Source organism: Salmo salar, chromosome 15, assembly GCF_965601325.2.
Source record: "Salmo salar chromosome 15, fSalSal1, whole genome shotgun sequence".
Taxonomy (NCBI): Eukaryota; Metazoa; Chordata; class Actinopteri; order Salmoniformes; family Salmonidae; genus Salmo; species Salmo salar.
Genome location: NC_138305.1, coordinates 30433943 through 30506031, shown reverse-complemented (window position 1 = coordinate 30506031; position 72089 = coordinate 30433943). Strand labels below are relative to the sequence as shown.

The window sequence follows — 72089 nt, the reverse complement described above, 5'->3', positions numbered from 1 at the left end:
ACACTCATCATTTGCTGCTGCTACTCTGTTCTTTATTTTCTCTTATTGTTATCTATCGTGATGCCTGGTCATTTTACCCTGCCTTTATGTACATACTTTTGTATATATAGTGTATGTGGATTTGGCTATTTCAGCCGCATCCGTTGCTGACAGGTGTAATAAATTGAGGACACATCCATGCAGTCTCCATAGACAAACATTGACAGTAGAATGGCCTTACTGAAGAGCTCAGTGACTTTCAACGTGGCACCGTCATAGGATGCCACTTTTCCAACATGTCAGTTGGTCAAATTTCTGCCCTGCTAGAGCTGCCCCCAGTCAACTGTAAGTGCTGTTATTGTGAAGTGGAAACGTCTAGGAGTAACAACGGCTCAGCCGCAAAGTGTTAGGCCACACAAGCTCACAGAACGGGACTGCCGAGTGCTGAAACACGTAGAAATATTCTGTCCTCGGTTGCAACACTCACTACTGAGTTCCAAACTGCCTCTGGAAGCAACGTCAGCACAAGAACTGTTCGTTGGGAGCTTCATGAAATGGGTTTCCATGGCCGAGCAGCCGCATAGAAGCCTAAAATCAACATGCGCAATATTACAGTGAGGGAAAAAAGTATTTGATCCCATGCTGATTTTGTACGTTTGCCCACTGACAAAGAAATGATCAGTCTATAATTTTAATGGTAGGTTTATTTGAACAGTGAGAGACAGAATAACAACAAAAAAAGCCAGAAAAACGCATGTCAAAAATGTTATAAATTGATTTGCATTTTAATGAGGGAAATAAGTATTTCACCCCCTCTCAATCAGAAAGATTTCTGGCTCCCAGGTGTCTTTTATACAGGTAACGAGCTGAGATTAGGAGCACACTCTTAAAGGGAGTGCTCCTAATCTCAGCTTGTTACCTGTATAAAAGACACCTGTCCACAGAAGCAATCAATCAATCAGGTTCCAAACTCTCCACCATGGCCAAGACCACAGAGCTCTCCAAGGATGTCAGGGACAAGATTGTAGACCTACACAAGGCTGGAATGGGCTACAAGACCATCGCCAAGCAGCTTGGTGAGAAGGTGACAAACGTTGGTGCGATTATTCGCAAATGGAAGAAACAAAAGAACTGTCAATCTCCCTTGGCCTGGGGCTCCATGCAAGATTTCACCTCGTGGAGTTGCAATGATCATGAGAACGGTGAGGAATCAGCCCAGAACTACACGGGAGGATCTTGTCAGTGATCTCAAGGCAGCTGGGACCATAGTCACCAAGAAAACAATTGGTAACACAGTACACCGTGAAGGACTGAAATCCTGCAGCGCCCGCAAGGTCCCTCTGCTCAAGAAAGCACATATACATGCCTGTTTGAAGTTTGCCAATGAACATCTGAATGATTCAGAGGACAACTGAGTGAAAGTGTTGTGGTCAGATGAGACCAAAATGGAGCTCTTTGGCATCAACTCAACTCACCGTGTTTGGAGGAGGAGGAATGCTGCCTATGACCCCAAGAACACCATCTCCACCGTCAAACATGTAGGTGGAAACATTATGCTTTGGGGGTGTTTTTCTGCTAAGGGGACAGGACAACTTCACCGCATCAAAGGGACGATGGACGGGGCCATGTACCATCAAATCTTGGGTGAGAACCTCCTTCCCTCAGCCAGGGATGGGTATTCCAGCATGACAATGACCCAAAACACACGGCCAAGGCAACAAAGGAGTAGCTTAAGAAGAAGCACATTAAGGTCCTGGAGTGGCCTAGCCAGTCTCCAGACCTTAATCCCATAGAAAATCTGTGGAGGGAGCTGAAGGTTCGAGTTGCCAAACGTCAGCCTCGAAACCTTAATGACTTGGAGACGATCTGCAAAGAGGAGTGGGACAAAATCCCTCCTGAGATGTGTGCAAACCTGGTGGCCAACTACAAGAAACATCTGACCTCTGATTGCCAACAAGGGTTTTGCCACCAAGTACTAAGTCATGTTTTGGAGAGGGGTCAAATACTTATTTCCCTCATTAAAATGCAAATCAATTTATAACATTTTTGACATGCGTTTTTCTGGATTTTTTTATTGTTATTCTGTCTCTCACTGTTCAAATTAACCTATCTTTAAAATTATAGACTGATCATTTCTTTGTCAGTGGGCAAACGTACAAAATCAGCAGGGGATCAAATACTTTTTTCCCTCACTGTAAGTGTCGGATGGAGTGGCGTCAAGCTCACCGTCATTGGACTCTGGAGCAGTGGAAACGCATTCTCTGGAGTGATGAGTGACGCTTCACCATCTGGCAGTCCGACGAAAGAATCTGGGTTTGGCGGATGCCAGGATAGTGCCAACTGTAGAGTTTGGTGGAGGAGGAATAATGGTGTGGGGCTGTTTTTCACGGTTCTGGCTAGGCCCCTTAGTGAAGGTAAATCTTAACACTACAGCATACAATGACATTCTAGACTATTCTGTGGTTACAACTTTGTGGCAACAGTTTCAGCATGACAATGCACCTGTGCACAAAGCGAGGTCCATACAGAAAGGATTTGTGGAGATAGGTGTCGAAGAACTTGACTGCTCTGCACACAGCCCTGACCTCAACCCCATCAGACACCTTTGGAATGAATTGGAACGCTGACTGCGAGCCAGGCCTTATCGCCCAACATCGGTGCCCGACCTCACTAATGCTCTTGTTGCTAAATGGAAGCAAGTCCCTGCAGCAATTTTCTAACATCTAGTGGAAAGCCTTCCCAGAAGAGTGGAGGCTGTTATTGCAGCAAAGTGGGGACCAACTCCATATTAATGCCCATGTTTTTGGAATGAGATGTTCGATAAGCAGCTGTCCACATACATTTGGTAATGTAGTGTATCTACCTCAAATACCTCATACCTCTACACATTGATCTGGTACTGTTACTCCCTGTATTATAGCAACATTCTTATGTATTTAATTTGATTCCTCTTGTGTTAGTAACTATTTTTTTAAACATTTTTTAACATTTTTTTTTAACTCTACATCACTGGAAAAGGTTTCTAAACAAGCACTTCACTGTAAAGTCTACACCAGTTGTATTCGGTGTGTGTGACAAATACAATTTGATTTGTGACAGAGAGAAAGACCACATTCCCACTCCAACCTCCCTCACAGAGGAGCCACATTCATTAGACGGTGATGGTAATGATGTAAGAGCTGTTTTCTGTCTCAGATTCCCCTTCTCATCCTCTCTCTTACCTGTAGGAAAGAGGTGAGACAGGGGTTTGGCGGGGGAAGGGAGGAGGCAGGATGAGGTAGAAGGGAGCGAGTTGGACAAAGAAAAAAAAAGCTACGCTCTACTGGCTCGGTGAAGAGGGGGAGGAGAGAGAGGAGTCATTACAGACCATGTGGCAAAACGGCAAGCGTTAGAATAGAGTAAACTAAGGAGGAACAGATAGGTCATCGTCATGCCACAGAGGAACCAGCTTTATCCACCGATCCGGTCCAATCCCTCTCCCCCTCTCCCCTCACCTTCCCCGCAAAGAAGCTAAACCCCTTCCCACCAGGTGAGTGAACAAATGGAACTGAAATTGCTGCTTCTACTCACCACCTCTCTCGTCTCTTTTAAAACCCGCTCTAGCAAGTACCTCTGTTCATTTGACAGAATTTGAGAGCAGAGCATTGAACCATGCAGTTTTCCAACAACAGTGCCAGGCCAGAATAGAGAGAGATCCAACGTGGTACTGCCTGAAGGGACTGTCTCTGAGCTGGTAGTGGGAATGACTTCTGGTCTTCTTCTTCTCTGAGTCTCTCTTTGGTGTGTGTTCAAAAGGGTTGCTTCTGATCCGCTACGATACAGACAAGGCATCAGGCTGCTACAATGAACACTGTTTGAAGGCATACAGTAGCTCATTATGTACTTCTGCCAGTCATTGTACAGAGATTGGAGTACTGCAACTCTATCTGGTGCTTGAGTTGACATTTGAATCAGGGTAAATTGCAGTCAATTCAGGAAGTAAAACATCCCAAGTTATGTTTAATCTGATTCATGTTCAAATCAAGGTTGGGGTCCATTCAAAAAAAGTAAATTTGGTTTACTTTTTGTATTGACCCCAACGCTGAATTGAACATAGATCAGATGGAACAAAACGTGGGATGTTTGGCTTCAGAAATGAAGATCAAACAAACAGAACCAACACTTCAATTGATATTGAATATAATTATTGTCTTAGAGGACAGTGCATGTCTTGGGTAGAGGACAGTGCATGTCTTGGGTAGAGGACAGTGTACAATGGGAATGGGATACATTTCAATAGAGGGTTTAGCCTCTATTTTCACTGCAGGATTCACAAAAGCAAGAAACAGGTGGTTACTGGGGCACTGATACGGTGCTTGGGTATTGTTACTTATCTGTTACCTACCTGGGGTGTATTCATTAGTCCAAACCATAGCAAAATGTTTTGCAACTGAAAACTTCTTATAACAAAAACAAGCATTTCATATGGGACAAGTTCATCTTAGTCCCTCGTTTCAACATTTTGCTTCTGTTCGGTTCCGTTCGGTTCCTAGTGAATATACCCCTGTTTAAATTGGCACTATTCTTTTGGCTTTTCACCAATGCTGTAATCAACACACCAGTTAACCCATTTGAGATGCATTGATATTTAGTCAGGTTGATATCTGTGTGGTACCACCACTACCACCATTGGACAGGATGTGACTTAATACAATATCTACAGCTGACTCCTGATCAGTGCCAAACTCCGAAAGCACATTGTAGTTCACCAGTCCCAATTTAACTACATTCTTTTTTAAATATCTGCATTCTTCGTGACAAGCCTAGGCTGCTACACATTTCAACAGTCAACTTGTTAGTTGAACACTGGGTGTTGGCAGTTGAGCTGTTGGCAGCTCAGTTGAGTTGGATATGTGTTGTTTTGAATAGTGAGGCATCTCAGAGATGTCTGGTCATGCAGCCTGTAAGGAGCATGGACTCCTCAGGTATTTAGTCCTAGTCCTACAGCATAGTATAAAGGAAAACCTCACAAATCTCACATAGTGGTGGTGTCAAAGGCATAGATCCTAAATCCTTCAAGTTAGCATCAAACATACGTTTTTCTATTGTTACAATACCACATCTTAGGGGGTTTGTCCGTACAATATGAATGATGGGTTTCAATGATAATAATATAATACATTTTTTTAAGCACTTTTCAAAACACCCAGGACACTGTACAGCAAAAAAAGAGAGAGGGGAAAAGATAAAAGATAGAACAATTTAAAATTAAAGTTTAAATTAAAAGCTACTTAGGTTTTCTGTATGGTTAACATGACTCTGTCAGTTGTGACAAGGACATGACAGAGGAACCGATCTCAAACTTGCCGTAAGGCTTGTGTTAACACCAAAACCATGAGAACGGTAGGCCGAGATTAAAATGCAAATCAATTTATAACATTTTTGACATGCGTTTTTCTGGATTTTGTTGTTGTTATTCTGTCTCTCACTGTTCAAATAAACCTACTATTAAAATTATAGACTGATCATTTCTTTGTCAGTGGGCAAACGTACAAAATCAGCAGGGGATCAAATACTTTTTTCCCTCACTGTATGTTAGATATTATTACTAGTTCATAGCTAATGACAATGGTGGGGGTGGGGGGGGGGGGGGGTCCTTTCCTCGTGTAGAAATAATACTACAAGGTATGCGAGTCACTATGAAGTCATTTCCTACATGAATAGTTAGAAGTAGACTAAAACTCAGTCTCAGACTCCATCTTAGTTTGCACCCCCTAGGTGCATGTTTTGGTTTTTGCCTTAGCATTACGCAGCTTATTCAAATAATCAACTCAGGACCGAGTTTGGGAAACCCTGACTTAGATTACTGACTGTGACACGAACACAAAGACCAAGAGATGTCCCAGATCCCCTTGAACCTGTTTGGTCTGTGGAACGCCTGGGTCATGTTCATTAAGCACCAAACAGAGGAAAACCCACTAAACAGGGAGGGACTACCTGAACTTGTCCAGTAAGAAACAGTCTTTTTTTTTCATTTTCTGTTGCAAGACGTTTATCTAAGGTGTGTGCCCTAATGAATACTACCCTGGTATCCTCCAACCAAAATAACTGGATTACCTTTCCTGGTGAAATGCCATCATCCCCCCCCACCAGTGAGTGGAGACATTATTCAAAACGTCTACAACCATTCCAGGAGCACCTTGCTCACTGTATGTTGTCATGTCACAGGACCTAGCTCTCATACCAATCCAGTGCTCCGCTGTAGAGACAGATTCTAAGCTGTGAAATTTTTAGCCTATTCATTATCTGAAACTGGAATTATTTGCTGTTTTACTCTTTTGAAGGAGTTGTCATGACAACAACAACTCTGAACCATGCATCATAACTGGAATCATGAAATAGCTGGCACATTCCCCTTACCACCTCCTCTCTCTCTCTCTCTCTCTCTCTCTCTCTCTCTCTTTCTCTCTTTCGCTCTCCCGTTCTCTCTTTCTCTCTCTCCTTCTCTTTCTCTCTCTCCTTCTCTTTCTCTCTCTCTCTCTCTCTCTCTCTCTCTCTCTCTCTCTTTCTCTTTCTCTCTTTCTCTCTCTTTCTCTCTCTCTTTCTCTCTTTCTCTCTCTCTCTAATTTCTCTCTCTCTCTCTCTCTCTCTCTCTCTCTCTCTCTCTTTTGCTCTCTCTCTTTCTCTCTCTTTCTTCTGCTTTCCTCTCTTTGGTGTGTGTGCACTGCATCCTGCAGGCTCCAGTCTGTCTCCAGGATCATCTACCCTGTAGGTTTATGGTCAATTCATTTATTTTAGTGTTTGGTTTCATCCGCTGAAGTGTACTTCCTGTACTATCTGTATTTGTCTACATGATGAGATATTGGCCCAATAAGTCTTATCTTCTACAGTGTGACAATGACTCACCATGAGCGCATACCAAATAGAATTGTATTCCCTATGTATTGCACTACTTTTGATTCGGGCCCATAGGGCTCTGATTAAAAGTAGTGCACTTTATAGGAAATATGGTGTAATTTGGGCAGTGGTGGAAAAAGTACTAAATTGTCATACTTGAGTATAGTCATAAGATGCGTTAATAGAAAAGTGAATAGTCACCCAGTAAAATATTACTTGAGTAAAAGTCTAAAACTTTTTGGTTTAAAATGTACTTAAGTATCAAAAGTAAATGTAATTGCAAAATATACTTACGTATCAAAAGTAAAAAGTATAAATCATTTAAAATTGCTTATATTAAGAAAACCAGGCGGCACAATTTTAATTTTAAATATACAGATAGCCAGGGGCACACTCCAAAACTCAGACATAATTTACAAACAAAGCATTTGTGTTTAGCGAGTCCGCCAGATCAGAAGCAGTAGGGATGACCTGGGATGTTCTCTTGATAAGTGTGTGAAGTGGACCATTTCCCTGTCCTGCTAAGCATTCAAAATTTAAGCACTTTTGGGTGCCAGGAAAAATGTATGGAGTAAAAAGTACATTATTTTCTTTAGGAATGTAGTGAAGTAAAAGTTGTCAAAAATATAAATAGGTAAAGTACAGGTAGCCCACAAAAAACTACTTAAGTAAAAATACTTTAAAGTACTACTTAAGTACTTTACACCACTGCATTTGGGACTCATACCATGGCCGCTTGGATAAACAGATGTGTTTTTGCTGTATGCACTTTGAAATACATGTCCTGAATACTCATAATTGCACATCTTTCTAATAACAATGAAATAGTCAACATATTGTTCATGCAACGTACAGTATGGCATATGTTGTAGGAGATGTATTTATCCTGTTGTCATGTGTTGTCTGCATGCCATGCCTGTTAATTATCAGAAATAATTGGCCCTTGGGGATAAATAAAGTGTAATAAATTGACTTGAACAGGGATCCCACGACACATTATTATCCATTAGCCTCCACAATCTACACTCTGGATCAAGCCAGTTAGAGGAGTGGAAGAGATCCTCCGTAGCGGCAGATGAGTGACACTATTCTAGATCTAATTTTTTGTCTCTCTGTATCCTCCACCACACCCACAGATCAAACAGTAGGAGGGAAATAAAGAGAGGGAGAGGGAAAGAAAATAACATTCATTTTATCTAACATTTCTTTCCCTTCCAGGTCGAGAATCACTAAGACCCCAGTGGTGGGTTAAGGGTAGACGGACAGACAGACGTTGGACATAAAGCCCTCGCTCGTCCGGGATTAAAAAGGGACTAAGAGAGGCAGAAGACACAAGACCACAGTAAAGACCACGGCAAAGACAGGTAAGGCTCAACACAGCTTCCTCTCTTCTCTAGCCTCCAGAGGACTCTTGTTTCTTGACAGTGTTTATACTTCAACTACAGCATGTCCCGAGATCTGTGGCTAATCTGTTTATTATGTGATGTTTGACACCAGATATGGAAACTGTACATTATAATCAATATATTTTATATGAGACATGGAGAATGAGTACATGATAAAATAAGTATTTGTGCTATGAAGTCCTTATGTAGGTAGCCTTCAAATAAAGTTAAGCCATTCATCTCAAATCAAGAATTGAACATTTCATCATTGGAGATAAATGAATGAACCTCCCCTTTAAATTAATATCCTGAATTTACTTGAAATGTTGCCAACCCTGATCAGTTTCATTCTCTGATGTCCCGCACAGAACTTTTATTCGGAACACTTTGCTCATGAGGGTAGCAGAAGCAGTTATGTATAGTGTCATAACATATTACCGTGACGACCCCTCTGATCTTGTGAATAGTGTGCTTTAATGAGGAGCAACTAAGCGAGGGCTGAGTGAAAGGACATTAGTGCAGTATGGCCAGTTTAGAGAAAGATTCATGTTGGTAGGAGTACTGACATACTATTAGAATAAACTCCTGGTTCAATGGCATGACTGAACCATGACAAAAAATCTAATAATAAATGTTTTCTTAACCATGTTTAGTTATTGTAACTGTAAGCTTGACCTACGTTCAAAATGTAAACTCGTCTGTACATTCAGTACAGTGCAGTAAGTGAGATTGACACAACCGTTTAGCTTAGAGTGAATGTGTCATTTCAATATCCCACTTCTCGGGACAGCTCCCTTAGTTTACTTTCCGACCTTAGATAAATATTGACTTATCTACTTTAGTGAGACTTTATGTTGCATCTGCCAACCCTACCTGGACTTGGAGACACACCAACCAGCACTTCTAAGTCATGGACTGTACCACTAAACAACAAAAGAGGGGTGGGGTGACCATTCTAGCCCTAGGCAGAGGGATGACAATGTGGGCCTTGAACAGTTGATCAAAGTATCACATTTTGGCATTTATAAATGCCTTCTTGTCTGCAATTATCAGGTGCAGGGAGCAAACTACATTCCTTCCTTTTGTCAAATCAAATCAAATTGTATTTATCACATGCGCCAAATACAAGTGTAGACCTTACCGTGAAGTGCTTACTTACAAGCCCTTAACCAACAATGCAGTTCAAGAAATAGAGCTAAGAAAATATTTACTAAATAAACTAAAGTAAAAAAAATATATATAAAATCGAAAAGTAACAAGAAAATTACATAACAATATACAGGGGGTACCGATACCGAGTCAATGTGCAGGGGTACAGGTTAGTTTTGGTAATTTTTAAAGTGACTATGCATAGATAATAAACAGCGGGTAGCAGCAGTGTAAAAACAAAAGTGGGGGTCAATTTAAAATAGTTTGGGTGGCCATTTGATTAATTGTTCAGCAGTCTTATGGCTTGGGAGTAGAAGCTGTTAAGGAGCCTTTTGGTCCTAGACTTGGAGCTCCCGTAATGCTTGCTGTGCGGTAGCAGAGAGAACAGTCTATGACTTGGGTGACTGGAGTCATTGACAATTTTTTGGGCCTTCCTCTGACACCACCTGGTATAGAGGTCCTGGATGTCAGGAAGCTTGGCCCCAGTGATGTACTGGGCCGTCGCTCTACCCTCTGTAGAGCCTTACGGTCAGATGTCGAGCAGTTGCCATACCAGGCAGTAATGCAGCTGGTCAGGATGCTCTCAATGGTGCAGCTGTAGAGGATCTGGCCTGTTTGAGTCATATAGGTATTATAGACTCGGTCAGGGACAGGTTGAAAATGTCAGTAAAGACACTTGCCAGTTGGTCCAAGCATGTAATCCATCTGGCACTGCGACCTTGTGAATGTTTATTATTTTTATATATTTTTTTAATATTATAAATATTTTCACATTTTCTACCCCTTTTTCTCCCCAATTTCATGGTATCCAATTGGTACAGTCTTGTCCCATCGCTGCAACTCCCAAACGAACTAGGGAGAGGCGAAGGTCAAGAGCCGTGCGTCCTCTGAAACACAACCCAACCAAGCCGCACTGCTTCTTGACACAATGCCCGCTTAACCCGGAAGCCAGCCGCACCAATGTGTCAGAGGAAACACCATACACCTGGCGACCGTGTCAGCATGCATTGCGCCCGGTCCACCACAGGAGCCGCTACTGCACGATGGGAGAAGATCATGCCTGCCGGTCAAACCCTCCCGAATGTTGACCTGTTTAAAGGTCTTGCTCACATCGGCTACAGAGAGCGTGTCGTACAGAACAGCACACAGTCGTACAGAACAGCTGGGGCTCTCGTGCATGCTTCAGTGTTGCACGCCTCAAAACGAGAATAAAAGGCATTTACCTCGTCTGTTTGGCTCGTGTCACTGGGCAGCTCGCGGCTGTGTTTCCCTTTTGCAGTCTGTAATAGTTTTCAAGCCCTGCCACATTTGATGAGCATCAAAGCCGGTGTAGTAGGATTCAATCTTAGTCCTATATAGACGCTTTGCCTGTTTGATGGTTCGTCGGAGGGCATAGCGGGATTTCTTATAAGCGTCTGGATTAGGGTCCCGCTCCTTGAAGCAGCAGCTCTAGCCTTTCGCTCTGTGCGAATGTTGCCTGTAATCCGTGTCTATGAACTTATTGATGAAGCCGGTGACTGAGGTGTTATACTCCTCAATGCCATTGGATGAATCCCGGGAACATATTCCATTCTTTGCTAGCAAAACAGTCCTGAAGCGTAGCATCCGCGTCATCTCACCACTTCCGTATTGAGCGAGTCACTGGTACTTCCTGCTTTAGTTTTTGCTTGTAAGCAGGAATCAGGAGGATAGAATTATGGTCAGATTTGCCAAATGGAAGGCGAGGGAGAGCTTTGTATGTGTCTCTGTGTGTGGAGTAAAGGTGGTCTAGAGTATTTTTCTCGTTGAGTGCGGTCTTAGTGCCAGCATCGGTTTGTTGTGGTAAATAGATGGCTATGAATAAATATATACTGCTCAAAAAAATAAAGGGAACACTTAAACAACACATCCTAGATCTGAATGAAAGAAATAATCTTATTAAATACTTTTTTCTTTACATAGTTGAATGTGCTGACAACAAAATCACACAAAAATAATCAATGGAAATCCAATTTATCAACCCATGGAGGTATGGATTTGGAGTCACACTCAAAATTAAAGTGGAAAACCACACTACAGGCTGATCCAACTTTGATGTAATGTCCTTAATAAAACAAGTCAAAATGAGGATCAGTAGTGTGTGTGGCCTCCACGTGCCTGTATGACCTCCCTACAACGCCTGGGCATGCTCCTGATGAGGTGGCAGATGGTCTTCTGAGGGATCTCCCAGACCTGGACTAAAGCATCCGCCAACTCCTGGACAGTCTGTGGTGCAATGTGGCGTTGGTGGATGGAGCGAGACATGATGTCCCAGATGTGCTCAATTGGATTCAGGTCTGGGGAATGGGCGGGCCAGTCCATAGCATCAATGCCTTCCTCTTGCAGGAACTGCTGACACACTCCAGCCACATGAGGTCTAGCATTGTCTTGCATTAGGAGGAACCCAGGGCCAACCGCACCAGCATATGGTCTCACAAGGGGACTGAGGATCTCATCTTGGTACCTAATGGCAGTCAGGCTACCTCTGGCGTGCACATGGAGGGCTGTGCGGCCCCCCAAAGAAATGCCACCCCACACCATGACTGACCCACCGCCAAACCGGTTATGCTGGAGGATGTTGCAGGCAGCAGAACGTTCTCCACGGCGTCTCCAGACTCTGTCACGTCTGTCACATGCTCAGTGTGAATCTGCTTTCATCTGTGAAGAGCACAGGGCGCCAGTGGCGAATTTGCCAATCTTGGTGTTCTCTGTCAAATGCCAAACATCCTGCACGGTGTTGGGCTGTAAGCACAACCCCCACCTGTAGACGTCGGGCCCTCATACCACCCTCATGGAGTCTGTTTCTGACCGTTTGAGCAGACACATGCACATTTGTGGCCTGCTGGAGGTAATTTTGCAGGGCTCTGGCAGTGCTCCTCCTGCTCCTCCTTGCACAAAGGCGGAGGTAGCGGTCCTGCTGCTGGGTTGTTGCCCTCCTACGGCCTCCTCCACATCTCCTGATGTACTGGCCTGTCTCCTGGTAGCGCCTCCATGCTCTGGACACTACGCTGACAGACACAGCAAACCTTCTTGCCACAGCTCGCATTGATGTGCCATCCTGGATGAGCTGCACTACCTGAGCCACTTGTGTGGGTTGTAGACTCCGTCTCATGCTACCACTAGAGTGAAAGCACCGCCAGCATTCAAAAGTGACCAAAACATCAGCCAGGAAGCATAGGAACTGAGAAGTGGTCTGTGGTCCCAACCTGCAGAATCACTCCTTTATTGGGGGTGTCTTGCTAATTGTCTATAATTTCCACCTGTTGTCTATTCCATTTGCACAACAGCATGTGAAATTTATTGTCAATCAGTGTTGCTTCCTAAGTGGACAGTTTGATTTCACAGAAGTGTGATTGACTTGGAGTTACATTGTGTTGTTTAAGTGTTCCCTTTATTTTTTTGAGCAGTGTAGATATGAACTCTCTTGGTAGATAGTGTGGTCTACAGATTTTCAAGACGTATTCTACCTCAGGCGAGCAATACCTCGAGACTTCTTTAATATTAGACATTGTGCACCAGCAGTTATTGACAAATAGACATACAGCCCCGCCCCTTGTCTTACCAGACGTAGCTGCTCTGTCCTGCCGCTGCACGGAGAAGCCAGCCAGCTCTATATTATCCATGTCGTCGTTTAGCTACGTCTCGGTGAAACTTAAGACATTACAGTTTTTACTGTCCCGTTGGTAGGATAGTCTTAATCGTAGAATGTCCAGTTTGTTTTCCAATGCTTGCACGTTGGCCAATTATATGGACGGTAGTGGTGGTTTAACCTACTCGTTGGCAAATTCTTACAGGGCATCCTGCCCTCCTCCCTCCTGCCCTCCTCCCTTCTTTTCTTCATGCAAATGACAGGGATTTGGGCCTTGTCTCAGAAGCAGTATATCCTTTGAGGTGAGTAATCACTGTTCTGATGTCCAGAAGCTCTTTTCGGTCACAAGAAACAGTAGCAGCAACATTATGTACAAAATGAGCTACAAACAATGCAAAAAAACGAACAAAATAGGGCAGTTGGTTAGGAGCCCGTAAAACGGCAGCCATCCCCTCCAGAGCCATTATCACACCATCATTTGGGGAAGTATCAATGCCCCAATGATCAATCAATCAATCAATCAAATGTATTTATGAAGCCCTTTTTACATCTGCCGATGTCACAAAGTGCTATACAGAAACCCAGCCTAAAACCCCAAACAGCAAGTAATGCAGATGTAGAAGCACGGTGGCTAGGAAAAACTCCCTAGAAAGGCAGGAACCTAGGAAGAAACCTAGAGAGGAACCAGGCTCTAAGGTGTGGCCAGTCCTCTTCTGGCTGTGCTTGGTGGAGATTATAACAGTACATGTCCAAGATGTTCAAAGATAATAACAATAATAATCACAGTGGTTGTAGAGGGTGCAGCAGGTCATCACCTCAGGAGTAAATGTCAGTTAGCTTTTCATAGCCGAGCATTCAGAGTTAGAGACAGCAGGCACGGTAGAGAGAGAGTCGAAAACAGCAGGTCGGGACAAGGTAGCATGTCCGGTGAACAGGTCAGGGTTCTAAAACCGCTGGCAGAACAGCTGAAACTGGAGCAGCAGCACGGCCAGGTGGACTTGGGACAGCAAGGAGTCATCAGGCCAGGTAGTCCTGTGGCATGGTCCCAGGGTTCAGGTCCTCTGGGAGAGAGAGAATTAGAGGGAGCATCCTTAAATTCACACAGGACACCAGATAAGACAGGGTAATTACTCCAGATATAACAGACTGACCCTAGCCCCCCGGCACAAACTATTGCAGCATAGATACTGGAGGCTGAGACAGGAGGAGTCGGGAGACACTGGCCCCGTCCAACGATACCCCCGAACTGGGCCAACTCCGCAAACCACCAACTTACTACCCTGAGACAAGGCTGAGTATAGCCCACGAAGATCTCCCCCACGGCACGAACCCGAGGGGGCGCCAACCCGGACAGGAAGATCACGTCAGTGCCTCAACCCACTCAAGTGACACACCCCTCCCTAGGGATGGCATGGAAGAGCACCAGTAAGCCAGTGACTCAGCCCACGTAATAGAGTCCGAGACAGAGAATCCCAGTGGAGAGAGGGGAACTGGCCAGGCAGAGATAACAAGGGCGGTTCATCGCTCCAGTGCCTTTCCATTCACCTTCACACTCCTGGGCCAGACTACACTCAATCATAGGACCTACTGAAGCCATGAGTCTTTAATAAAGTCTGCGTCTCTCACATGGATACATTTTCTTTCTAAAGTATATATTTTTGTCATGTTTCTACAGGTATCTACATGATATTTGTCTATGTGGATTGGCAAATGGTAAATTCTGGTACTTACAGAGAGTACAACACTGGTAGCAGTTTTGGTTGCTTTTTTCAGTGGAGGGGAAGTTATGCATTGCCAAGCTGGACATAGAAAGGAAAAGTGACAGTGAAATATTGTTTTGGATTCACAGTGATGAATCAGATATAACAGCAAATCGGCATCTGGGTAATGTCAGGTATGCTAATAATCATGATAATTCATGTCACATGGATGATCACTGTAGATCTGGAGTGTATTCATTAAGAGCTCACAGTAGCAAAAACTTTTTGCAACAGAAAAACGAGTGTTTCTTATTTCCATTTCGGCTGTTTCCGTCCTTTTGAAAAGGAAGATATTTATGTTACATTTCGTAATCCAGGGATTTGTTTTGTTATTTATTGAGAAGTGGAGCAGCCAGGACCGGAACTACCTGTCATATAATATGACGTAGAAATAATTAGTTTGATCGAGGTTTCAGAGCCTTTTCAACCTTCAGTAAGAAAATGTTGATAGTTTGTTTTTAGGTGTGAAGTGGGACATGTAAGTTTCAAAGAGGCTTATCGTAGTTTCTTACACAAGCGTTTAAGAAAAACATAGCCAATAAAGTAGGGCCTGTGGTTTGTACAGGTTACAGGACATACCATTGACTAGTCCTGCGTGCATGCACATGCAAGCTCACCCTTGTGCATACACACGTGGTCAAAACCTTAAAGGCTTCCTGGAAGTGCTTAAAGTCATGTCTGTCATTTGAAGAAGCAGTAAACAACTACCAAATTCACATCCTCTCTATACTCTCTGGAGATCAATCCATCTCCACTGGATAAGACAGCACAGCCTCTTCCCATCCGTGTTTTCTAGGTTATGACAGGTCGCCTATTGTGTCATTGACGCTGAAATCGTTTCAAACCCTAACTCCTGGGCTAAAAAACACACTCAATCGAGAATATCCTATGGAAGTGTTTTTTAGTCCAGGAACCAGCTTAATCTGGGTCTGGGGAAAACGGCCTTGAAACCCTTAACAGAACAATCACGCTCAGGTGCCCGTCCTAGCAGTGCTTGTTAGTGCAGAAAGTGACAGACAGCTAACAATAGCATGTGTAGTAATGCTGTGGTGGGTGACTGTCTATGTAGTGTAGTAATGGCTTAACGGGGACCATTATCGTTGTGCTAACTGAAGGAGATAGAGTAGGGAAGTTGACCCTATAAACTGATCTAAGGTCAGTTTCTATTTTCCCTCCTAATCATTAAAGTGGCAATCTGCAGTTGCTACATACATTTTTGGACTACAGTATGGAAGAACCCAACATTTAAGCTTGTTTTACTCCAATATTTGTAAACAAACACTGTATAGCCTCTATTTTTTTTTTTAATTAACAAGGGGAGATGTGGCCCGACAGAGCGAGGGAGAAAAAGGTGTGCTGCTGCAGCACCTCCTGAAAAATTGGAATACATAAAAAAAAGTAATGTTATGTATTTATGTTTTTATCACAAAGGTATTGTACTGAGCCTTTACTAGCTGTGTTTCAATGGACCGATATAGCCATCTGTAGCGCTGGCCCTGTCCTATCAGGCACATGTGAAAAATAAATCTGATTCGATTTTTGATTTGACAGACAGGCATTGTAGTGGACACAAGGGTCTTGCAGTTCTAGAAACTAAGATCCTTTTTATGAATTCTTGAATGAATTCTGAAGAGGATATTGGTCACATTTGTTTTAGATTGACTTAACTTGAATCTGTCTGTCTGTCTGCCTGCCTGTTAAAAAGGCTTTTGGTTCGATTGAATTTACATTTTATATGCTGAGTCATGACAGTCCCCCAATCACAAATATGTAAAATATGTGACCCCTATGACCCCCAATTAAGTCACTTCGTGTAATCACAGGAAGCTGAAATTCAATGTAAAGCCTACTGGGGACACTTTAACGGTCCCCTTCAAGTCTGTACGTTCTTCAGAAATGACCGTTCTACAGAGGATGGAAGACAGTGTTTTTGTGTGACTGCAGGGAGAGAATGAAGGACCATGTTGAAGATGAAGTAAGACACTTCCTGTTACCACAGGAAGCTGAACCTCAATACAGGGCATCCCTTTATGGTCATGATTTGTTGTCTGCAACGACGGTTCAATCGCAGTCAACAGGGGCTTCATGGTTATGTGAGGGCTATAGGTAATGCTTTTCTATGGAAGAAAAGCCTTGTTCTCTGTGAAGAGTTCATTTCACATGGTCAGATGTAGGCTTGCATTCATCGGAAGCGTCAGTTGAATGATCCCGTGTGAATTTTGTTTCTATCCTCAACTGTTCTGTTGAACGATCCCGTGTGAATTTTGTTTCTATCCTCAACTGTTCTGTTGAACGATCCCATGTGAATTTTGTTTCTATCCTCAACAGTTCTGTTGAACGATCCCGTGTGAATTTTATTTCTATCCTCAACTGTTCTAGCGATGTCACTCAAAAGCATAGTAAATATAGGCCAGGCTTCAAGTGAGGCCTACCTTCTACCATGTAGTGGGGAGGGGCAGATCAACCCTAACCCTAACCCTCGCTTCATCTCCACATCTTTACTCCGAGAGAGAGGTGGGAGACAGAGAGGAGCAAAATCCCAGCAAAATCCCAGTCTACTTGAACAAAGCAATATTCAATCATGAGGCATCAAAGCCAAAGGAACTGAATCATATTTAAGGAATCCTATATGGAAGGAAAGTAGTGTGGAAACGTACCAAAAAAACTAAACTTCCTGAACAAAATGTTTCACTGCAATAGTGAAGGTGTAAACTTGGCAGTTGAAAACCTAAACAGTATATTTGACCTCAGCTTTCCTATCAAATCTAAAAAATAAAATTAAACATTAAAATGAACAACAATGACAAATGGTTAGATGAAGAATACAAAAACCTAAGAAATAAATTGAGAAACCTATCCAACCAAAACCCAGAGACCCAGAAAACTTGAGCCTTCACTATGGTGAATCACTAAAACAATACAGAAATACACTACAGAAAAAGAAGGAACAGCACATCAAAGATCAGCTCAATGTAATTGAAGAATCCATAGACTCTAACAAACAACAACACGAAGGGTTGTCTATCCAACACGGAGATGTATGGATAAACCACTTCTCCAATCTTTTTGGCCCTATAACAAAGAACAAACAGCAAAAACATTTACATGATCATACAAATCTTAGAATCAACTATTAAAGATTACAAGTACCCACTGGATTCTCCGGGTACTTTGAATGAACTACAGGACAAAATACAAACCCTCCAACCCAAAAAGGCCTGTGGAGTTGATGGTATCCTAAATGAAATGATAATGATTATACAGATCAGAAATTCCAATTGGCTATACTTAAACTTTTTAACATCATCCTTAGCTCTGGCATCTTCCCAAATATTTGGAACCAAGGACTGATTGATCACCCCAATCTAAAAAAGTGGAGACAAATTTGACCCCAATAACTACCGTGGGATATGTGTCAACAGCAACCTTGTGAAAATTATCTGCATTATCATTTACTGCAGACTCATACATTTCCTCAGTGAAAACAATGCACTGAGCAAATGTCAAATTGGCTTTTTACCAAATGACCATACAACAGACCACGTACACCCTAATTGACAAAGAAACAAACCAAAACAAAGGCAAAGTCTTCTCATGCTTTGTTGAATTCAAAAAAGCTTTTGACTCAATTTGGCATGAGGGTCTGCTATACAAATTGATGGAAAGTGGTGTTGGGGAAAAACATACAACATTATAAAATCCAAACACACACATTTCTTTCCACAGGGCCGTGGGGTGAGACAGGGATGCAGCTTAAGCCCCACCCTCTTCAAAACATACAGTCGTGGCCAAAAGTTTTGAGAATGACACAATTATTAATATTCACAGTCTGCTGCTTCAGTTTGTATGATGGCAAATTGCATATACTCCAGAATGTTATGAAGAGTGATCAGATGAATTGCAATTAATTGCAAAGTCCCTCTTTGTCATGCAAATGAACTGAATCCCCCCCAAAAACATTTCCACTGCATTTCAGCCCTGCCACAAAAGGACCAGCTGACATCATGTCAGTGATTCTCTCGTTAACACAGGTGTGAGTGTTGACGAGGACAAGGCTGGAGATCACTCTGTCATGCTGATTGAGTTCAAATAACAGACTGGAAGCTTCAAAAGGAGGGTGGTGCTTGGAATCATTGTTCTTCCTCTGTCAACCATGGTTATCTTCAAGGAAACACGTGCCGTCATCATTGCTTTACACAAAAAGGGCTTGACAGGCAAGGATATTGCTGCCAGTAAGATTGCACCTAAATCAACCATTTATCAGATCATCAAGAACTTCAAGGAGAGTGGTTCAATTGTTGTGAAGAAGGCTTCAGGGCGCCCAAGAAAGTCCAGCAAGCACCAGGACCGTCTCCTAAAGTTGATTCCGCTGCGGGGTCGGGGTACCACCAATACAGAGCTTGCTCAGGAATGGCAGCAGGCAGGTGTGAGTGCATCTGCACGCACAGTGAGGCGAAGACTTTTGGAGGATGGCCTGGTGTCAAGAAGGGCAGCAAAAAAGCCACTTCTCTCCAGGAAAAATATCAGGTACAGGGATTGGACTGCTGAGGACTGGGGTAAAGTCGTTTTCTCTGATGAATCCCCTTTCCGATTGTTTTGGGCATCCGGAAAAAAAGCTTGTCCGGAGAAGACAAGGTGAGCGCTACCATCAGTCCTGTGTCATGCCAACAGTAAAGCATCCTGAGACCATTCATGTGTGTGGTTGCTTCTCAGCCAAGGGCGTGGGCTCACTCACAATTTTGCCTAAGAACACAGCCATGAATAAAGAATGGTACCAATACATCCTCCGAGAGCAACTTCTCCCAACCATCCAGGAACAGTTTGGTGACAAACAATGCCTTTTCCAGCATGATGGAGCACCTTGCCATAAGGCAAAAGTGATAACTAAGTGCCTCGGGGAACAAAACGTCGATATTTTGAGTTCATGGCCAGGAAACTCCCCAGACCTTAATCCCATTGAGAACTTGTGGTCAATCCTCAAGTGGCGGGTGGACAAACAAAAACCCACAAATTCTGACAAACTCCAAGCATTGATTATGAAAGAATGGGCTGCCATCAGTCAGGATGTGGCCCAGAAGTTAATTGACAGCATGCCAGGGCGGATTGCAGAGGTCTTGAAAAAGAACGGTCAACACTGCAAATATTGACTCTTTGCATCAACTTCGTGTAATTGTCAATGAAAGCATTTGACACTTATGAAATGCTTGTAATTACACTTCAGTATTCCATAGTAACATCTGACAAAAATATCTAAAGACACTGAAGCAGCAAACTTTGAAATTTAATATTTGTGTCATTCTCAAAACTTTTGGCCATGACTGTACAGTATATCAACAAATTAGCGAGGGCACTGGAACAGTCTGCAGCACCCAGCCGCACCCTACTAGAATCTGAATTAAAATGTCTGCTGTTTGCTGATGATCTGGTGCTTCTGTCCCCAACCAAGGAAGGCCTACATCACCTAGATCTTCTGAACGGATTGTGTCAGACCTGGGCCCTGACAGTAATTCTCAGTAAGACAATAATAATGGTCCAGTTGCCAGGACCACAAATATAAATTCTATCTAGACACCGTTGCCCTAGAGCACAAAAAAACTATACAAACCTCGGCCTAAACATCAGCGCCACAGGTAACTTCCACAAAGCTGTGAATGATCTGAGAGACAAAGCAAGAAGGGACTTCTATGCCATCAAAAGGAACATACAATTCGACATACCAATTAGGATCTGACTACTTGAATCAGTTATAGAACCCATTTCCCTTTCTGGTTGTGAGGTTTGGGGTCCGCTCACCAACCAAGAATTCACAAAATGGGACAAATACCAAATTGAGACTCTGTATGCAGAATTCTGCAAAAATATCCTCTATGGATAATGCAAAACACCAAATAATGCAAGCAGAGGAGAATTAGGCCGATACCTGCTAATTATCAAAATCCAGAAAAGAGCCGTTAAATTCTACAACCACCTTAAAGGACGTGATTCCCAAACCTGCCATAACAAAGCCATCACCTACGGAGAGATGAACCTGGAGAAGAGCCCTCTAACAAGCTGGTCCCAGGACAGCAACACAATTCCACCCAACCAAATCACGAGAAATCAAAAAGATAATTACTTGAAGCATTGAAAATAATCAACAAAAAACAGAGCCAACTAGAATGCTATTTGGCCCTATTTATGTTTATTTATTTTCCCTGTTGTACTTTAACTATTTGCACATCATATGACATTTGAAATGTCTTTATTCTTTTGGAACTTTTGTGAGTGTAATGTTTACTGTTCATTTTTTTCTTGTTTACTTCACATTTGTTTATTATCTATTTCACTTGATTTGGCAATGTTAACACGTTTCCCATACCAATAAGAGGTGGGAGAGAGAGAAGGGCGAGAGAGAGAGGGGCGAGAGAGTGGGAGAGAATGAGAAAAATACATAGATTAGAGGGAGGGGGAAAGAAGGAGAGAGAGAATGGAAGGAGAGAGAGCGGGAGAGGGTGAAGGAGGGATGAGAAAGATAAATATAGAGGGAGGGAGGGAGGGAGGGAGGGAGGGAGGGAGGGAGGGAGGGAGGGAGGGAGGGAGGGAGGGAGGGTGTCATTTTTGTGATGGCTTTGTCTATGCGTCCATATTGTGATTCTAATCTTACCTCATTGAATGCAATGTATTCACTTAAGCATCAACCCTGTGACACTCATCTTTCCCATCGACTGCAATTTGTTGAGAAAAACATCAACCCTGTGATACTCGCCTTTTCCCATTGACTGCAACGCACCAGAGGGTTATCTTACCTGGACCCCTGCATGTCTGCTTGAGTGTGTCACTACCGAAAGAGAGTGTGCGTGTGTGTCAGTGTGTGTGTGTGTTCTTGATATACTGCCACCATGGCTTTGGCTGAGAAGCTGTTGACGTCCTGTGGTAACAGGGTTCCCCTTGCTTTCCCCAGCCCTCCTTCTTCCCGCCCCTCGCCGGCTGTCTCGTCATGTTCCGGCGGAAAAAGAAGCGGAGGCCAGAGATCTCGGCACCACAGGACTTTGAGCATCGGGTCCACACGTCATTCGACGCAGTGCAGGGGTGCTTCGTGGGCCTGCCGCCCCAGTGGCAGAGCGTCATTGACATCCTGAGGAGGCCAAAACCGGTGGTGGACCCGTCCCGGATCACCAATGTGGAGCTCAGGCCCAAGAAGGTACAGTGGGGTGCCTCATGCCCTATCATTGTTATTGTCATCATTATTTACATTTTCATTTTTTACATTTTAGTCATTTAGCAGACACTCTTATCCAGAGCGACTTACAGTAGTGAATACATACATTTCATACATTATTATTTTTTTTTTTTGTACTGGCCCCCCGTGGGAATCGAACCCACAACCCTGGCGTTGCAAACACCATGCTCTACCAACTGAGCCATGTCATCATTATTATTATCATTATTATCATCATTATTATTATTATTATCATCATTATTATTATTATTATCATTATTATCATCATTATTATTATCGGTATTATCATTATTTTCATTATCGTTATTATCATTATCGGTATCATTATTTCATCATTATCATTCTTGTCATTATTATCATAATGATAATAATAAGATCATAATAATGATTCTAATAATTATTATCTATTATCATTATTATCATCATTATCATTCTTGTCATTATTATTATTATTATTATTATTATTATTATTATTATTATAATCATTATTATTATCTTATCTATATTCATTATTATTATTATCATTATCATCATATTTATTATTACCATTATTAGTATTATTGTCATATTTATTATTATCAGCATTATTATCATTATCATCATTATTATTATCATTAACAAATTAACTCTAAAGGCAGTGTTCTTTTTTCAACACTCGAAAGTGTTAATTTAACACTGGATTCAGAGGAACTAATATGGGCACTGAAAGTGTTATATTTAACACCTTCAGAGTTAAATGTACGGAAGTGGATTTGCTGTTGTCAACTACTGTACATTTGATGTTCAGTTTAACCTGTCCCAATTCAAGTAAATAACAATAATGCATGCTTCTGTGTATTCAGTGTGTTTCATGCATATACTTTATTATACAGGACTCAGATAAATATCTGTGTGTCTTTATACGTACTGTATATGAAAGCATTGGTAAAAATACACACCTGTTTTAGTGACACCAGGACATGCATATGAAATACTGAATGACGGGTTTATAAGTTTGTTAGTACAATAGAGACAGAGACACAGTTAGAGGAAGTGTTTGGTAAAGCGCTTAAAGAGCCAACTTTTTGTGGTAGTCTTTCGAGGCAACATTCTCCCTGTCAGTATGTTGATCTTTTAGGTCATATTTAATCCTGTGACAAAAAGAGAATCTTAGCTTAGTTTACACCTTGCATGACACACTGACATGTCATCCATGGTGTGTTAACGTACCATGGGGAGAAATTGCAACAACAACAACAAAAAACTGTGAGAAAACCCCTGAGGATATAGGTTGGTTACCTTATGTGCCTGTTGTACCCTCACCACTTCCCCATGTATTGGCACAAATTACCCTTTTTACGGCACGTTTTGATTGATACATTGTCCTTGTGTTTAAAAAGTAACCTCACACCTAAAAAGTCCCTCAAGAAAATAATACAATTGTTATGGGTATGTTCAAAATGTGAAAGTTGATATGTTCATTATCTTCAATCATTGCAAACAGGATGGTATACTAGAATGGTGTATACACAAACATGCTTTAGGGGGATATTGGTATTAAACAGATTGAGTATAGCAAATAATGGAATGAGATGAAATTAAGTTAATAGATAGTAGGTAAGTACCAATACTTGCAGCATGTAAATTAATCAAGGAGCTCTTTTTACTCAACAACCCACAAACTGATTTTGTGTCAGTCCTACATTTAACATAACTCACCAATGAACGTAATCTTGCAAAAATGTATCTGTGCATTCAAACTAAGTGAAACTTGTTTGCGACTAACTAAACCAATATACTGTCAAAACTCAAAAACTTGATTCATTGTGTAATACCGCACAGAGATGTTTAACTTTTTTAACTATCATGACCACACACACATCGTTGACCAGCAGAGCACAGTTTAGGCCTACCATAACCAACCTTTGCTCTTACCTTCTATTTGCACGCATTTGTTTATGGAACCATTCCCAGCAATCTCAAGCCACTTTTATCAAGCTTCGTGTTGGGTGCAACTGTTTACACACAGGGCTCTATTTTCACGCACCATTTAGACCTGACCTGGTTTCAAGGTACACAACAGGAGCAATGAAAATAGTTTCCAAGATAGTGTCACACTCTTAGACCGCCTATATATTGTTAGTTTATATACACTCCATTTCAGACTGGAATTCTGAATTCTTCCTTTTAAATATATTCTTAGGGTATTTTTACACGCTTTATTTAGCGAGGGAGTAAATCAGAGGGGATACAGGAGGGGGAAAACTGATTAAAGGGTTAGGAGTGGGAATTGAACCCCAGTCTCCGATAGGAGAGAGCGAGAAAGTGAGAGAGAAAAATAAAGAATGAGAGAGGGAGAGAGATGATGATGATGATGGGTTAGCTATCAGGGTCAGGAGCATGTTCTTGACAGCCTCTCAGCTAATGAATTACTAGGCATGACTTAACATTGCTCGTGTTAAAATTCTGTGTGACAGTTTAGTACAAAATTAACTTCAAGAGTATCACCATTATCTCTTATTTGAATCCTCTCGCCAAGTATATCAATAGACATCCAGTCTGCACGTAGAAATCCAGTCGGCCTGTCTACGCCAGGAGTGTTACCGCTAGACCACAGGTTCTGCCGACTGGATTTCTACGTGCAGACTGGATGTCTATTGATATACTTGGCGAGAGGATTCAAATAAGAGATAATGGTGATACTCTTGAAGTTAATTTTGTACTAAACTGTCACACAGAATTTTAACACGAGCAATGTTAAGTCATGCCTAGTAATTCATTAGCTGAGAGGCTGTCAAGAACATGCTCCTGACCCTGATAGCTAACCCATCATCATCATCATCATCATCTCTCTCCCTCTCTCATTCTTTATTTTTCTCTCTTACTTTCTCGCTCTCTGTTGTTCATTAGAAAGATCATTGGGGGCTCCTGTCATTGACTACATTATTTATAATGAGGGATACCTAAAGAAAAATGGGCTTCTGTGAAATGAAAATGGATGGCCCCCCCCCTCGGTGAAATATATTTTTACCCAACCCTCACTGAATGCTTAAAAAAAACAAGTGAATCTCCCCTATACCCAAAATAATAATACAATTATTACAATTCGAGCACTGGTTTTAACTTAACACACCAAGCCCTTCACTGACACTGAGATATGCACAGTGACTGAAGGAATTGGCTGACAAAATCTATGGATAGTAGACTATCATTTAGTCTGTCAAACAGGTAGGCCTACCTCTTATTTCTTGAATAGGAAGAAATAGGCTCCGACACAAAGCCCTCGTTGTTAGTAGCCTAAAGTCAAATTGAAATGAAAACTGTTTAAATGAATTAGCCTACTTTCAGCACCCATGCGCAGTCCATCTTTGTGGTTGCCGCTTCATAGTAATGTAAGTTAAGTAAATGACTGAAATATGGCTTATTGTGAGGTCAATAACTCTGACACATAGCTTCATTATGGGCAATGGAATATACAGATTTTATTTAAATCAATTATAGCAGTAGCAAGCATACCTCCGGTCCTCCTTCTCATCTTCGCACTCTCCCTCTCAAACTTAAAAGGACATCAGTAGGTCTAGTCCGCACGCACAGATATTGCATTTTTTTTAAACAAAATAAACAATCATTTTTGGAAGAAGCCTTTGACTTGCCTCCTGAAGTGCCACTGTACACAGCACAGTCATTGGTTAGGCAGCACAATAGGGTTTACATCAGCAAGAGCAGGGCAGGCCAGGGCCCATGATTGGGAACGCCTATCCATGGCAGTGTGTAATGCAGTGTAGCCTAGTTTTATGTAAACCATCTCAGCAACGCAAAAACTTGGTAAGGAAGTACATTTTGTTAGAAACATAGCTTTGCCCTGTGCTTCTCCCAGCATCGTCATATAGCCGAGGCCTATAGCCTGTAGTATAGGCTTTGAATAATTTCATTAAGACCACACTGGGCATAATTGATAATGAGCGCCCAGCAGCGAATCAGGGATGAGGGGCAGCGTCGGGCACACATTGAGATATTATAAGCAACTAAGTATTAACACTTGAGCAATATGACATTTAATCGTTTACAAATTACATGACCCTCCCATGGACTAAATATAAAAATACTAAACTCTCCCCCTGATTGAAATGAAAAAAGCATGACCCTCCCCCATTTTCCTCCGGGTAACAATTGCGTAAATTTAAACTGCTCCTTAAGTGGTCTGTCTTTGCAGTTAGTATTTTGAAGACTGGGGCCTGAGAGTTGAACTATGACCTCTGGGCGAGACCAGCGGTAAGAACACTTTATGTACTGTAGGAGAGGTTGAAATATCCTTGACCAATGACCTCTGACCTGAGGCAAGTCTGTTTTGCACAGAGAGGGATAGGAAGGGATAAAAATCAGTATAGGTGTCTTTTTTACACAGCGCATCTAAAGAGATTATTAACAATTTATATCATTTCTAATTATCAGCCAGCCCATGAAATAGGGCCCTGGTTGTGCCTACCATGTTCCAGAACCAATATTGACTGTTTTTGTTCATGTCCAATTTCTCCCTTTCAGACCATTTGTAGGGGGAGTTTCATTGGACACGGAGACTACATCTCCCACGTCATCTCCGAGATGACTCGTCTTACCGTCACCAGTTCCAACTCGCTTCGGAAGAGCAGTCCTTCGGCGCGGCAACGGGCACGCTCCATGGGGCGCCTGGGCGACCTCGTCGAAGGGGACACGTATCAGTATGAGGAGCTGGGCCAAGAGACGCGTCATAACGGCGGTAACAACTACTGGCAGGTACAAAGCGAGAGCGGCAGCCCAAAACTGGCTCTTAGGAAAACCTCCACCCTCCAGCCCAATGGGGTACTGCCTCGGGCAAAGTCGACGCATGAGATGAGCACGGCGGCTGGGGATAAACCTGCACCTCTGCCGAAGGGGCCAGTCCCCACGCCCCCTAGAGGAGGAGGCACAGGTCATTATACACGTAGCGAATGGGCCGGACATATAAATAGGCCGGGACAGCAGATGGGGATGCCGCAAAAGGGCAAGGTAGCCAATCAGAGGCCGGCATCCTGCTATAACCTGCAGACCCTGCAGACGCAGCAGCAGGTCAACATGAGGGTCAAGCCTGGGGTCAGTCATCTGCCGGACCTTCTGACCTCCTCCAAGGATACTTCTCCTCAGAGACCCCACTCGTCCTGTGACCTGAAGGTAAGCCTCTTCCGTTTCCATTTAGCATTGATATGTTGATGCTGTGTCTTGTTGGAAGGAAACATTGTGGTCACCTCAAGACTGAAGTTGCCAACACCTGTCATTGCAGATCACCTGAATTTGTAGTTTGTCGAAGGCCTATGCTAAAATATCTTTCCTGTCATCTCCCAGATGAATTCATTAGGGCCCTCGGCCATGTCCTTACCCAATGGCACCAGCAGCCTGATCGCAGGCCGAGGGCGAACCCACAGACCCTCACGCTCCTCCTCCAGCTACACCATTGGATTGTTATCACCCATAGTTCAGGGGGCTACCATGCCCCTACTCCCCAAACAGGACAGCCCATCCCAGCCCCGGCCTTCTCCCACGGGCTCCCCGGCCACCAGCTCAACAGGAACGGCCCAGCAGCAACAGCCCAAACCCAAGCTTGGGCCAGAGCCCGAGCCGGCCAAAGTGACCCATGAACAGTTCAAGGCGGCCCTGCAGATGGTGGTGGACAAGGGCGACCCACGCACCTCCCTGGAGAACTTTGTGAAGATCGGGGAGGGCTCCACGGGGGTTGTGTGCATTGCCCGCGAGAGGCATAGTGGTCGGCAGGTGGCAGTGAAGATGATGGATCTCCGTAAGCAGCAGCGCAGAGAGCTGCTCTTTAATGAGGTATGCAGTATGTTAATGGGAGGTAAATGGTCAGAATTGGACTGTAAGAAAGGCTAAACTATGTTAGTATATCATTAGGTTGTGGGTTCCTATCTGGCCTGAAGGACTAAAACAAGATATGAAACAGCATGCCTCTATAAATGGTATAGGACAGAACAGAGGACTTTATTGTATAGTGAGTTACAATTAATGACATGTAAAACTCACTATACAACAGTTTCTTGGAATTTGAACATTCTGTTCAATTAATCAATGCATGTCTAGTCTGAAAGGTAGATAGACACGGACTTTCTCCCAATGAGCTTGAAAAGCTACCTTTAGATATCATCTGTCTGTCAAGTTTGCTTATCTACATGGACAGATAGCCTATCTAAATGGATTGATTACTTACAGTTGAAGTCGGAAGTTTATATACACCTTAACCAAATACATTTAAACTCAGTTTTTCACAATTCCTGACATTTAATCCTTGTAAAAATTCTCTGTCTTAGGTCAGTTAGGATCTCCACTATATTTTAAGAATGTGAAATGTCAGAATAATAGTAGAAAGAAGGATTTATTTCAGCTTTTATTTCTTTCATCACATTCCCAGTGGGTCAGAAGTTTACATACACTAAATTAGTATTTGGTAGCATTGCCTTTAAATTGTTTAACTTGGGTCAAATGTTTCCGGTAGCCTTCCACAAGCTTCCCACAATAAGTTGGGTCAATTTTGGCCCATTCCTCCTGACAGAGCTGGAGTAACTGAGTCAGGTTTGTAGGCCTCCTTGCTCGCACACGCTTTTTCAGTTCTGCCAACAAATGTTCTATATGATAGAGGTCAGGCCTTTGTGTTGGCCACTCCAATACCTTGACTTTGTTGTCCTTAAGCCATTTTGCCACAACTTTGGAAGTATGCTTGGGGTCATTGTCCATATGAAAGACCCATTTGCGACTAAGCTTTAACTTTCTGACTGATGTCATGAGATGTTGCTTCAATATATCCACATAATTTTGCTCCCTCATGAAGCCATCTATTTTGTGAAGCGCACCAGTCCCTCATGCAGCAAAGCACCCCCACAACATGATGCTGCCACCCCAGTGCTTCACGATTGGGATGGTGTTCTTCGGCTTGCAAGCCTCGTTTTTCAACCACTCCACAAATGTCTTCTTAACAAACTATAGTTTTGGCAAGTCGGTTAGGACATCTATTTTGTGCATGACACAAGTAATTTTTCCAACAATTGTTTACAGACCGATTATTTCACTTATAATTCACTGTATCACAATTCCAGTGGGTCAGAAGTTTACATACACTAAGTTGACTGTGCCTTTAAACAGCTTTGAAAATTCCAGAAAATGATGTCATGGCTTTAGAAGCTTCTGATAGGCTAATTGACATCATTTGAGTCAATTCGAGGTGTACCTGTGGATGTATTTCAAGGCTTACCTTCAAACTCAGTGCCTCTTTGCTTGACATCATGGGAAAATCAAAAGAAATCAGCCAAGACCTCAGAGAAAAAATAATGTACCTCCACATGTCTGGTTCATCCTTGGGAGCAATTTCCAAATGCCTGAAGGTACCACATTCATCTGTACAAACAATAGTATGCAAGTATTAGCACCATGGGACCACGCAGCTGTCATACCACTCAGGAAGTAGACGCGATCTGTCTCCTAGAGATGAACGTACTTTGATGCGAAAAGTGCAAATCAATCCCAGAACAACAGCAAAGTACCTTGTGAAGATGCTGGAGGAAACCGGTACAAAAGTATCTGTATCCACAGTAAAACGAGTCCTATATCGACATAACCTGAAAGGTTGCTCAGCAAGGAAGAAGCCACTGCTCCAAAACCGCCATAAAAAAGCCAGACTATGGTTTGCAACTGCACATGGGGACAAAGATCATACTTTTTGGAGAAATGTTTTCTGGTCTGATGAAACAAAAATAGAACATTTTGGCCATAATGACCATTGTTATGTTTGGAGGAAAAAGGGGGAGGCTTGCAAGCCGAAGAACATCATCCCATCACGGGGGTGGCAGCATCATGTTGTGGGGGTGCTTTGCTGCAGGAGGGACTGGTGTACTTCACAAAATAGATGGCAAAATGATGTGGAAATATTGAAGCAACATCTCAGACATCAGTCAGGAAGTTAAAGCTTAGTCGCAAATGGGTCTTCCAAATGGACAATGACCCCATGCATACTTCCAAAGTTGTGGCAAAATGGCTTAAGGACAACAAAGTCAAGGTATTGGAGTGGCAATCACAAAGGCCTGACCTCTATCCTATAGAAAATGTGGGGGCAGAACTGAAAAAGTGTGTGCGAGCAAGGAGGCCTACAAACCTGACTCAGATATACCAGCTCTGTCAGGAGGAATGGGCCAAAATTGACCCAACTTACTGTGGGAAGATTATGGAAGGCTACCTGAAATGTTCGACCCAAGTTAAACAATTTAAAGGCAATGCTACCAAATACTGAGTGTATGTAAACTTCTGACACACTGGGAATGTGATGAAAGAAATAAAAGCTGAAATAAATCGTTCTCGCAACTATTATTCTGACATTTCACATTCTTAAAATAAAGTGGTGATCCTAACTGACCTAATACAGGGAATTTTTACTAGGATTAAATGTCAGGAATTGTGAAAAACTGAGTTTAAATGTATTTGGCTAACGTGTATGTAAAGTTCCAACTTCAACTGTATAGACATACTGGCCCTCTAAGCACCTCTTCTCATGTATATTTGTAACCATAGGTGGTGATCATGAGGGACTACCGGCACAACAATGTTGTGGAGATGTACAGGAGTGCCCTGGTGGAAGAGGAGCTGTGGGTTATCATGGAGTACCTGCAGGGCGGCGCTCTAACCAACGTTGTGTCTGAAACCAGGTAAAGGGTCTGTCAATAAGAGGAGCAATGTTGTGAAACTTAAAACACGGAATACTTCCTAGCAACAGTGATGTTCATTAATCATATTATATATATTAATAATCATTTTCAGAATGCCATTACAATGTACACAAACCAAACCCATTGGGTAGAATGAGATGAGTAGTAGTTTGTTTTGGGAAAATCCCATTTGTTCAAGAAGTTATGTCAAGTAACTGTATTGCCACCCACTCCTGCATACCTTCTTTTGCATTAAAGGAGAAATGTAATTGTTCTAAATGCCAAAGTAAAGGAGGGTCTAACAATAACACAAGTTGGCACGTGTTGCAACAAGATTCCTCTGTAATTGCCTGCTACGTTTTGGTCCACTGGAGAACAGTACAATGTTGATCTGACAACAAAAGAAGAGAACGATTCACATGATGCTAATGCTAACATGATTAACCTGATGGATGTTGTGTCAAAGGCAAAAAACTAAAATGTTCTATCAAAGGCTGACTAGAATGTTGGATAACAAGTTTAAGTTGCATGTCATTTCATACCAGGCTGAATGAAGAGCAGATAGCCACCGTGTGCGAGGCTGTACTACAGGCATTAGCCTATCTCCATTCCCAGGGAGTTATCCACCGTGACATCAAGAGTGACTCTATACTGCTCACGCTGGATGGGAGGGTAAGTACGGCCACATCCAGAAATAATTTCTACCCGGTCTGTAGCCTCAGAACAGATGACAAAATATTGCTCTAGCTAGCTTGCTAGCTAACTGTATTTACTCCTGGGGGCAGCAGTGGCTGGGTTTGAACTAACAAAATTAGGGCAGAAACTGTCTCCAAAAGCCCTTACCCAGCACCTCTACCTATCCATCCCCTATTTACCAGTCCATCCCTACAGATAACCTCTAGAAACTCTCAATCACTGAAGACCAAATCTTAAATTGAGATAATACAAATTGTATTGATATCAATGGCATAAAGTTCAAGCTAAAGCTAAATTTAAAGCTATGATGAGCATGTTGGAATTTGGCCCTTTCAGTGATTTCTAATGTATCCAATAATTTTTATGGCCTTTTATTTTGTATTTTTTTTTATGTCTTATTGTATTATTTTCCTAGATCAAGCTGTCAGACTTTGGATTCTGTGCTCAGATCAGCAAAGACATCCCCAAAAGGAAGTCCTTGGTTGGAACACCGTACTGGATGGCTCCAGAGGTTGTGTCAAAGACGCCATATGGAACTCAGGTAACAGAACAACCAACCAAAACTGTGTTTGTTTGACTGCTAGAAGGTTGTCTCATTCTACAATATGAACAGAGTATCTGATACACTGATGTGTCCCTCAAACACATCCAGTGAACTCCACACGTTTAGGGACAGTGACAATTGTGTTGTTGTTTTGGCAGCTTAAATTGAAGGATATTGTCATCCATATCGGGTGAACCGTTTAGAAATTACAGCACTTTTTGTACATAGTTCCCCCATTTTAGGGGACCAAAGGTTTTGGGACAAATTCAGTTATGTGTATTAAAGTAGTCAAACGTTTAGTATTTGGTTCCATATTCCTAGCACGCAATGATCACATCAAGCTTGTGACTCTACAAACTTGTTGGATGCATTTGCTGTTTGTTTAGGTTGTGTTTCAGATTATTTTGTGCACAATAGAAATGAATGGCGCAGCGGTCTAAGGCACTGCATCTCAGTGCTAGAGGCGTCACTACAGACCCTGGTTTGATTCCAGGCTCTATCACAACCGGCCGTGATTGGGAGTCCCATAGGGCGGCGCACAATTGCCCCAGCATCATCCGGGTTAGGGTTTGGCCAGGGTAGGCCGTCATTGTAAATAAGAATTTGTTCTTAACTGACTTGCCTAATTAAATAAAGGTTAAATAAAAAATACAAAAAAACATAAGTGAATTTGTTCCAATACTTTTGGGGGACTGTATGCAAAAAAATCTATAATTTCTAAACTGTTCACCCGAAATGGGTAAAAATACCCTCAAATTAAATATGACAGTCTGCACTTTAACCTCATAGTCATTGTATCATTTAAAATCTAAAGTGCTGGAGTACAGGGCCAAAACAACCAAAAATGTGTCACTGTCCCAAAAGTTTTGGAGCTCACTGTATGTTTTGATCTTATTGTATTGCACATTGTGTTTTATTCACACACACGCACACACACACACACTCACAAAAACACACACACAAAGCACGCACACACTCACAAAAACACACACACAAAGCACACACATGATCCTGTTACTGTTGCCTACACCACTCCTTCACCACTTCAGGCCGGATACTCCTTGCACTAGAGAATACTGCCTAAAACAGACAGACAGGATTATCTGTTTTTATTTATTTTAAATTTTATTTCACCTTTATTTAACCAGGTAGGTTAGTTGAGAACAAGTTCTCATTTGCAACTGCGACCTGGCCAAGATAAAGCATAGCAATTCGACACATACAACAACACAGAGTTGCACATGGAATAAACAAAACATACAGTCAATAATACAGTAGAACAAAAGAAAACAAAAAGTCTATATACAGTGAGTGCAAATTAGGTAAGTTAAGGAAATAAATAGGCCATGGTGGCGAAGTAATTACAATATAGCAATTAAACACTGGAATGGTAGATGTGCAGAAGATGAATGTTACCCACCGAGGTATTTTCTTATTGGGATTCAACAGAGATGGAGGGACCTTTTTCCATCCTTAAATGTGTGTTTGATGTGAGAGAAAGACAGTGTGTGTACTGTCACTGAATGTGTGTGATGGTGTCTGCCTTTTCCTGTGATGTTCAATGAATGCTTGTACAGGATATGACATGGATGAACATGCCGTTTTATTGGTGTGTGTCAGTGGCGATGAGTGCAGTTTAAAATGAGTGAGGATGATTTTTTTTTCCTGAGCATGGCCTATTACAGCTATTGGATGACTGTCATTCACATTCAATTCACCTAGTTCAATGTAACATCGATAGGTTTAGGCTACTACATGATACTCTAATGTTCCCTGTTCCCATCATGAGGTTGCTACAACCTAGCCTATGAATTAAAGTTTACAACGTAGTTGCACACAGGTCGAGAGACGCATTTGAGGTAACAAACAGTGACATTCAATACCGCCTTGCATCTAGCTGATATAGGATGTAATCATTAGTCCAACAGTCGCAAACGAGAGTTTCTATTGGACAAATTCAAGTATGTTTATCCCCGTTTTGTTCCATTTGTTTCCGTTTAAGAAACATTTTTCAACAGAATCCGCGGAATGAATACACCCCTGACCACTCACAGCCACTTTGTATTCCTTCTCGCATCCATGCGCTCACCTCCTCTCACCGCTCCCCTTCGCTTGAGGACTTCAATGCACAACACATCAGCTATATGTGACCAGGCAACAAAAAAACTTTACAAGCCAAACCGCTACACACAGCCTACATCGTTGTCACCATATTAGATAAAGTAACGTCATAATCAGCATATCTAATAGAACTAACGCGTTGGTAAACCCACTACAATCATGCAGTAACGTTACAGTGTATAGTCAGTAAGCAGTTTAGCAGTTACACCGGCGGGCCCCGGTGGCAATACATTAGTAAAACCAAAAGCTTACCTTGACTTGGAAGAGTTCCAGTGTTGTGTTGGCTAGTCATAGCCAGATAGCTAACATAGCATCCCTCTGTTTGAGCAGGGTGTATCAGTAGGCTAAACTAGCTAGCTGCATTTGCTAGCTCAGAAAGTGTCCTTTTTTTCAGTTTCAATCTCTTTCTATATATATATTTCACTCTTGCATCTCCTTCATTTTGGAAGAAAATAATTTGTTCAAAACGGTTCAACTATTGTCTTTCTCTCTCTGAGTCAGCTACTCACCACATGAGAACCACGAGCCTCCTAGGTTTTGTATTGAAGTCAATGTACCCAGAGGAGGGTTGATGCTAGATGTCCTCCGGCTACATCATGGTGCTACCCTACAGAGTGCTGTTGAGGCTACTGTAGACCTTCTTTGCAAAATATAATAATTGAATCAGTTCTTTGGTGACTTGATAATATTTAGTATAGTTTTATCTAAAAGGGATCACTTTTTTAATGTTTTACCATTTTTATTTTTATGAAATTAACTGAGGAGGATGGTCCTCCCCTTCCTCCTCTGAGGAGCCTCCACTGGTGTGTGTTTATGTTCCTGTGTCAGTCAGGTGGATGGAAGGTCTCTGGATATGCTGTTAGAGGGTACGTGAGGCTCTGTGTGTGTTTATTACTGTAAATGTCTCTGTGATGTCTGGCAGGTGGATGTGTGGTCCCTGGGTATCATGGTGGTAGAGATGGTGGATGGAGAGCCTCCGTACTTCAGTGACACGCCAGTGGCAGCTATGAAGAAACTGAGGGACGAGCCGCCACCCACAGTCAGGAACACACAGAAGGTGAAATACATATAGATACATACCACACTCACACACTACTCACACCCCATCTCTCTCTCTGTAGATCTCCCCTGTGCTGAAGGACTTCCTGGATCGTATGCTAACACGGGACCCCCAGGAGCGGGCTACCGCTAGCGACCTGCTGGAGCACCCCTTCCTGCTGCAGTGTGGCTCGCGGCAGTGCCTGGTGCCCCTAGTAGAACGATACCGTAAGCGCATGTCCCGCTGCTGACTCACCCAAACGCACAGGATCCATGATGGCCGAAGAATGGGCTGATCCCCTGACGTCTGACCCTAGGTTAACAGGCAACCTGTCGCTCCATCCACCGCATTGGTATTGAGTCTCAATGCCCACTACAGGAAGTGGATTTACTGTCACTCGGTGTGTGGATGGATAGATATGGAGTCGATCAGAAAAGCCTCTCTTTCTTTATCTTGTCCCTTTTTATTTGCTCCTTTTCTCTGGAATCCCTTCAGATCCACAGGAGCATCCTCGCTCCCTTGTTGGGCAGTGTAGGGCAGGATGGAATTGGATATCTGAATTTAAGGATTTGTTAATTAATTCTATGCAAAAAGTGCAACAAGCCCCAATGCAGAATCACAGTGACCTGATCACTGATCATCCCCACCATCGCTGTCCAATTTGTCTTACTGACTTTGAAATGTAACAATTACGACTGACTTTGGTACTATACTTGTTCGGTAATTCATTCTGTTAAACAAATGAATGACCAGACCCTTTCTACCAGATCACATAGGGGTACCCCTGGACTTGATAAGGGGATGATCTACAAAGTTGTCCCAAGCAGAAGCTTTGTTTTGGTATTGCTGGAGAAACATGTTTTTATAGAATTTCAAAATGGATAAAGTATTTTGGGATATTGCAGATATGAATGTGAGGAGTATAGTAAAGAGTAAGACTGTACTAAGTATAGTCAATGTTCTATTCTGGGACAGGTATCCCTGGGAAAACACTATTGTAATCAGAACCGATCACCTGTATTTAAAGTATAAAAAGGGATCCGCCATACTTTGGTTAAACATGTTTTTGACAAAATAGGCATGCAATATATTGAAATGGAATATAACACGGACATGAGGTAGTTCAAAATCTCAAGTCCGGATTGTTTTGTAGCCTACTGATGTACCCCTGTTAGCTGACTAGCCTATTGACATACCCCTGTTAGCTGACTAGGCTACTGATGTACCCCTGTTAGCTGACTAGCCTACTGATGTACCCCTGTTAGCTGACTAGCCTACTGATGTACCCCTGTTAGCTGACTAGCCTACTGATGTACCCCTGTTAGCTGACTAGCCTACTGATGTACCCCTGTTAGCTGACTAGCCTACTGATGTACCCCTGTTAGCTGACTAGCCTACTGATGTACCCCTGTTAGCTGACTAGCCTACTGATGTACCCCTGTTAGCTGACTAGCCTTTTTCATGTACCCCTGTTAGCTGACTAGCATATTGTTGTACCCCTGTTAGCTGACTAGGCTACTGATGTACCCCTGTTAGCTGACTAGGCTACTGATGTACCCCTGTTAGCTGACTAGCCTTTTTCATGTACCCCTGTTAGCTGACTAGGCTACTGATGTACCCCTGTTAGCTGACTAGCCTACTGCTGTACCCCTGTTAGCTGACTAGGCTACTGATGTACCCCTGTTAGCTGACTAGCCTTTTTCATGTACCCCTGTTAGCTGACTAGGCTACTGATGTACCCCTGTTAGCTGACTAGCCTACTGCTGTACCCCTGTTAGCTGACTAGGCTACTGATGTACCCCTGTTAGCTGACTAGCCTTTTGATGTACCCCTGTTAGCAGACTAGGCTACTGATGTACCCCTGTTAGCTGACTAGCCTACTGCTGTACCCCTGTTAGCTGACTAGCCTATTGATGTACCTCTGTTAGCTGACTAGGCTACTGATGTACCCCTGTTAGCTGACTAGGCTACTGATGTACCCCTGTTAGCTGACTAGGCTACTGATGTACCCGTTAGCTGACTAGCCTACTGATGTACCCCTGTTAGCTGACTAGCCTACTGCTGTACCCCTGTTAGCTGACTAGGCTACTGATGTACCTCTGTTAGCTGACTAGGCTACTGTACTGTTTGCCAACACTGGATACCTATGTATTGTAGCTTTCTTATGTCAACACCCATTTTCACATGCATTTTTGTCCTTCAGAATGTTCTGTATCTGACCCTGTACAGCAGTTTATATTTTTCATACACTTCAAAAATGTGACTTCACTTTGCACGTTAGTACTTGGTAAGTACTGGTAAAGGACAAAACCTATGAAGGTACTTCTTTACATTTTTTAAAATAAATATCTGTGAACAAATTATTTTTTTGTTGTTGCAAATATCATATTGATTATGATTTAAATACAGTTAATTGGCCTACAACATGATATAAGCATATATGATATATATATATATAAGAGCCTCTGATAAATGATCAAATACGTATACAAGTCATTGCCATTCAGGTAAGATCATCGATGTCCTAACAATTTCACAGGATACCCAGGATCTCTTTAATTTTGTGTTTTTTTTTTATCAGGTGTTTTGTGACCGAGCTTTCTGTGACTGTCATTACACCTTATCATGGCATCTTTTAATGTGATGAAAAGCACTAAATTATGGTATGAGTGACAAAGTGTTTCACAGAGTTTTAATAATTGCAGTAATTTCTACAACACACACTATACCAATGTAAAATAAGTGATGTGAGAGAAAGGTTTCCCAGAGCGATCTGTATTAACCTGCCTTACGTTAATGAGTAAGAAATATGGAAATCTTGTTGAAAAAAGGATGACAAACAAAGTTTCAGGTAGCAAACAACCCAGTGAATTTCAGCGTGACTCAGTTTTCACCTAAATAATGTGCGATGAAGTTTGCAATGAAAACCCTTTTCGGTCATTTTGAAAACATTTTCATCACTTATAAAGCATGACAATTTGGGTGAAGAAATCAAATAGATAGATACAGATAAAGATATTCAATATGTTTCCTTAACAATAGTTTCGTAATTACAAATGAAATGTCATATCAGTTATTGTATACAGCACAAAACTGGTACACAGTATGTAACACGTAAGAGCAGTTAAACTGGCACTGCAGCTTTTCATAGCGTTTAACACAGCCATGTTTTTTCCCCCTCATTTTAAGAATGTTCAACTTGAAGTATGAAGGAGAATGAACCGTCTCAGAAGAGATTTAACACTGCTGTAGGATTGCAAAGGGAGGGAATTTTACCAGTAACTCTAGAAATGTACCAGTAAACAAACAGATTTTTGGAAACTTGAGTTTTCATAACGTAAAAAAAATATAAAATAATAAATTGTTTTAATATGAAAAAAAAATCTCAAAGCTGTAAAACATTATCGGAAATATAACCCATCAACTTAGTGAACGCTGTTACTCTTTAATGAGGGTTTCAGCATGCAATATCCTTTATATTTTGGGGTTTTATTTATTTTACAATGCCAATATATCTTTGTTGTAAATGTTTTGGGGACAAATTGGTGGCAGTTGTGAAAAAAGGTAATTGGAAGAGTTGCAGAGATAATTGGAAATTACATCATTGTTCATTAGATGTGTTTTTCATTATTAGGTTATTTTCTCCTGAACCACATGGCCTATCTACTAGAAACGATGGACATCGTGGAAACAGATATAAAGAATATGAAGAAAATATGAATACATTTAGATTTCCAAAATTACCTTTAAATTACAATCATTTCTAAAAAATAAAAAGTTATTTTGGTAAATTACCGGGAGTTTTACAAACCTACACTGCTGTCAATAGATCTGGCAAATGGCAGGCAATGCTTTTTTTATGTCCCTCACAGCCACTAAAGATTAGAAGTTGTTCAACATTTTCTAGAGTCAGAAACAGTGGAATTAAACAGTATGTCCATGTCCTGAAACCATAATTTAATTTGAATCAATTCAACTGTGAAATATGAACTTTGGCTGTCCATGGACATTTAGATGATATCAAATGCACAGGACTTCTTAATGCAGTCTTATGAAGAGAAATGCTATAGCAAAGCGGTTTCAAAAGCCCTATGTGTGACACTCTGTAAAACTTATCTCGGAATTAAGGACGGAGAGTGCTTGAAAGTGTGCAGGAGTGACGTATGGCAAGCTAGTGAGGCACTTTGTGATGATAGGCCTTGTTATCAACATACTCTTCAAGAGTCATTGAGAATTTAAGGCTATGCATGTTCTCAGTTTCTATAATTAGGCATGGCAACATAGCTCAACTCCAATTGTGGCAGCAAGAATATAGGGTTAGTCTGTTCAGAGTTGTGGATTATATAGGATTATATAGTAAACATCTATGTTCAGAGTTGTGGATTATATAGTAAACATCTATGTTCAGAGTTGTGGATTATATAGTAAACATCTATGTTCAGAGTTGTGGATTATATAGTAAACATCTATGTTCAGAGTTGTGGAGTATATGTATATACTGAAGAAAGATATAAACGCAACATGCAAGAATTTCAATGACTCAATGACTTTACTGAGTTACAGTTCATATAAGGAAATCAGTCAATGGAAATACATTTTTTAGGCCCTAATCTATGAATTTCACATGACTGGGAATACAGACATGCATGCATCTGTTGGTCACAGATACCTTAAAAAAAAAGGTAGGGGCGTGGATCAGAAAACCAGTAGGTTGGACCTGGAACACGCTGTCATACACATCGATCCAGAGCATCCCACACATGCTCAATGGGTGACACATCTGTGATGCAGCCCATGGAAGAACTGGGACATTTTCAGCTTCCAAGAATTGTGTACAGATCCTTGCAACATGGGGCTGTGCATTATCATGCTGAAACAAGAGGTGATGTAATGTAATGTAATGTGATGGAGGTGGATGAATGGCACGACAATGGGCCTCAGTATCTCGTCACGGTATCTCTGTGCATTCAAATTGCCATCGATAAAATACAATTGGGTTTGTTGTCCTTAGTTTATGCCTTCCGTTACCATTATCCCGCCGCCACCATGGGGCATTCGGTTCACAACTTTGACATCAGCAAACTGTCGCACACATGACGCCATACACGTGATCTGCGGTTGTGAGGCCGATTGAACGTACTGACAAATTCTCTAAAATGACATTGGAGGCTTACGGTAGAGAAATTAACATTAAATTATCTGGAAACAGCTCTGGTGGACATTCCTGTAGTCAGCATGCCAATTGCACGCTACCTCAAAACTTGAGACATCTGTGGCATTGTTTTGTGTGACAAAGCTGCACATTTTAGAGTGGCCTTTTATTATCCCCAGCACAAGGTGCACCTGTGTAATGATCATGCTGTTTAATCATCTTCTTGATATGCCACACCTGTCAAGTGGATGGATTATCTTGGCAAAGGATAAATGCTCACTGAGAGGGATGTAAACAAGTTTGTGCAAAATATTTGAGACAAATAAGCTTTTTGTGCGTATGGAACATTTCTAGGATTTTTTTATTTCAGCTCTTGAAACATGGGACCAACACTTTACATGTTGCGTGTATATTTTTGTTCAGTGTTGTTCAATCCCATTACTTTTCAAAATACATACACTTTAGCATAGTTGTTTTAGAGGGGCAGTGGTATCGTCATCTAAAATGTGACATCTGTAAAGAAAAAGACAAAAACATAATTTAAAAATACTTCAACATAATTTGTGGCCTTACCAAGTCCTATGTAATGGTGCTTGTTTTAAAAGTCCAATGCAGCCATTTTTATCTGAATATCAAATCCTTTCTGTGTAACAATTAAGTACCCATTTTAAATTAAAATGGTCAAAAATGAACAAAAATATCTTCTTAGCAAAGAGCAATTTCTTAAGCAAGAGTTTTGCTATGACTGTCTGGGAGTGGTCTGAGTGGGGAGCGGAAAACTAGCTGTTATTGGCAAAGAGGTTAGGTAACTATTTAATCGCCTGGTGATGACACCAGGCAGGCCAAAACTCCATCCCACCAAAACAGGCTGAAATTTCACGCTGTCTTTTCAAACAGCTCTTACACTAAAAGGGCATTATCATAATTTTCACAATATCACTATTATTCCAACCTCATAGAGTGGAAATATACATAAAACACAGAACAATCAAGTTTTTGACTGCACTGGGGCTTTAATTCATCACAAACAAACAAAATATAAATAATTTGGTTGTTATGACGCAATTACCTTTTACCATGTAATTGTCCAGTAGATGCTAGGTAACTACCAGACTGCAATATACAGTAGAATGAAACTAAATAACCTCTACACAGTTTGAGAGTCCATACACGACTTACATGCAGACCTGAATCAGTGAAACACCCCATTAAAAAGGCCAGAGTGCCTTTGTGTGCTGTGCTATTTGAAGGGCATTGTTGAGTGGAGATGAGCCGAGACAGCTTGTTTTGTGAGAGCTGTGAGAGGTGTCTATGTCATCTCTTAGATAGGGACCATGGCAAGCAGCCGACCACAGATAAGGAACCAATTCAGCCGAACCACCATGTCATGACTATTCAGCTAAACACAGCAATATCTACTGTCATTTATGATACCTCTCAAAATTGTCCAATTTTGTGTACTACTCTTGCATAATACGGTTGGTTCATAATAACAAATATGAATGGACACCCAATGCTAAAGAGCTACAGTAAACTTTCAGGCTAGGTCTATTAGGCAGAGCTGTGTGGAAAATATTTCAAGGAGGGTGAACGGCAGGAGATAAGCAGAGACATGTCACTTTCCCTAAAATGGATACTAACAGCTAAAGGTCTTGGAAACTGCCCCCAAGGCACTTCTCAGTCTTGGGATAAAATTGGGTTCTTTTTTTGTCATGCCACCAGCTACATCCTAATTTGGCCTTCGGTCCCCCTTTATAAGGATCAGACAGCAGAGATGAGCTCGCAGTTACCCACAGAGTCAACAGAAACAAGATCTTTGCTCTGTGTTCACCCCAACTGATTATCTCTTTGTCTGTGGACCTCCAACAGCAACAATGGGTGACGCTCTCATGGCCGAGTTTGGGAAGGCTGCTCACTTTCTGAGGAAGTCAGACAAGGAGCGCCTGGAAGCCCAGACCAGGGCTTTTGACATCAAGACCGAGTGCTTCGTGGTTGATGACAAAGTAGAATATGTCAAGGGGCAGATCCAAAGCAAAGAGGGGGGAAAGGTGATCGTAAAGAGGGAGGACCAGACTATCGTGACCGTCAAGGAGGTGGACGTCCATCCCCAGAACCCGCCAAAATACGATAAAATCGAAGACATGGCCATGTTCACCTTCCTCCACGAGCCAGCTGTTCTGTTTAACCTCAAAGAGCGTTACGCAGCCTGGATGATCTACACCTACTCAGGGCTGTTCTGTGTGACAGTGAACCCATACAAGTGGCTTCCTGTCTATGACTCTGAGGTGGTGTCTGCCTACAGGGGAAAGAAGAGGACTGAAGCCCCCCCTCACATCTTCTCCATCTCAGATAATGCCTACCAGTATATGCTTACTGATCGGGAGAACCAGTCTGTTCTTATCACAGGAGAATCCGGTGCTGGAAAGACTGTCAACACCAAGAGAGTCATCCAGTACTTTGCCAGCATTGCAGCAGTTAGTGGGGTTAAGAGGGATCCAAGCAAGGGCACCCTGGAAGATCAAATCATCCAGGCTAACCCTGCACTAGAGGCTTTCGGTAATGCAAAAACACTGAGAAATGACAACTCATCACGTTTCGGCAAATTCATCCGTATTCACTTCGGGACCAGTGGGAAACTGTCCTCTGCCGACATAGAGACTTACCTTCTTGAGAAGTCCCGTATCACCTTTCAGCTCAAAGCTGAGAGGAACTACCATATTTTCTTCCAGATATTGTCCAATCAAAAGCCAGAGTTGTTGGACTTGCTGTTAATCACCAACAATCCATATGACTACTCCTACATCTCCCAAGGAGAGGTAACAGTAGCATCCATCAATGATTCTGAGGAACTGATGGCCACTGATAGTGCCTTCGATGTGCTCGGCTTTACTGCAGAGGAAAAACAGGGGGTCTACAAGTTGACAGGTGCCATAATGCACTACGGCAACATGAGGTTCAAACAAAAGCAGCGGGAGGAGCAGGCAGAGCCTGACGGTACAGAGGCTGCTGACAAGTCAGCTTACCTAATGGGGATAAATTCTGCAGATCTGATTAAAGGACTTTGCCATCCCAGAGTCAAGGTTGGCAATGAGTATGTCACCAAAGGTCAAGGTGTAGATCAGGTCTACTATTCCCTCGGTGCATTGGCTAAGTCAGTGTATGAAAAGATGTTCAACTGGATGGTGGTGAGAATCAACCACTCTCTTGACACAAAACAGGCACGCCAGCATTTCATAGGCGTACTGGACATTGCTGGATTTGAGATCTTTGATTTCAACACCTTTGAACAGCTCTGCATCAACTTCACAAATGAGAGACTGCAACAGTTTTTCAATCATCACATGTTTGTGCTCGAGCAAGAGGAGTACAAAAAGGAGGGCATTGACTGGGAGTTCATCGACTTTGGGATGGACTTGCAAGCTTGCATTGACCTCATTGAAAAGCCACTTGGGATCATGTCAATTCTAGAGGAAGAGTGCATGTTCCCCAAGGCCAGTGACCAGACCTTTAAGGCTAAGCTATATGACAACCATTTGGGCAAGAATAGAATGTTTCAGAAGCCAATTCCAGGTAAGGGCAAGGCAGAGGCACACTTTGCCCTGCTCCACTATGCTGGCACTGTTGATTACAATATTTCTGGCTGGCTGGTGAAGAACAAAGATCCATTGAATGAAACAGTGTGTGGTCTTTATGCAAAATCCTCCCTCAAGCTGTTGAGCCATCTTTTTGCCATCATAGCAACGGAGGGAGGTGACAAAGCTGGTGGAAAAGGAGGCAAAAAGAAAGGGTCTGCTTTCCAGACTGTATCTGCACTTCACAGGGAAAACCTAAACAAGCTGATGAGCACCCTGAAAACCACCCATCCCCACTTTGTCCGCTGCTTGATCCCAAATGAGAGCAAAACGCCAGGGACCATGGACAACTGCCTTGTGATGCACCAGCTTCGCTGTAACGGTGTGCTGGAGGGCATTCGAATCTGCAGAAAGGGCTTCCCAAACAGAGTCCTCTATGGCGACTTCAAACAGAGATATAGAATCCTGAATGCATCCGTCATTCCTGAGGGCCAGTTTATTGACTCCAAGAAAGCCGCTGAAAAGCTACTGGGATCATTGGACATTGATCACACTCAGTACCGGTTTGGCAACACCAAGGTCTTCTTCAAAGCAGGCTTGCTGGGTACATTGGAGGAGATGCGAGATGAACAACTCTCCCGCATCATTACAATGATCCAGGCCAACGCAAGAGCCATACTCATGAGGGCAGAGTACCAGAAGCTTGTGGAACGCAGGGATGCTCTAATGGTCATCCAGTGGAACCTTCGTGCCTTTTTAGGGGTTAAGAACTGGCCCTGGATGAAGATGTTCTTCAAAATCAAGCCACTGCTGAAGAGTGCTGAGTCTGACAAGGAGATGGCAAACATAAAGGACGAGTTCACTAAGCTCAAAGAGGCCTTTGAGAAATCTGAAGCAAGACGGAAGGAGCTTGAGGAGAAAGTGGTGAGTATTCTCCAAGAGAAGAACGACCTGCTCCTACAATGCCAGTCTGAGCAGGACACACTAACAGATGCTGAAGAGCGCTGTGAGCAGCTCATAAAAAGTAAGATCCAAATGGAAGCAAAAGTCAAAGAACTGACAGAACGTATGGAGGATGAAGAGGAGATGAATGCAGATCTCACAGCAAAGAAACGCAAGCTGGAGGATGAATGCTCTGAGTTGAAGAAAGATATAGATGACCTTGAGCTGACATTAGCCAAGGTTGAGAAAGAGAAACATGCCACAGAGAACAAGGTGAAGAACCTCACAGAGGAGATGGCTTCCCAGGATGAAAACATTGTGAAGCTGACCAAAGAGAAGAAGGCACTGCAGGAGGCTCATCAGCAGACACTCGATGACCTACAGAGTGAGGAGGACAAAGCCAACACCTTGACCAAAGCTAAAGCTAAGCTGGAGCAACAGGTGGATGACCTTGAGGGCTCCCTGGAACACGAAAAGAAAGTCAGAATGGAGCTTGAGCGCTCCAAGAGAAAGCTTGAGGGAGACCTAAAACTGAACCAAGAGAATTTGATGGATTTGGAGAACGACAAACAGCAGCAAGACGAGAAACTCAAGAAGAAAGAATTTGAGATGAGCAGCCTGACTGTAAAGATTGAGGATGAGCAGGTGGCTGGAGTTCAGCTCCAGAAGAAACTGAAGGAAAGCCAGGCACGAATCGAAGAGCTTGAAGAGGAGTTGGACGCTGAGCGAGCAGCCCGAGCCAAAGTGGAGAAGCAGCGATCTGATCTCTCCCGCGAGCTAGAGGACATAAGTGAGCGTTTGGAGGAAGCGGGAGGGGCCACATCTGTCCAGGTGGAGCTCAACAAGAAGAGGGAGAATGAATTTCTGAAACTTCGTAGGGACCTGGAGGAATCCACGCTTCAACATGAGGCCACTGCTGCATCCTTGAGGAAGAAGCATGCGGACAGTGTGGCCGAACTGGGTGAGCAAATCGACAACCTCCAGCGTGTCAAACAGAAGCTAGAGAAAGAGAAGAGTGAGCTGAAGCTGGAGCTAGACGACCTGTCCTCAAATATGGAGAGTGTGGTAAAGGCCAAATCCAACATGGAGAAGATGTGCCGATCGATGGAAGACAATATGAATGAGAACAAGACCAAGTATGAGGAGGCCCAGAGGTCCCTCAATGACTTCTCCTCACAGAGGGCCAGGCTGCTCACTGAAAATGGAGAGTTGGGACGTCAGTTGGAGGAGAAAGAGTGCCTGATTTCACAACTCACCAGGGGCAAGAGCTCCTACACCCAGCAGGTGGAGGATATGCGCAGGCAGCTCGAGGAGGAGGTCAAGGCGAAGAATTCACTGGCCCATGCTGTGCAATCTTCCCGTCATGACTGTGACCTGCTCAGGGAACAGTTTGAGGAGGAGCAGGAGGCCAAGGCAGAGCTGCAGAGGGCACTATCCAAGGCCAACACTGAAGTGTCCACATGGAGGGCAAGGTATGAGACTGATGGAATCCAGAAAACTGAGGAGCTGGAGGAAGCTAAAAAGAAGTTAGTCCAAAGACTGCAAGAAGCAGAGGAGGCTGTGGAGGCTGTGAACGCAAAGTGTTCCTCCCTCGAAAAGACCAAGAGTCGCCTCCAAAATGAAATTGAGGACCTGATGTTGGATCTTGAAAGATCTAATGCAGCATCTGCAGCTCTGGACAAGAAGCAGAGAACCTTTGACAAAGTCATGGCTGAGTGGAAGCAGAAGTATGAGGAGTCACAGTGTGAGCTTGAAGGTTCCCAGAAGGAGGCTCGGTCTCTCAGCACTGAGCTCTTCAAATTGAAGAATGCCTATGAGGAGTCCTTGGATCACCTGGAGACCATTCAAAGGGAGAATAAGAACCTGCAGGAGGAGATCTCTGACCTTACTGATCAACTTGGTGAGGGAGGAAAAAGCGCCCATGAATTGGAGAAACTTCGGAAGCAGCTGGAGCAAGAGAAAGCAGAGCTCCAGTCAGCACTGGAGGAGGCAGAAGGTTCCCTGGAGCACGAAGAGGGCAAGATCCTTCGGGCACAGCTGGAATTCAACCAGGTGAAGGCGGATATTGAGCGCAAGCTGGCAGAGAAAGATGAGGAAATGGAACAGGTCAAGAGAAACTACCAGCGCATGGTGGAGTCACTGCAGACCTCCCTCGAGTCTGAGACCAGGAGCCGCAACGAGGCCCTGAGAGTCAAGAAGAAGATGGAGGGCGACCTCAACGAGATGGAGATCCAGCTTAGCCAAGCCAACAGACAAGCGGCTGATGCCCAAAAGCAGCTTAAGAGCATCCAGTCATATCTGAAGGATACCCAGCTGCAGCTGGATGACTCTACACATGGGAATGAAGACCTGAAGGAGAACATTGCTCTCTTGGAGCGCAGGAACAATCTGTTCCAAGCGGAGCTGGAGGAACTTCGGGTTGTTCTTGAGCAGACAGAGCGTTGCCGCAAGCTGGCCGAACAGGAGCTCACTGAAGCCACAGAGCGCATGCAGCTCCTGCACTCTCAAAACACAGGCCTCATCAACCAGAAGAAGAAACAAGAGGCTGATCTGCTCCAACTGCAGACCGAGGTGGAGGAAGCAGTACAGGAGAACCGCAATGCTGAAGAGAAGGCCAAGAAGGCCATCACCGATGCAGCCATGATGGCAGAGGAGCTGAAGAAGGAGCAAGACACTAGTGCCCACCTGGAGCGTATGAAGAAGAATATGGAGCAGACCATTAAGGACCTGCAGCACCGTCTGGATGAGGCGGAACAAATCGCAATGAAGGGTGGGAAGAAGCAGCTCCAAAAGCTGGAGTTACGCATTAAGGAGTTGGAGAGCGAGCTGGAGGCGGAGCAGAAGAGGGGCACAGAGTCCATCAAGGGGGTGCGCAAGTACGAGCGGCGCATCAAGGAGCTCACTTACCAGACGACGGAGGATCGCAAGAACATGGCTCGCATCCAGGACCTGGCGGACAAGCTGCAGCTGAAGGTGAAGTCCTACAAGCGCGCCTCCGAGGAGGCAGAGGAACAGGCCAATGCTAACCTGGCCAAGTTCCGCAAGCTGCAGCATGAGCTGGAGGAGGCTGAAGAGCGAGCAGACATCGCCGAGTCCCAGGTGAACAAACTCCGGGCCAAGACCAGGGACGGGTCTGGCAAGAAGGGCTTGGATGAGTGAGGAGGTCCCAACACAGCAATGTCACAGGTGTGTTGATTAGAACAATTACACCTTTTTCTCACAATTGCATTATAGAGCAGAATGTAGGATATGAAGAATATATTCCAGACAATGAGTACATTTTACATGCATACTTATAATTCAATATTACTTCCTTACTTACTCTGATAATCTTAATCGGTATAAGGTCATAAGCTAAGTAAGCATAAACCGATTAAAATACCTAGATTTTTTAAATAATTAGGACATGTAAACGCCTTAATCGGAGTTGTGTATTTGATCTGCTCTCACCAGCAGTGCGAGCCTCCCTCTTCGGCACGAGTGAAGTGAGTTTGGAAAGTATGCATTATAGAAATGATTTTCAGATGCAAACTTTATATGTCTAAACTCAGAATCAAATAGGCTTCCCAAAAAGTATATGATCACTGTGATAAAACGTTTAAGTTGATAGGGTATTTTCTGCATTTTTCAAAGCCTCATCAGGTAGCCTGATTAACAGCTGTCCATGTTAACCGGATTCTAAGGGAAATCGATCTTCTTGCAAAGCATATAAATGTTTTAATCAAGCTATTATAGTAATGAGAGTAATCACAATAATAATATTATTGAATGCATGTACATGTACCTAATTATTTAAGAGGAATAGGCTTCATTAGTTTAAGAATACATACCTAATTGTAATGCCCTAAATCATTTCACTGTGCTACATAAATCACATTGTATTGTAATTACACAATTAAAGTGAAATGTGAATACCATGGTTGGTTATGATGATTACAAAAATGTCTTGCTTAGGGCCTGTGCATGTCTTTACCGCATCGTACACACATGTTTAAACTATACAGGAGAAAGATGCATTGCTGGATTTGTAAGCGTGGCTTCATGTCTAGTAAGTGGTCATGTTGTTTTTGAGGATAGTCTGTAAACCGTAGCGGGGACATGCTGTGTAATATTGTTGATCTAAAGCAGAGAAAAAGGATGGGAAATGTTTTGATGTCAACAAAGATATTTCCTGAAATGATTTTGTCAGATATATAACTCTCAAAACATGAGTTATTGTCAGACTTTCCTTTTAATCTGTTCCAACAGTGTGTCCATTGTCAATGTAACAATGACAAACTGTCTCCACATTTGTAAAGTACATTGGAAATGAATGCTACCAATTGTGCACCATAACATCTTAAATCCTTAAAGGATTAAACTAACAACATTGTATTACAACTATGAAAATGAAGCATTGCTCTGCACTAAAAACTGCCTCCGGCACATTGCTTAATGTATCCCGTGGTTTTTCTAAGGATTATGTAATATGATGAATAAAGTTTGAGGAATGTAAAATACTTGGCAGGTGTATCATACATCAGAATACAGGGGAAACAGGGTAACAGGCCTGTACTCGATCCCAACCCCGCAGCTTCTCATCAAACAAGGGAGAGAGGATCTTCGCCCGACCAGACTGAAACTGTGACTGCAACTGTGCTGGGTTTGGTTTAAAATAATTCATTTTTGTTAAGTAAAATCATACACTAGTTCTACTAAGCTCCGTTTTAGAAAATTGATTATTTCAATATTGTAGTGTCAAAACAGTAGGGTTAAAAAGCACCATAAGCATGATCGCTGAGGCCTGCTTATCTACATAGCCAAAGGCTACACATGCAAATACAGGTACACTCAGTCACACACCGATCCGATCAGAGGTAGCCAAACAAATCTATTGCTCTTGTTTTGGCAGTGTCTGAGGGGGAACTGCGTTATATCCCGCCCTTTTCCTATTAGGGTCATATATCTGTCTCTTTAAAATGAGCTAGTTCATTCCCTACATGTAAATAGATCTATCGTTTTACTGAAACAAACATGAATCAGGGATTGCACAGTATTTCAAATTGTGTAAATTGTATTCTCGCTGATCAGCGACAGCATTTCTTGACCAATACTGACCTCTAGAGGTGTTTACGGGGAATGTTTGTGATTCGTTAAAACTACTGTACAAAGAAAATTAATAACATTAACAACAGCATGTGAAACACATTCATAGTACTCACGGTAAAGACAAACTAACAAAATGTTTAATATAAATGTAATTCTCCTTTAATTCAGACTCTGTATGGAGAAGTGTCATACAACCTACACAGTACACATAGCCTTTTTTCTTCTCCTTTTTTAAACTATTTTCTACATTGTACAATAATAGTGAAAAGTATGAAATTAGTAACCACAAAAAAGTATCCACCGTTTGCCTTGATGACAGCTTTGCATACTCTTGGACATTCTCTCAACCAGCTTCACGAGGTAGTCACCTGGAATGCATTTCAATTAAGAGGTGTGTCTTGTTAAAAGTTCATTTCTGGAATATCTTTCCTTCTTAATGCATTTGAGCCAATCAGTTGTGTTGTGTGACAAGGTAGGGGTGGTATACATAAGATAGTCCTATTTGGTAAAAGACCAAGTCCATATTATGGCAAGAAAAGCTTAAATAAGCAAAGAGAAACAACAGTCCATCATCACTTTAAGACATGAAGGTCAGTCAATCTGGAAGAATTCAAGAACTTTGAAAGTTTCTTCAAATGCAGTCACAAAAACCATCAAGCACTATGATGTAACTGGCTCTCATGAGGACCGCCACAGGAAAGGAAGACCCAGAGTTACCTCTGCTGCAGAGAATAAGTTCATTACAGTTACCAGCCTCAGAAATTGCATCCCAAATAAATGCTTCACAGAGTTCAAGTAACAGTCACATCTCAACATCAACTGCTCAGAGGTTTCTACGTGAATCAGGCCTTTATGATCGAATTGCTGCAAAGAAACCACTACTTAAGGACACCAATAAGAAGAAGAGACTTGGGCCTAGAAACACGAGCAATGGACATTAGACTGGTGGAAATTTGTCCTTTGGTCTGATGAGTCCAAATTTGAGATTTTTGGTTCCAACTGCTGTGTCTTTATGAGACGCAGAGTAGGTGCTCTGTAAGGGCTATTTGACCTGGCCTCCACAATCACCCAACCTCAACCTAACTGAGATGGTTTGGGATGAGTTGGACCGCAGAGTGAAGGAAAAGCAGCCAACAAGTGCTCAGCACGTGTGGGATATCCTTCAAGACTGTTGGAAAAACATTCCAGATGAAGCTGACTGAGAGAATGCCAAGAGTGTGTAAAGTTATCATCAAGGCAAAGGGTGACTATTTTGAAGATTAGACAATATATTTTGATTTGTTGAACATTTTTTTGTTTACTACATGATTCCATATGTGTTATTTCATAGTTGATGTATTCACTATTATTCTACAATGTAGAACATTTAAAAAAAATTAAGAATAACTCTTGAATGAGTATGTGTCCAAACTTTTGCGTGGTACTGTATGTACTCAGTACCTTCGCAAAGTATTCAGACCCCTTTATTTTTTCCACATTTTGTTACATTACAGCCTTATTCTAAAATGGATTAAATAAATAAAAACCCTCAGCAATCTACACACAATACCCCATAATTACAAAGTGAAAATGTTGAATTTTTTATTTTAGCAAATGTATAAAAATAAAAACAACAGACCTTATTTACATAAGTATTCAGACCCATTCCTATGAGACTCAAAATTGATTTCAGGTGCATCCTGTTTCCATTGATCATCCTTGAGATTGATCATCCAGGAGTCCACCTGTGGTAAATTCAATTGACTGGACATGATTTGGAAAGGAAAACACCTGTCTATATAAGGTCCCACAGTTGACAGTGCATGTCAGAGCAAAAAACAAGCCATGAGGTCGAAATCATTTTCCATAGAGCTCCGAGACAGAATTGTGTCGAGGCACAGATCTTGGGAAGGGTACAAAAACATTTCTGCAACATTGAAGGAGGTTCCCAACAACACAGTGGCCTCCATCAAATGTGGAACCACCAAGACTCTTCGTAGAGCTGGCCACCCGGCCAAACTGAGCAATCGGGGGAGAATGGACTTTGTCAGGGAGGTGACCAAGAACCCGATGGTCACTCTGACAGAGTTCTAGAGTTCCTCTGTGGAGATGGGAGAAATTTCCAGAAGGACAACCATCTCTGCTGCACTCCACCACAGGCCTTTATGGTAGATTGGCCAGAGGGAAGCCACTCAGCAAAAGGCACATGACATCCCGCTTGGAGTTTGCCAAAAGGCACCTTCAGATTCCCTGGTCTGATGAAACCAAGATTGAACTCTTTGGCCTGAATGCCAAGCGTTACGTCTGGAGGATACCTAGCATCATCCCTACGGTGAAGCATGGTGGAGGCAGCATCATGCTGTGGGGATGTTTTTTAGCGGCAGGGACTGGGAGTCTAGTCATGATCGAGGCAAAGAACGGAGCAAAGTACAAAGAGATACTTGATAAAAACCTGCTTCAGAGCGCTCAGGACCTCAGACTGAGGCGAAGGTTCACCTTCCAACAGGACAACGACCCTAAGCACACAGCCAAGACAACTCAGGAGTGGCTTCGGGAAAAGTCTCTGAATGTCCTTGAGTGGCCCAGCAAGAACCCGGACTTGAGCCCAATCGATCTCTGGAGTGATCTGAAAATAGCTATGCAACAACGCTCCCCATCCAACCTGACAGAGCTTGAGAGGATCTGCAGAGAATAATGGGAGTAACTCCCCAAATACGGGTGTGCCAAGCTTGTAGCGTCATACCCAAGAAGACTCTATGCTGTAATCGCTGCCAAAGTTTCTTCAACAAAGTACTAAGTGAAGGGTCTGAATACTTAAATAAATGTGTAAATGTGATATTTCCATTTTTATTTGTAATAAAAAAAAAGGTTTTTGCTTTCGTCATTATGTGGTATTGTGTATAGATTGATGAGGGACAAAAACAATTTAATACATTTTAGAATAAGGCTGTAACGTAACAAAATGTGGAAAAGGTCAAGGGGTCTGAATACTTTCTGAAGGCACTGTATATACAGTGTATATATGTATGCATGTGTGTGTGCGTACAGTGTACAGTACAGTAAATTTACAGTTGATCATCCAAATATGATTAATATTTTTATGATTGGTAAGTCATGAGATATAGTTCTATTTGTGCTCTTGCTCTTGTGTAGGACAAAAACAGGACAGTGTTATGAAGATTTCCTCAAATGTCATTTCGTACTTAATAAATAAGATGTATACACGTGATGAGAAGAATCATATGAAACCACGTTTAAATGAATAAGGGAATTCATTGAAAACTACAAGATATATCGGTGGGGGGGATACAAGTATACACAAATTTGTGCACGCACACGCATTGACAGATAAAGGTGCATGCACACTCACTCATTGCGTTTCAACACTATTATGCCTCTCTAGAGATGCCTGTTTGATGTGCAGACAGAGGCCAATTAGAACCAGGCATTGAGACCCTTTATCTCTAGTATGGTTGTGTGTCCGTGCATTACAGTCTACAGAGGCTGTATCTCATTCTGTTTGGTGGTGGTCAAATCAGAAGCGATGAATCACAGCACAGCTTGTAGAACCATAAGGTGAAGATAGTTTGGGTATTGGTTTGTATGACAAAGATATTCTACGCCATCTTTGGAAGTGTTGTGAATATCAAGACTCATTTTTCAGAGCATTCACCTAGGTTATTACAGTAAACTAAAACTGAAACTAAAATGAAAACAAATGATGAAAAAACAATTTAGTAAACTGAAATAAAAATAATTAACAAACCTATAACTAAAACAATAATGAAACTATTATCTTTGACTCCAAAACTAACTAACTAAAATACATTTTAAAAACTCTCATGAGTTATGTTGTTTTCGTTTTTATCTAAGCTTTGGGCAAAAATCCAATTGGGTTTCCAATGGGTTATTCAAGCATTCCGAGGCGTTTTCAAGCTACTGAATCTGTGGGGTAAATGCTGGCAGGAGATGGCGATGTCACTTTTAGCCTCTAGACAGATGAGTTGCTTGCCTAGCTTACAATGCTCCAAGGTCTGTGATATATGAGACTACATCACTATCACTAGCTAACAGGGCAAAAACAGGCTATGTAGCTAACTTGTCCTACTAAGGTGAAAAAGCATTGGATTGGTGTAAACATGGGCGAGAAAGAGTTTCCTTCCACCATATCTTTTTACACCAGTTTTAGCGCTATTCCTTTTAAATTCAAGTCAAATTGCAAATGACCTCCTAATTTAAAGGACCAATCAGCAGGTTAAACAATAATAAAGCATCCTCTCCGCCACTGTTTTGGTAAAAAGCTGAAGGATGGGGATGGAGAATTGCAACCACTCTAGAATTAACAGACAAGGATTATAGTTTTAACCATGTTTTGAAGCTGCACAGTGCTTGTTCACATTTACAAACATTGAAGTAAAACAAGCTTATATTTTGGGTTCTGATGGGGAACGACAATCGAACTAAGCTAATGAGGCATTTATAAGTAATATTCTTCAAGAATCAATGTGTACACATAATTTATAAGTAAAAAAATGGATGGAGCAACTGCTGATTGCCCCTTTTAAACCTGACCTATGACCTGACCCATCCCATTATGCATTGCTGTCCCCCAGACATAGACAACATAATGTCTCCAAGCCACGCATGTTTTCTCTCCCTAACACTAAAACTGAAACTTAATAATATCAAAACAAAATAGAAATACTTCTACACAATTGAAATGAAGTAAATACTAGCCAATCAGGTCTGACAACTGAAACTAAACTGAATTCCAAATAAACAACTAATGGAAATAAAAAGTACAAAAAAAAAACTATAATAACTTTGGGACACGCGCACGCTCGTGCACACACGTGCACACACACACGCATGCTCACGCACAGAGAGAGACACAAACAGACACACACACACACACCCATCCCTGATAAAATCGGACATTCTTGTCAAACACCTCATACCTGTCAAACACGACACTTCTTTATGTAACATATGAAACATAGATTGTGTAGCCATACAAAAGTGCTGAAATAATATGAATGAAAAACAATTGTAAAACATACTGAACAAAAATATAAATGTCAATTCAAATAAATTCATTAGGCCCTAATCTATGGATTTCACATAACTGGGAATACAGATATGTATCTGTCGGCCACAGATACCTTCAAAAAAATAGTTCAGGGCATGGATCAGAAAACCAGTCAGTAACTGGTGTGACCATTTACTTCATGCAGCGCAACACATCTCCTTCGCATAGAGTTGATCAAGCTGGATTGTGGCCTGTGGAATGTTGTCCCACTCCACTTCAATGGCTGTGCGATGTTGCTGGATATTGGCGGGAACTGGAACACACTGTCGTACACGTCGATCCAGGAACTGGGACATTTTCAGCTTCCAGGAATTGTGTACAGATCCTTGCGACATGGGGCCGTGTATTATCATGCTGAAACATGAGGTGATGACGGCGGATGAATGGCACGACTATGGGCCTCAGGATCTTATCACGGTATCTCTGTACATTCAAATTGCCATCGATAAAATGCAATTGAGTTTGTCGTCCGTAGCTTACGCGTGCCCCTACCATAACCCCACCGTCACCATGGGGCATCAACATTGACATCAGCAAACCCCTTGCCCACTCAACGCCATACACGTGGTCTGCTGCTGTGAAGCCGGTTGGACCTACTGCCAAATTCTCTAAAACGAAGTTGGAGGCGGCTTATGGTAGAGAAATTAACATTACATTTTCTGACAACAGCTCTGGTGGACATCCCTGCTGTCAGCATGACAATTGCACGCTCCCTCAAAACTTGAAGCATGTGTGGCTCAGTTGGTAGAGCATGGTGTTTGCAACGCCAGCATGGTGTGTGCAATGCCAGGGTTGTGGGTTCGATTCCCACAGGGGGCCAGTACAACAAAAAAAAAATGCATGAAATGTATGCAATCACTACTGTAAGTCGCTCTGGATAAGAGCGTCTGCTAAATGACGTAAATGTAAATGTGTGGCAGTGTTTTGTGACAAAACTGCACATTTTAGAGTGGCCTTTTATTGTCCCCAGCAGAAGGTGCACCTGTATAATGATAATGCTGTTTAATCAGCTTATTGATATGCCACACCTGTCAGGTGGATGGATTATCTTGGCAAAGGACACTAATAGGGATGCAAACAAATATGTGCACAAAATTTGAGAGGAATAAGCCTTTGGTGCGTATGGAACATTTCTGGGATCTTTTATTTTTAATACAAAATAATCTTCAGGTTGTCTGGCTTGTGTGCATTGGTTAATTGGCTGTAATTGAATGCCTGGCAGCGCCAAAGAGTCAGAGTGCCTCTTCCCCTGAGTTTATAGTGCCCAGCTGCTGCTGTTGGCGCCAGACACTTTATTACCCAACCCCGCTGCTCAAAGGGCATCAAGGGATTTTGTCACACACACACACACACACACACACACACACACACACACACACACACACACACACACACACACACACACACACACACACACACACACACACACACACACACACACACACACACACACACACACACACACACACACACACACACTCTCACTCTTGTTACTGTGTCACAAGATGCCAATAGCATAAAAAACTACGTAAAGACAGGAAATGATGTCACAGGAGTATTGACAGATGGGCTAACTATTGCTCTAAAGAGGACGTCATGATGCCATGATAGAGGCCATGTTCCAGAACAGATTTGGAGGCCACCTGCTGAGCACCAAAATGGATACAAGTGGATTGCCAATCTGCAGTGACTGGTTACATCTGTCACTCTAACACACAGATCACTAGTTACACATGAATGAGCACACTCACTCACAAAAAAGAGCAAAAACTGCAAAAAGTACACATTTCCTACATTTCACACACTTGCAGGAATAAGCATGTACAGTGTGTGTGCTTATTTTTTCATTAAAATATTACAGATACACTCACTCCCCCCATTTTCTAGAGGATGAAACGCAGAGGAGCACAGATGTGTGCCGGAGGCTGTCGCCATTGGAGACAGTCACCAGGGGAGACTGACTGACGTAGGCCTGCTGTCAGTCAGCAACATTAACCCAGTGGCCCCTGTCTCTGCCTCCCAGGAGACCATCCATCCAAAATTCATACAGCAATCCCAGAGGGAATATGGAAAAGGTTACAGAGCACAGAATATGTCCCTTTTCACGAAGACGGGTACGCTCAGTCGCACACCTAAGCTGGGCAGTGGTTGGCATGAGCAGTAGTGCAGACATAGGCTACTAATTTATGTACTGCTATTTCATGAAGAGATCTGGTCATATACACACGTGTTTACAACATACACAAGTGGAAGGTGTTGGGTTTGCATATGGTTGAGTAAAACTTGGGGCTGATGGAACATCTGTTGACAATGTGCTTATTAGGGATAAATAGGCTATAGTTCTCACCACACACCAGGGGCGGAAATCCCGGGTGGGACCGGCGTGACAAGACCCCCCCATCCTGGGAAAAATATGATGTGTCCCCCCCAATATATCACTGAAACATAACTATGTAATTTAAATAATATGAATAATACGCAATGAAAGCAATTGTGCTGATTATAGACACTTAATAGCGCGTTTTTAAGTTTCAAAAGATTGCGAACCCCCCACCCTTTGCCTCACAATGGTTTGATCCACTGCCAGTTCCTTAGTTGGCAAGGTAACAGAGGGGTCGTATCTACTGTCTGAAAGGCACTCAATGAACGTAACTGACGTGAGGTTAATCTAGTCAATCGCGCACACACACTAGCTGAATATGCAGAGCTAGCACGCAAATATTAACTATTAAGCTAGCTAGTACCTATTCCATTTATGTGGCGTCGTCAAAGGCGTCGTCTTTGCTATCGTCAATTTATTCCAAGATCAGCATGCAGATGATGTAAATTAGTGCTTCAAAGTCCCTGTGATAAGGTTAGCGATAAACTGAAGACCAAACTGAACAGAACTACACTCTCTTCTACCATTGTCTTAAATATATTTAATGGTCTCGTTGCAAAAGCTAAATTGTCGCAAGGGAACTTTTATTTATTTATTTTATTTCACCTTTATTTAACCCGGGTAGCAAAGATTATAGCAAACACCACTGAAACTGAATTGGTGCTCGCTAGCTTTGCAAATTCAGCTATTGTTGGAAGCCAGCCAATATGAAACAAACTATTAAAATTACAAAAGGTTGCAGCATATGTTGTGTAAATGGTGAACTCATACAGCTGTCAACTCTTGTCATTTTAATCCGTTTCACATTTGCTAGCTACCTTTTAGATCGAAGCCCAAATAGAATGATAGAAGATGATAGAAGCCCATCTCCTACTGTAAATAACCTACACACTGTGTGTGTGTGTGTAGCCAGCCAACCAGCCAGCCAGCCAGGTAGAAAAATGGCAGAAAAATAAAAGACGGACATCAGAGTATTTTTCAATACACCAAAACGCATAGTAAGAACCCTAGTAGCCTAATATCTCAAAGACTAGTTGATAAAATGTTCATAAGAAAGAAATGACATTTTAATGGAAATGTTTCACAATGATGTCATTAGGCAGAGCAGGCAACAGATGGCACACAGACAGCAGAGTTGGGGACAGATATGCAGGGACAGACTGGCAGAGACAGGGAGTCTCAGGTAAGTTTGTTGAGTCTTTGTTTGGCAACATTATGAAAGGTTCTCAATTTTTTGGACTTGTAAAATAGGAGCATAATTGGAAAATGCCATGGATACCCCCACTCTCAACTTAAACTGGTGACTGAACTAAGATTAGTTAAAGGCAATGGTATTGCTGTTGTGATTAGTTGTGTAGTTTTGGGTACCGGTAGTTAGGAGTACGGCAAACACCTTATTTCTTTGGTTCCTCAATATACATTTACCATATTACAATGTAGGCTATGTGTTACAGCACTACTTTTGGTGTCCCCCTCAGGAATTGCTCTTGAGAAAATTTCATGTAATTGTCCCCTCCAAAGTTGATATCAGATTTTCGCCCCTGCCACACACACACACCTCATCTGGCAGAAAGTAAGACCCTCATCAGCACAAATCAATGAGCTTCATCCTTGAGCCTCTGCCTAAATGCAAATCACATTTTATGTAAGATCCAGGAAATGCTTGTTTTTTTTTCTCTCTCTCTCTCTCTCTCTCTCTCTCTCTCTCTCTCTCTCTCTCTCTCTCTCTCTCTCTCTCTCTCTCTCTCTCTCTCTCTCTCTCAAGCAATTACCTTTTTCTCTGCTAGGCAATGAGTGGGTGTATCTGTTAATATCTGTTTTTAAGAGCACCTTTATTTGGAATGTCCCTTATTCAAGCCTATACCTTGTGCAAAGACAGAACATGATACTATGATGCTCCACAATGACCTTGAAAACAAACACTAAAGCATCAATGATTGATCACCAAATTCAATTTAGATCAAAGTACCAGGCAGCTATGGGGACCATGATGAACCTTTTCATAGCCTACATTCAGTTATGACAGAGGTCTGGACCCAACACAGGAAGTCAATATAAATGGACTATGTAAAAAGAAACAAGTACCGCATTCCTGGCTGTGCTAGTTGGATGGTGTCCCAGAACAACAAGGTCCCCTCCCTTGACAGTCCTGGGTGCGTCACGGAGCTGAAAGAGCTGTGCCTGCTTGCTTTGGAACGTAGCTTGCGTCATGGCGCTGACGTGATTCGCGCAATGCCATCATGGAGGCACAGCCGACGCCGGTGTGTGACTAAAATGTGAAGTGTGAAAACATGGATTGTTGCATGTAAAAAAAAAAATAACGGTCTCCTGTGGTCTTTGTTTCGCCTAGACAATGTAGCTTAAATGTATTTGTTATTCTACTAAAAGAGTTACAGAAATGGAATAAATTATTATTTGTGCACAGCCTTCCTTGTCTGGTAATCTGAGCATCTGATCTGAACATTTATTTGGGTAGAAATTGATAGATAGGTCTTATATCAGCGAAGTTAAAAGTGTCACTAACTTCAACCAACCACAATAGAAGGGTAAGAAATAAAAGCCTTCCTCAACTTAAGAGGTAGCTACAACTAATAAGTAGCTTATTGTATAGGCCTAGGCGCAATAGTGCGTGGGCTTCATGAAGCAATTCCTCCATCCTTCAAACTAAATTAGACTTTGATAGCCAGAGAGACCCTTCTTGGGCTTTTACAAAATTTCAGTAAGATGACAGTTCTGTATTCTATCACAATTGCCAACAGGTGCACCTAAGCTTAGCTCATACCTCTGTTTGTCCCAATGTTTTACTACGCGGAGCTGTCCATGCAATCGATCGCTTGTGCTCAATGCCAACATCACTCATTGCGCATCAAGACTTTATGTAGTTCAAGTATTTGATGATGACTGAACAATGACAACAACAAAAAAGTAATCCAAATAGATCCTGGGGGATTAAGGAATTATGCGTATGGTACATTTCAGGGATCTTTTATTTATAATACAAAAATAACCTTTAGTGTGTCTGGTTTGTGGGCATTGGTTAATTGCCTGTAATTGGGTGTTCTGGCAGGCAGGCAGGCTATAGGTCTATAATATAGTCTATAGGCTGATAGGTGACATACTGTGTGTGTTGCATGTGGTCCAGTATGGTTCGTTTTTATCTTTGCGTTTTTACATGGACGTAAAAAAGAAAGATCACCATGTGCACTCATCTATCCTTATGCAGATTACAATAAGTATAGGCTAATGCAACGAGAGAGAAACATGGAGCCTATTTTCATGAAGTCTGATGTCTTGAAATCATGGCATTTGAGGACAGTAAAATTGATCAATGCAGGGTAAAAAAAAATATTGAAATTTCTTCGCTTCATCAAAGGCCCGCCTCCTGACCATGTTTTGAGACCAGACCTTCCACTTAATTTGCTGGACAACAGAGAGGCGCCCTTGTACGTTACCTCATTTAATGAGTCGAATTAATCACATCATAGCTGCCTGGACTCAAAGCCTCTAAATAATCGCCTACAAGAGCTTTCGTCGGGATAAACAATTGCAGTGAGCGTAGCAGAAAGCGCATGGACCACGGAGACTAGCGCGCCGCACCATCTCATTATCTTCCCAGTAAATGCCTGGTAAATAACGGAAGGGTGCAACCGCTTTATGAAGTGAGCCGGTGTTATATCCGAGCCAAGATGAGCGCGATAGTAATCTGTTTGGTTACGAAGTGATACGTCGGTGTGGAAGACACATTTTGTGTGCGTTAATTAAGCGGGTAAGCATCTTCTCTTGCACCGTGGATACCATCTAATCCTTCAAGACGGACGGCGCGGCGGAGCGAAGAGGGAGAAGGTCGAAAATGAGGGACAGGGACTTCATGCCCAACATGGAACGGGGGAAACCCGCCACATACACGGGGGACAAAAAGGCGAAAATGGCTGCGAAGACTAACAAAAAGTGGGTGAGACTGGCCACTGTTTTCGCATACGTGTTGTCCGTTTCTCTGGCGGCTATAATATTGGCCATATACTACAGCCTAATATGGAAACCGACGTCTGCCGCCTCCTCATCATTTGCGAGCCCCAATGCTGTGACCGTTGTCGCGGCGAATACTACTGCGAACATAACCACCAGTAGTGCGCCAAATAATACAATGCACACAGGTACGCAGACGGACGCTAGTATACGCGACGACACGAGGTCCAAGGCATCACCAGTTACCATCAAAACAGAGACGTCCGGGACTGAGGCATTTCAGTGGGCGGATAGTAGTAGTAAAAGTCCCACGGTCTCCGCGGACGACAATACGCCCAAAACAGCAAATATCGGACCAACGAATGGACACTTGATCTCCGCGCAAAGCGACGCAGCCACAAACAACAAATTGGCAACTCCAACAGAAGTCAGACACGGGTCTCCAAGTGTCACTGGAGAGGATTCAGTGAACTTGCCGACGCACGCAACCATGGACCAAGAGGATAAGTGGTGGATGTTTAGCTTGGTCTCTCCTGCTGTTGGAGTACAACACGAGCCTGTGGAAGGATCTGGGCTGGATTATATTCAAGAGAGCCAAGCTACGGATTCTTATCGGATGAGCGGAGTGACGCTGGCGGAAGCCGCAACGGCTACAATCGCAGATCATCAGACTTTGCCCACCGACTCTACCTCTGACCAGGCCCAGGGTACGTGGGGACCGGTTACCTTTACCGATGCACAACGTGATTCGGATTTAATAATGGATCGGTCCTCTAACGTACCAGAGCACAGGCAGGAGGAGATAGTTACCATGGAAAACGGAGATGCTCCAGCGAGAACTACACAATCCTAAACGCACATGCTTTTTTGGGCACCATTCAAACTGCGTTATAGGGCCTATTCTTATGATGCATTAACGCTTTTTGAAAATTAGCATTATAGCCTAACATTCCAATATTTAAGTTATGCCTTCATTTGGTACCCTTATTTGGATTGTTGGCATCACAACATTTCTATCGAAGCATCTTCAAATGTGACCCCATAATGTTGAGGAAATGAACGAAATAATTTGTGCGTCTGGATTCGAGCTATAGGCTTATGTTTAAATGTGTTGTTTACGGAGGATAACGGAGCCATGATACACAAACAGCCTATAGCTATTTAACGGGGAAGGCATTTGTATGGTATATCTTTATTGTCTCTGTACCAAGGTAAGATGATATCAGGAATGGATTGGCAGAGAAAAATATGTAGACCCTCTCAGGTAGCCTATGTCCATAAACTTACACATTTAGCCGCAAAATACACTGTGTTTTGGTCTTTTCAGTAGGAGTAACATTGTGCGCACCGACCTTTGTTGAAGTTATAGCCAAATGTAGCCTCCTTTTTACAATATCCATGTGCAATACGTAGCCTGTATGAACACACAAATAAAGCCTTTTGAGAATAATATTGTTTTTCATGGTTTGTCACGTTTACACTATAGTATGTTATTTGGACTTGAGATCATGCTTTATGCACTTATTTCAATAACTTTTTTTGCACGCACACCTTTGTTGACTAAATCAATCACCCAAGTATCAAGTAGAGTAGGGCGTTCTTATTATTTCAAATGGGAACCATTGAAATCTTTATGCTCTGAAATGTTGCTTTGTCTTCAATATTTTTCAATTAGATATTGCTTGTTGGCGCGTGGGATAATTTTTCAGGGCAGGTGGAGAACAATATGCTACATTAAACATTTTGGAACGTGTCCATGTCTTATCAAAATATACAGAGGTTCTGTACAAGAAAGCATGTTCTCGTTGTTGTAAACAAATTATTGCTGGGATGGAGGAAACGATGACACAACGGCCCTCAGCTGAGAAAAAATATGACATATTACAAAGTATGACAGCTGTTTCGATATTGGTGTATTGGCAATGGGCCATGAAATGGGTTGCTTGCAAACTGCAGACATTGGGAAATACCAGAGTGACAACAGTTTACAGGCTGACACATTTCCTAATAAATTACACATAACGTTTACATTAACAATATATTTCAAAGTTCTGGGGCATTGCCCATTAAATGCTTTGTGAATGTGTGAATGAAAATAGAAAGAAACGGTACCAGAGAGGAAGGGAAAGGTTAATGAAGGGGAGAGTTTTCATCTAATCAGACTGAACTTCAAGAGGAATAGAATTTCTTAATCAGGATAGACTTCCACCCTATCCTTCCAACCTACCACCTACCTTATCCTTCCACCCTATGCTTCCAACCCATCCTTCCACCTTATCCTTCACCCTATCCTTATTTCCTATCCTTCCATCCTATCCTTCCACCCTATCCTTCCATCCTATCCTTCTAACCTATCCTTCCACCCTATCCTTCCATACTCCTGAGACCAGAATGGGCTCCACTCTTCAGTGTCGTAAGAGCGTCCTCCACTAATCTTAGCTTGACTCTGTATCATTCTATGCCACAGTGGGCTTTAAATTGTTGCCTTGACCACCTTCTAGAATCATTTGCCCAGGGTCGGACTGGCCATCTGGCGTTTCGGGGAAATGCCAGATGGGCTGTTCCAATTTAAAGCCTAGTGGGCTTGTCAATTTTTTTTTTTTTTGTTGCAGCATGATAATTATCTGGCTAATAATGGGGCCTCGAGGAAAAAGTTGTCTGGTGTGTTAGAAATGCCAGGTCCATTTTTTGGTCCCAGTCCGACCCTGCATTTACCTGTGCCCTGCACCGTACCATGTATGCTCCCAGGCTCTGATGGCAAAACCTGGCCATTGTTCAACAAAAGGCGAGGCTGGGCTGGGCTCTTCAACACCATGAGTTACCGCACTCCCGCTCATCCGAGTAATAGCTCTCCCTCCCCAATGGGACCTGCATTAGTTCTGGCAGCTTCTGCCACAAATAACTGTACCCTCAGAGGACTATCACATGCACCCCTCCTTTCAGTCTTTAACACCCTTCTTCTAGAGAGACCAGTGTGTTTTCTTAGGAGGAAACTAACAAACAGATGCTAGTCCAAATGAGAGTCTGGTGAACACTAAAGTGCCCAAAGCCCATTCAGGGCTCAAGGTGTCATGTGGGCCTTTCTGTCCTTCAAGCATGAGAAATGGATGCATACTACTTCACTTCATGTTATGTTGAGTGTCGGTAGGAGGTTTTGAGAGTAAGGGAAGTGGAAGGGCAAGGGGGTTTATCTTACAGATAGCCTTTTGATGGTGCAAAGATATATTTTTAAATTTTTTATTTAACTAGGCAAGTCAGTTAAGAACAAATTCTTATTTACAATGACAGCCTAGGAACAGTGCCTTGCTCAGGGGAGGAACAACCGATTTTTACCTTATCAGCTCAGGGATTTGATCTAGCAACCTTTTGGTTACCGGCCCAATGCTCTAACCACTAGGGTCCGGGGTGGCAAAGATCAAGGCCTGATCCAGATCTTTTAGCAATGACAAATACAATACAGACAACAATAGGCACTTCAACTGGTCTAAAGCCAAGAATAACTAGTATTTTACTGGGTGACTTTCACTTTTACTTGAGTCAAGTAAAAATGACTCAAGAAAAATTGAAAGTCACCCAGTAAAATACTACTTCAGTAAAAGTCTAAAAGTATTTGCTTATAAATATACATAAGTATCAAAATTAAAGGTAATTGCTAAAATATACTTTAGTATCAAAAGTAAAAGTATAAATAGTTTTAAATCCCTTATATTAAGCAAACCAGATGGCACAACTAAGACAATCATTTACAAAGAAAGCATTTGTGTTTAGTGAGTCTGCCACATCAGAGGCAGTAGGGATGACCAGGGATGTTCTCTTGATAAGTGTGTGAATTTGAAAATGTTCTTGTCCTGCTAAGCATAAAAAATGTAACAAGAACTTTTAGGTGTCAGGGAAAATGTATGGAGTAAAAAGTATATACTTTTCTGTAGGAATGTAGTGGAGTAAAAGTAAAAGTTGTACAAAAAATAGAAATAGTAAAGTAAAGTACAGATACCCCACAAAAAAATACTTAAGTAGTACTTTAAAGTATTTTTACTTACACCACCACATTTTTGTGTTAATGGTGCAATCAGTTGGTTGTAGTTTTGGATAGAGCAGACCATATATTTATGTTAGCTGCATGTGTGACATAACTCCGCCAGTCCTATTTATGATATCATTAATAAAGATTATAGCGTTTGTAATTTTGTTTCTCCCCCCAAAAAAATATATACATCAATTTGTATATTTGAGTTGAACCATAATATTTGTTGTAATATGTGTTCTGTCTTTTAAGGTGGATTATACTGAAATTGCAACCAGCTTTCTATAGCTTGTTTTAAAAATAGCGATATTCTGTAAATGATATCATTTTTCATGACCTTAGTTTTGCTGCAGTTGATAACCAGGCCTTCTTGCTGGCCGAAGGACTGGATTTTGTCAATTTCTGGCTTGTATATGTTGGTGTGTGATAAAAGAGTTGTCATCGGTGAAGTCAAGGTCTTAGTAAAATACAAGGTCCATCGTATACCTCTTGCCTGATCTTCTGTTGTTCGCCGCATCACCCAGTCTATTGCCAGGTTGGAGAGTAGGGCTGAAATCACACAATCTTGACAAACTCCAGACTTCACAACAAAGCTCGTGTTGTTTGTTCCGACAGTGCATGAGAAGTTGCTGCAGAACTGTTTTATGATGTTAATGACATGGGTGGAGATTCCATAAATTCTTAATATCTTCCATAAACTTCCGCAGCAGATGCTGTCAAAAGTCTTCTGGAAGTCAATAAAGTTGATGTAGAGCTTCCAATGCAACTCACTGCATTGATCAATAATGTTCCTGAGGGCAAAGATCTGGTCTGTACAGCTCCTTCCTCCCCTAAAACCTGCTTGTTCGTTCATAAGCACTTTGTCTACAGCTGAAGACATCCGTTGTATGATAATCTTGCAATAGATCTTGTTGGGAACTGATACCCATCCTGTTTTTGCAGTTGTGTGCCCTTCTTAGGTACCTGTATGATGATCCTTTTGGTCCAATCTGAAGGTATCTTTCCTTTCATTCAGATGTCAATGAAGATTTTGAACAGCTCTTCATTGAGGCCATCAGGACCTGGAGCTTTTCCATTCTTACTGGACTTGATGGTAGTGATTATTTCTTCTTCGGTTGGTGGGTCGGTGTTTATGTCTAGATCTTCTGGAGCAGTTTCAGGTGTGTTAATTAGATCCACAGGGGGTTCTCTGTTGAGAACCTCTGAAATGTTCTGTCCATCTTGCTTCCTGTTCATTTTCTGTATTTGACTTGAAGTTTCAGTCACAGATTAGGTTAGTGATTTTGTATACTGTTCCTTACGCCTTTTTGTCTCTTCTTACTAGCCTGTTGTCTCTTCTTACTAGCCAGTTGTCTATTCTGACTAGCCTGTTGATTTTTCTGTACTGCTCTTCCAGTTTCTGTTTCAGCCTTTTTGATTTGGCATCTGTTGTTTTCTCTTACAGGTCCCCTCTTTCTTCAATCATTTTCCATGTTTCTGGGGTGATCCATTCCTCAATAATTTCCCATGCTTCTGGGGTGATTAATTCCTCAATAATTTCCCATGTTTCTGGGGTCATACATTCCTCAATTTCCCATGTTTCTGGGGTGATCCATTCCTTGCATTGCCGCCTTCTCTGTCCATGGTGTCCTTGCTGCTTTTACTGTAAGCCTTAATCTCTCTCTCTCTCTCTCTCTCTCTCTCTCTCTCTCTCGCTCTCTCGCTCTCTCGCTCTCTCGCTCTCTCGCTCTCTCGCTCTCTCGCTCTCTCTCTCTCTCGCTCTCTCGCTCTCTCTCTCATATATATATATATATATATATATATATATATATATATATATATATATATATAAATTGGATTTCCATTGATTATTTTTGTGTGATTTTGTTGTCAGCATATTCAACTATGTAAAGAAAAAAGTATTTAATAAGATTATTTCTTTCATTCAGATCTAGGATGTGTTGTTTAAGTGTTCCCTTTATTTTTTTGAGCAGTATATATATATACTGCTCAAAAAAATAAAGGGAACACTTAAACACATCCTAGATCTGAATGAAAGAAATAATCTTATTAAATACTTTTGTCTTTACATAGTTGAATATGCTGACAACAAAATCACACAAAAATAATCAATGGAAATCCAATTTATCAACCCATGGAGATCTGGATTTGGAGTCACACTCAAAATTAAAGTGGAAAACCACACTACAGGCTGATCCAACTTTGATGTAATGTCCTTCAAACAAGTCAAAATGAGGCTCAGTAGTGTGTGTGGCCTCCACGTGCCTGTATGACCTCCCTACAATGCCTGGGCATGCTCCTGATGAGGTGGCGGATGGTCTCCTGAGGGATCTCCTCCCAGACCTGGACTAAAGCATCCGCCAACTCCTGGACAGTCTGTGGTGCAACGTGGCGTTGGTGGATGGAGCGAGACATGATGTCCCAGATGTGCTCAATTGGATTCAGGTCTGGGGAACGGGCGGGCCAGTCCATAGCATCAATGCCTTCCTCTTGCAGGAACTGCTGACACACTCCAGCCACATGAGGTCTAGCATTGTCTTGCATTAGGAGGAACCCAGGGCCAACCGCACCAGCATATGGTCTCACAAGGGGTCTGAGGATCTCATCTCAGTACCTAATGGCAGTCAGGCTACCTCTGGCGAGCACATGGAGGGCTGTGCGGCCCCCCCAAAGAAATGCCACCCCACACCATGACTGACCCACCACCAAACCGGTCATGCTGGAGGATGTTGCAGGCAGCAGAATGTTCTCCACGGCGTCTCCAGACTCTGTCACGTCTGTCAAGTGCTCAGTGTGAACCTGCTTTCATCTGTGAAGAGCACAGGGCGCCAGTGGTGAATTTGCCAATCTTGGTGTTCTCTGGCAAATGCCAAACGTCCTGCACGGTGTTGGGCTGTAAGCACAACCCCCACCTGTGGACGTCGGGCCCTCATACCACCCTCATGGAGTCTGTTTCTGACCGTTTGAGCAGACACATGCACATTTGTGGCCTGCTGGAGGTCATTTTGCAGGGCTCTGGCAGTGCTTCTCCTGCTCCTCCTTGCACAAAGGCGGAGGTAGCGGTCCTGCTGCTGGCTTGTTGCCCTCCTACGGCCTCCTCCATGTCTCCTGATGTACTGGCCTGTCTCCTGGTAGCGCCTCCATGCTCTGGACACTACGCTGACAGACACAGCAAACCTTCTTGCCACAGCTCACATTGATGTGCCATCCTGGATGAGCTGCACTACCTGAGCCACTTGTGTGGGTTGTAGACTCATGCTACCACTAGAGTGAAAGCACCGCCAGCATTCAAAAGTGACCAAAACATCAGCCAGGAAGCATAGGAACTGAGAAGTGGTCTGTGGTCCCCACCTGCAGTACCACTCCTTTATTGGGGGTGTCTTGCTAATTGCCTATAATTTCCACCTGTTGTCTATTCCATTTGCACAACAGCATGTGACATTTATTGTCAATCAGTGTTGCTTCCTAAGTCGACAGTTTGATTTCACAGAAGTGTGATTGACTTGTGTTGTTTAAGTGTTCCTTTTTGAGCAGTGTATATATATATATATATATATATATATATATATATTCTTGATGGTTTGGTCTCTCAGCATGCCAACATGTTGGTGGTCCTGAACGTTTCAGCTGGCAGTCACAAGACGGTGGTCACTGGCAACATTTGCTCTCCTTCGCAACTTGACGTCCCTCAGCGAGCTTCTCCACTTGCCGTTGATCACCAGGTGGTCAATCTGGTTTGCCTCTTCCATTAGGAGAGTACCATGTCAGCTTGTGGATATTCTTGTGGGGAAACTAGCTGCCACCTATCACCAGGTTATTTGTGACGCAGAATGTTTCCAGTCTGTCACTGTTATCATTCATCTCTCCACAGCCGTGCTCCCCATTGCTCTCTCGTAGTTAGTGTTGTCGGTGCCAACCTTTGCATTCAGGTCACCAATGAAGAGGATCAGGTCTTTAATAGGTGTTTTCTCTACTTCAGATTGGAAGGTGTTAAAGAACAGGTATTTTTCTTCATCTTTGGCATCGTTTGTGGGAGCATAACACTGAATTATTGTTAGTTTGGTTGGTTGTCCATTGAGTCTGGCTGTTATCATTCTGCTGCTGATTAGTTTCCATTCCATTAGAGTTCTCTACACCTTTCTGTAGGATGATGTCGACACCGTCACAATGTTGTCCGTCCTCCTTTCCAGCATGTAGTACTGTTTCTCAAGTGCTAGTTCTTGTAGATTCAGAGCTAGTCCACCTGACTTCACTTACCCCCAGGATCTGTAGCTTGTATCTCCTCATTTTGTTGGAAACCTGTGCCAGCTTTCTGGACTCAAACATTGTTCAAAAATTACAAAAGCCAAAGTGCAGTTTGTTTTTGGTGTTCAGTGCTCCCATAAGTCAGTCACTAGTTTCCCGTAGGCTTTCACTGATGGTGCTCATACAAGTCTGGGACTCTGGGAGATCTTCACATCCAATTGTAGAATTGTAATTTGTTGCGGGTTCTGTAACACAAAGTTTTTGCGGTTTTGGGTTTTTAGCCCCATGCCCAACAGTCCAACCTTTCTGCTTTCTGTTTTCGGGAGATTTTGGAGATGATTTGTTAGTCCTCTCCCCTGACCTTTTGTCTTCCTGGTGATGGATTACAGTCTCATGCCATGTGAGGCCTGACAGGCTTTGGGTTGTGTACAAGCATCCCCGGCGCGTCAAGCCCAACAACTACTGCTATGTTAGTTTTACCAGTTCATACCAGCAGCGCAAAACATTTTGGGACTGTATCAACAGTGGACTAATTAAAAAAAATACCAGAAGATAGCTTTTGAGTGGATTATTCCTTTAATGAAATGTTGAAATAAGCATTGCCATGTAAATATCAGCCTTTTACTATTACTTAGTATTGATAGGAAATAGAAGGTAAAACATGCTAATTCTGCTGTTGTCAAAAATGCTACTGCCACTCCAGAGAACCACATTGATTTTGTCTCCTTCCACTAGGTCTAGTGTGACTCCATTGGCCCCGCTGTGGTAAATTCCGGATTTTGGGTTTGCAGTTTCATAGACGGCAATCATTTTCACACCGTTCTTAAGCAACGCTGCATTCGCCTTCCCTGAATTCCCAACATTGCAAGTGAATGTGAAGTAGTAGGCCCCTCCCACAGGTGCAGTAAAGACACTTGCATCAGGTAGGAAAGCAAGGTGGACAAAAACAACTTTGTGTGATTATGACACAACAGAACAAGGACATAAAGACACCTCAGTAACATACATAAAGGTGCAATCTGTATCTTTCATCATTGCCAGTGGCAACTCAAAGTACTACAAACACTTTCATCCAAGAACCGAAATATTAAACAAACTGTTTGATCCGCTAAGTCCCATCCCCTCAGTTTATAAGTGCAGGGCAGCGCTTGACACTAAATGAAATTACAGATTGCACCTTTAATATAATGTTGAGAGACGAATCTATTGGGTAAATACCTGTATCTGGGTTATATGCTTCACCGATGTTCGTAATGACCTTTTTATACACCACGGTGGTGTTCTCGTCGAAAGGTCCTAAGTGATAATGTTCATCATTGACCATAAGTGAAGTGGAGAAGGCCACTTTTGGTTTGCCTGTAGAAAGACATTATGTTCAGATTACTACACATCATACGTTTGAAGCCAGATAGCTTGACAGCCTGAACTTTTGCACTTCTTTCCAATGATGCTGTGAAATAATGACAGAGCATGAACACACACTTCCACTGATCATGCATGCGTACACACACACACACACACACACACACACACACACACACACACACACACACCACACACACACACACACACACACACACACACACACAGTTCCTGCACACCCGTAGGAATACCGACACACATAAAGAAACTAAGTCTAGGGACAATGATAAGAAATGGCCAACATTACCGTTACACTCGCTCTCCAGTTTCTCCACTCTGGCTGTCAGTTCCCTCAGCAGCCTGTCAACCTCGGACGGGACAGCTGAGAAAGATGTTGAGATGGGAACCTGGTTTGGCCCAGGTGTTGGTGAGATTGGCTCACTCGCCATCTGAGTCTCAACCACACAACAGCAAAGCAACACCACCACAGCCAAAACAGACTCCATCGCAGGGCTTTCAATGAACCGGGTGAGAAAGGTTTGCTGAGATGTCTGACTGCTCCTCATATGTTGAGTTAGATATATATGGATTGGTTTATTTAAAATGTAACCAGGGTTGCACAATTCTGGGAACTTAAAAAAAAAAAAACAGCTTTTGCAGAAATCCTGGCTGGAAGATTCCTGGAATCAGGAGGGAATAAGCAGGAAATCCGGAACTCCTCCAACCGGGATTTCTGGACCACCTGGGAATTTTGTCAAAATTACCTGAATTTTGCAACCCTAGTATCAGCAAAGTTCACTCAACTCTGTGCGTCAACAAATTACATCAAACCGATCCTTCGCTTTTTACCGTAATAGAACAGCGAAGACAAATGTATATTTTGATTAGAGCGTCCCACAATATTTCTATAAAATGTATCTATAGTAGTAAAGGAAGAAAAAATCTAAACATAATACCCGTATGGCCAACTGACATAACCTTGAAATAGCAGATGTTGATGATAACAAGTGTAATACCCTTGTTTGAACCAGGTATTGAGTTTATTTGTTATAATTAATTGGTTATATATTTAAAAGATGATTGAATTGCTCCTAAACTGTAATGTTGTTAATGCATTATGCTTTTTGAAGAAATATTTATTTAATGTATAAATGAATAGTTTGTTTTACTTTGAAGTTTAAGTTTTGACCAATAAGGTCGCTTGTTAAGTTGTGGCCAA

At 42.4% G+C, this 72089-nt stretch overlaps 2 protein-coding genes and 1 long non-coding RNA gene across 5 annotated transcripts in view; 2 read left to right on the top strand and 1 right to left on the bottom strand.

Annotated features, from left to right (window-relative positions):
• Window positions 1–37434, top strand: part of LOC106571135 (serine/threonine-protein kinase PAK 6) — a 43721-nt gene extending 6287 nt beyond the window's left edge. The window contains exons 1-10 of one of the 2 annotated variants that reach the window (XM_014143846.3): window positions 3320–3508; window positions 8074–8219; window positions 21697–21936; window positions 26497–27141; window positions 27313–27798; window positions 30538–30671; window positions 31217–31343; window positions 31783–31908; window positions 34955–35089; window positions 35154–37434. In XM_014143846.3, coding sequence (XP_013999321.2) covers window positions 21733–21936; window positions 26497–27141; window positions 27313–27798; window positions 30538–30671; window positions 31217–31343; window positions 31783–31908; window positions 34955–35089; window positions 35154–35321 — 2025 coding nt within the window. In that variant the 5' untranslated portion in view covers window positions 3320–3508; window positions 8074–8219; window positions 21697–21732 and the 3' untranslated portion in view covers window positions 35322–37434. Of the gene's footprint in view, window positions 1–3319; window positions 3509–8073; window positions 8220–21696; window positions 21937–26496; window positions 27142–27312; window positions 27799–30537; window positions 30672–31216; window positions 31344–31782; window positions 31909–34954; window positions 35090–35153 lie in introns of those variants that run through there. The other variant, XM_014143847.3, reaches the window with a different exon arrangement.
• Window positions 37435–40715: 3281 nt separating this feature from the next.
• LOC106571136 (uncharacterized) lies at window positions 40716–71449 on the bottom strand. 2 transcript variants are annotated; one of them, XR_014380598.1, is made up of 3 exons: window positions 71178–71449; window positions 70727–70864; window positions 40716–40736 (listed from the first exon to the last, which is right to left on the bottom strand). It is a non-coding gene; the product is annotated as an uncharacterized LOC106571136 (long non-coding RNA). The 2 variants fall into 2 exon arrangements; XR_014380597.1 differs by lacking the exon at window positions 40716–40736 and adding an exon at window positions 70066–70421.
• Window positions 41997–49236, top strand: LOC106571133 (myosin-6). Its single transcript, XM_045695585.2, has one exon. The coding sequence runs from the start codon at window positions 42098–42100 to the stop codon at window positions 47894–47896; it is 5799 nt and encodes a 1932-aa protein (XP_045551541.1). The 5' UTR covers window positions 41997–42097; the 3' UTR covers window positions 47897–49236.
• Window positions 71450–72089: the final 640 nt, after the last annotated feature.

Coding starts and splice junctions, on each gene's coding strand:
- LOC106571133 (XM_045695585.2), top strand. CDS start 42,098: ATGGGTGACGCTCTCATGGCCGAGTTTGGGAAGGCTGCTCACTTTCTG.